Source organism: Papaver somniferum, chromosome 3 (genome assembly GCF_003573695.1).
Source record: "Papaver somniferum cultivar HN1 chromosome 3, ASM357369v1, whole genome shotgun sequence".
In the NCBI taxonomy this organism is placed as follows: Eukaryota; Viridiplantae; Streptophyta; class Magnoliopsida; order Ranunculales; family Papaveraceae; genus Papaver; species Papaver somniferum.
The window spans coordinates 182,246,540-182,318,628 of NC_039360.1; the positions used below are offsets into that span (position 1 = coordinate 182,246,540).

At 36.5% G+C, this 72,089-nt stretch overlaps 2 protein-coding genes across 4 annotated transcripts; both read right to left on the bottom strand.

Annotated features, from left to right (window-relative positions):
• Nucleotides 1-11,781: 11,781 nt before the first annotated feature.
• LOC113358214 (isopentenyl-diphosphate Delta-isomerase I-like) lies at nucleotides 11,782-15,178 on the bottom strand. 2 transcript variants are annotated; one of them, XM_026601748.1, is made up of 6 exons: nucleotides 14,938-15,178; nucleotides 13,806-13,861; nucleotides 13,623-13,714; nucleotides 12,628-12,730; nucleotides 12,398-12,514; nucleotides 11,782-12,279 (listed from the first exon to the last, which is right to left on the bottom strand). In XM_026601748.1, exons 1-6 carry the CDS (start codon nucleotides 14,997-14,999, stop codon nucleotides 12,026-12,028), a joined length of 684 nt encoding a protein of 227 aa, XP_026457533.1. In that variant the 5' UTR covers nucleotides 15,000-15,178; the 3' UTR covers nucleotides 11,782-12,025. The 2 variants fall into 2 exon arrangements, with proteins under 2 accessions (XP_026457533.1, XP_026457532.1); XM_026601747.1 differs by having other exon boundaries at nucleotides 11,790-12,279; nucleotides 12,377-12,514; nucleotides 14,938-15,171.
• A 20,967-nt stretch (nucleotides 15,179-36,145) lies between these two features.
• On the bottom strand, nucleotides 36,146-39,536 carry LOC113358215 (basic leucine zipper and W2 domain-containing protein 2-like). 2 transcript variants are annotated; one of them, XM_026601751.1, is made up of 8 exons: nucleotides 39,382-39,536; nucleotides 38,978-39,001; nucleotides 38,726-38,831; nucleotides 38,542-38,610; nucleotides 37,925-38,418; nucleotides 37,167-37,428; nucleotides 36,666-36,874; nucleotides 36,146-36,538 (listed from the first exon to the last, which is right to left on the bottom strand). In XM_026601751.1, exons 1-8 carry the CDS (start codon nucleotides 39,384-39,386, stop codon nucleotides 36,472-36,474), a joined length of 1,236 nt encoding a protein of 411 aa, XP_026457536.1. In that variant the 5' UTR covers nucleotides 39,387-39,536; the 3' UTR covers nucleotides 36,146-36,471. The 2 variants fall into 2 exon arrangements, with proteins under 2 accessions (XP_026457536.1, XP_026457535.1); XM_026601750.1 differs by having other exon boundaries at nucleotides 38,978-39,004.
• Between the last annotated feature and the right edge of the window lie 32,553 nt (nucleotides 39,537-72,089).

Sequence of the window (72,089 nt, forward strand, 5' to 3'; positions counted from 1 at the left end):
TTGATCACTAATATTGACAAACATGCTTGAGATAGTAACGCATGCGAGTTCGACCGAGCAACGCCCTAACAATCTCCCCCTTTGTCAATTTCAGTGACAAAACTATCAATACATATGGATTACAAAATAGATAAAACTTTGTAGCTTCTCGTCCACATGCTTGATCTCCTTGGTGCTTCAATATTACTCGAAAACTTCGTCCTTTCCAAGTACTCCCATGATTCCATAGATGTTCAGTTCAGCATCATAGTTGTTGAAGTTCCGTAGACATAACAATGAGAAAACAAAAGCTCTCGATCATTATTATACAATGTCATAGTATTATTACACAGTATCAAAGTTCTTATATCACAACTTCGACAACAATACTATGGTGATATGTATCACTCCCCCTTAGTCAATACTTCGTCTCAACACGAAAACCACTCCCCTTTACATAATGATCCGAAAACCATATGTATTTGTAGTGTGAACTACATATTAATTCTCCCCCTTTTTGTCAATAAAATTGGCAAAAGTATGAAAACGGGATCCTAATGAAATTTTCATGGAGACACTTCAATACCAAAGAAAAGTACATATCAACTTTGTTTAGATGTAATCATAAAGCCGAAGCTAAATGCATTCATCGCGGAGTTTATAAAGATACAAGATAACTCCTCAAATATTCCACAGCCGCACTCCCCACAAAGATATGGAAATTAAGCGCAAGTTCAAAAGAACTCTCCCCCATTTGATGTCATTCCCGAAAGAACAACAAGAGAGACCTTACTTTTACGAGAAAAAGAAGGATTTTCAAGATATTACTAAGATACTTAGAAGATACATCTACTTAGAAACAAATGTGGAAAATAACTTTACACCTCAAGAAGTTCCAAACTCAATTGCCCAAAGGATCTAGATAAGAGCAGGGGCAAAGAGTTATGGAAGACTAATGAACTAGAACGACACCAATAGACTGTCGTAGGTGTTGAAACATAGCAGTATCTAATGGTTTAGTGAGAATATCATCCAATTGTTGTTCTAAGGGCACAAATTCCATACTAATGTTACCATTTTCATAAAGATGTCGAATAATATGATACCTTATGTCAATGTGCTTAGTCCTTGAGTGCTCAACTGGATTTTCTGTTATGCGAATTGCACTGGTATTGTCGCATAAAATTCTCATTATTCCAGTGTTGATTCCATAATCAGCAAGCATTTGTTTCATCCATAGAAGTTGAGTACAACATGAGCCTGCAGCGATGTATTCTTCTTCACATGTTGAGAGGGATTGTGAATTTTGTTTCTTGCTATGCCAAGCTACAAGATTCAGTCCTACATAGTAGAAACCCCCTGACGTACATTTTCTATCCTCCACACGTCCTGGCCAATCTGCATCTGAATAGGCAGTATGATCAGTGTTAGTATCAAAAGTGTAAGATAGACCATACCCTGTAGTGTGATTAATGTAACGTATAATTCTTTTTGCAGCTGCAAGATGAGATTCTTTTGGATTTTCCTGGAACCTAGCACAGCAACCAACACTAAAAGCAATATCAAGTCGAGTAGTTGTAAGATATAAAAGACTTCCAATGATAGATCGATAGAGTTTTTGATCCACATTTACACCTTTATCATCCCGATGCAGTTTACCAGTGGTAGGCATAGGAGTTAGTTTAGGAGTGGACTTATCAATGCCAAATCTTGAGACAAGATCCTTAGCATATTTTTCTTGAGATAAGTAAATTTCATCCTTGTGTTGTTGAATTTGTAAACCCAAAAATAATTTTAATCACCAACATTGCTCATTTCAAACTCCTTTCCAAGAGACACTTGAAAATCTTATGCAAGTTTCTCCGATGTTGATCCATAGATGATATCATCTACATAAACTTGAGTGATCACAACATCTTTTCCATTCCACTTGGTAAACAGTGTTTTATCAGCTTCTCCTCTCGAAAAACCTTTCCCAAGAAGAGATGAGATCAGTTTTTCGAACCAGGCACGAGGTGCTTGTTTCAACCCATATAGCGCCTTATTAAGTTTAAGGACGTGATCTGGGAAGTCAGGGTTTTCAAATCCCTTAGGTTGAGCTACATAGACTTCCTCCTTTAAGGTTCCGTTTAAAAAGGCGGATTTGATGTCCATTTGAAATAGCTTTACCTTAAGAAAACAAGCATGGGCTAATAAAAATCTAATGGACTCAAGGCGTGTCATAGGAGCAAAGGTTTCATCAAAGTCGATTCCTTCGATTTGTGAGTATCCTTGAGCGACAAGTTGCTTTGTTTCTTACAATTGCGCCAAACTCATCAGACTTTTTCTTAAATATCCATTTGGTGCCAACTATATTGACATTTGGAAGACAAGGTACAAGCTTCCATACATCTTGTCTTTGGAATTGATTTAACTCTTCATGCATTGCTTTTACCCATAAGGGATCGCTAAGAACTTCATCAACATTCCTTGGTTCTACTTGTGAAAGATAACAACCAAAATTGCGCAAATTTCGAAGTTATCCTCTAGTCTTTGCAGTATAATCTCTTCCTCCAATGATACTGTTGGGATCATGGTTTCTTTGAACCCAGAGGTGTCGTTAAGGGACACGTTCTTGTTCAACAGGAACAGTCTAATCAATGTTTTTCTCCTCGTCACTAGAAATATCGGGATCAGTGAATGTAGGTACAACTTCAACTGAATCCAGAACTTCTTTGAATTTCTCAGTTCTCTTAGTTGGAGGCAGTTCAGCAGGAGAAAAATCATGATGAAAGTTGCTAATATCATTAATGATAATGTTAACGGATTCCATCATCACTTGCGTTCTGAGATTAAATACTCGAAAACCACGACTATCAGATGCATAGCCCAAAAAGATACCTTCATCGCTTTTAGTATCAAACTTCCCTCTATGTTCTCGATCTTTTAGGATGTAGCACTTACTTTCGAACACTCTAAGATAGTGTAAATTGGGTTTTCTACCATACCACAATTCATATGGAGTGTTTAGGGTATTAGACCGTAGATAGATACGGTTGATCAAGTAACATGTTGTGAAGACAGCTTCTCCCCAAAATCTTAGCGGTAAGTTTTTGTTATGGAGTATAACCCTGACCATTTCCTGAATATTCCTATTCTTTCTTTCTGCAACTCCATTAGCTTGAGGAGTAATAGGTGGTGAGTATTGTTGAATAATCCCCAGTTTGTCACATAATTCAAATACTTTGGTGTCCTTGAATTCGATCGCTTCTAATTTTCTTTACTTTGCGACCTTGTTCATTCTGGATCCTATTAACAATAATCTTAAATTCACCAAGGGTTTCATTCTTATGAGCTAGGAAAGCTACCCAAGTGAATCTGGTGTAGTCATCTACCATAACTAAAGCATACTTCTTTCCTCCAACAGTAGATTGGTGAATCGATCCGAAGAGATCCATATGAATTAAATCAAGTGGAGCCTTAGTGAGAATATCTCGAGATGACTTATGGTGAACTTTCGTTTGTTTATCCTATTTACAGGCACCACATACACCGTCAATCTTTGCATTGATTTTGGGAACGCCTCTAACAAGTTCTTTGTTAATGATCTTAGTTAAGAGGCGATAATTGATGTGACCAAAACGCTCATGCCAAAGATGTGTAGATTCCACCTTAGTCAAATTGCAACAATTGCTAAGCTGAGTATCAAGGAGATAACAGTTATTTTTACCACGAGTTCCTTGAAAAATTACTTTTCCAGTTTTGTCTAAAATGTCACATCCATTTGCATTGAAGACAACTCTATGGCCTTTGTCACAAATTTTACTAATAGAAAGAATATTTGCAGTCATACCTTTGACGTATACTACATCATGGATTTCTGGAACACCGGGAAGCTTGATCGTACCCTTCTTGCTAATGTAGCAACAACTCCCATCTCCGAAAGTAACTGGTCCTCCTTGAAAGTCACTTGTGGAGACAATCCACGAAAGGTCACCAGTCATATGTCAGCTACAACCACTGTCAAGAAACCATTGGAAGGGTGATGTTGATTTTAAGGCAAAAGCTCACATACTAGCACTAGTTTCCTGTTTAGGATTTCTTGTTAGTATTGTACCTAGTCAGCAATTCGGAAGTCGGCATATGTACGGAACGACATACGTACGGGTATTATTCGGAATCGTATAAGTCAAATTCGCTCAAAATCCGGTCAACGGTTCGTGATACGGCAATCATTCGGAACGGCATACGTACGTGTATAATTCGTTTTAGAGATAGGGATTCGGTCCCCAAAATTCGGTAGGCATTAAATTATTAAAAACAATCATATCAACAAAATGTATTACAAAAATGATTTCAATAAAAATATATAACACAATCAACCAAAAAAATCATGCTTCAACAATTTATTGCATAGCTAACTATCATCTCGGATTGGTTTAACGATCATCTTGGAGTGGTTTAAATATCTATGCACCCGTGGCTGGAGATTTGCTTTATTTATAACGCATACAAGATATAAATAGATTATATGTACACCACTAGCCAACAACAAACATCATGGTGCAGTGGTTGACTAATCATCTAGGAAACTAGCGTATGAAGGTTTGATTCCCGAACAATTCATGTTTCCGTATAATTCGCGATTTATTCGGAAAGTTCATACACGTGTTGAACGGGAATAATTCGTGTTTGAGGTCGTTCCTGAATAATTCTTGTATGATTCGCGAATTATTCGGCGAATTGGTAACTAGGGTATTGTACACCTTTTTAGATTGTTCAGCTTTCTTGTGGAGATTGCCCGCAACTTTTATATTTTTCTGAAAACGTGTACAGTAATCTTTTTTGAGAAGTTCTTCCTTTTATCAAGTTTATCAAAGTATAAACTTTGTTTAACACTTGACTTAATATGATCCTTTAGAGAGGAATCAAACGAGTTATTCATCATTACTGAAGAATTTTTGACAGACGTCAAATCCTTATGCTTTGCAATTATTGCAGCAAGATCATGGTTGATCCGGATTTATTCATCCAACTTCATTTGGAGAATAACAAGGGTTTTAGAACATTCCCTAAAATTGTGGTTTATTCCTGGTGAAGCGTTTATAGAGACTTTATTGTCCATCTAGTCAGATCGCCACAAACACAGACTTTTGAGGTCTTGAACGTGTTTGCCTGCTCTGATACCAATTGAAAAAGCGGGGGTATAACAACCTCACCCAATATTTCGATTAGTAATCTGTATGGACTAATTCTAATATACTTTTAAGAGAATCAACTAGACAGTCAAACTCAATCTTAATAAAAAGTATATCAAGGAGTTAATATCTCTATCTCTCGATTTGATCGTTACTCAAGCAATCTGCGAGTCTTTATCAAATACTAGAGATATAAACTTGGATGGTACCAAAGACTAATATCCAAGGATCAATCAATTTCCAATCAACAACCAAAGGTTGGATTTCACAATTGATCAATACAACGCACAACCTGTGATATTTCAATTATATAACGAAATATAATGTGGAATAGAAATAACACAGACACCAGAAGTTTTGTTAACGAGGAAACCGCAAATGCAGAAAAACCCCGGGACCTGGTCCAGATTGAACACCACACTGTATTAAGTCGCTACAGACACTAGCCTACTACAAACTAACTTCGATCTGGACTGTAGTTGATCCCTAATCAATCTCACACTGATTCAAGGTAAAGTTGTGCTCCTTACGTCTCTGATCCCATCAGGATACTACGCATTTGATTCCCTTAGATGATCTCACCCACAACTAAGAGTTGCTACGACCCAAAGTCAAAGATGTTAATAAACAAATTTGTATCACACAGAAAATTCAATAATAATAGATAAATCTATCTCCCACAGATAAACCTATGAGTTTTTGTTCCGTCTTTTGATAAATTAAGGTGAATAGGAACTAATTGATAACCCAGACTTATTTTCCCGAAGAACAACCTAGTATTATCAATCACCTCACAATGATCTAAATCGTATGGTAGCGAAACTAGATATTGTGGAATCCCAAACGATGAGACGAAGATGTTTGTGATTTCTTTTTATCTTGCCCTATCGGAGATATAATCTCAAGTCAATTATTCAATTGAACTCGTACGATAGAAAATGGCAAGATCATATCGCTCAACTACAAGAGAAGTAGTTTCGTCTGGCTTCACAATCCCAATGAAGTCTTTCAGTCGTTAACCTACAGGGTCTCGAGAAGAAACCTAAGGTTAAAGGAGAATCGACTCTAGTAAAACCAACTTGTATCACACAGGAGGTGTGGGGATTAGTTTTTCCAGTTGCTAGATGTCTCCTTTATATAGTTTTCAAATGAGGGTTTGCAATCCAAGTTACCTTGGTAACAAAGCATTCAATATTCACCGTTAGATGAAAAACCTGATTCAACCAAGCTAATATCTTTCAACCGTTAAATCGAAGCTTAGCTTGTGACACACAAATGAAATGGATTTCATTTAGGTTTGAGTAACCGTACCTAAACGTGTACACTTAGTTGGTTCACAAATAGTTAACCAATGGTTATCCATATGAGCACTTTCATATTAATTGTATTCATCTTCTTCACATAACTAGTTTAAATGACTCAAAAGAACTAGTTAAAGAGTTGTTCAATTGCTTAGTTATTTATGAATAGACACAATTGAAACAAAATCGATTTGATCCATTTGAATCAATTCATGAACAATATACCCACGGTTTGCAAATATTGCATTCCTTATAATTTATTGTTTTAAGTTCATGAACTACCGATTTGAGGAATAACCAGCTTGGGTACGCATACTGGTATGCGTACCTTAGCTACCGGATTTGAGTTTACAAACTCAGCAGAAATTTTCGGTTCGAAAACTTCCGTGGGTACGCATACGGGTATGCCTACCTAAGGTGACTGGTTTACTAGTTTGCAAACTAAAAACTTAGCAGAAATTTTAGGTTGAAAACTTCCGCTGGTACGCGTACCCAACCTGTCTCCTTCACCAATACCGTATGCACACATGTGCACACACTTGGTTTCCGGCACATGGATTTATACACTAATGTGCGAACACGCTATATATGCTTATATTGATAGTTGGTAATCTCAACTCTACATTTCAATCATTGAAACATTCTTCTATAATGTTATAACAATCGTTATTCACGACTATCGTCATCAAAGCTATTTTCAATATTGCAACATCATCATAACTTTCGTCACGGGTAAAGATGAATGTGGTTAAAGCAAAATCTTACCAACACATATTTCGAGAAAAAGATAGGCGAGTAAACTCGGCTCGAAATAGCAAATGTGTATGTATGAAAACTATCATACTTATACGACTTTATCTCAAGAGTAGGAGATATAGTAGACTTTTGAGTGATAGATAAGTTCAAGTCTCCACATACCTTTTTAGCCGGATGAAATTCCACTGGTTCTTCGAGTAGCTCTTCGTCTTCGTAAGATGATCGCCATGGAGTCTGGAGCTCAACTACACTTAACTATCCTAGACCGAGACTTAGTCATAAGTAAACTAGAAATCAAGACATATAGTTTTGATCACTAATATTGACAAACATGCTTGAGATAGCAACGCATGCGAGTTCGACTGAGCAATCCCCTAACAGAAAGAACAATGATCAAGGATTTCTTTTTTAGTCATGTGTTGTCTTTTTGTCTCTCTCTTGATAGTTTAGAGAAAATAAGAAGAAGAAAATTCAATCTTAGTTTGTTAAAAAAAATGATTATAATAAATTTTTCAAAATAAATTTTTTCTGTTTATGGAAATAATGGATTTTTTCAATTATTATTAAAATAATCAATTATTATAACGGTTACCAAACACATATAAAATCCATTATAATCTGCATAATGGATTATGGGTTGATAATCCATTAAAATACTGGTTACTAAACATCCCATAAATCTTTTCTGCAATTATTTATTTTTTGTTTTTTCAAATTGATGGTTTTGAAGAGCCGACCGTCCAAACTGGATATCGATGGGCCAGTTCCAAACCGAACCAATTAAGCTGACCAGTTCAAGAGTTTTTGAAAGTCCAAAATCGATGAGGTCTAGTTCTATGAATGGTTTTCTCAAACGCACCAAACCGATCGTTGGTTTGCTTATCAAGTAACCTAGACGGTTCTAAAAAAATCTTTTAGAATCTACGGATTTATCTATCAAGTAGACTATGATTTTCAGAACTTTCATTTAAGGTTTAGGAATTAATCATGTCACAAAATTGCTCGGTTGAACCCACCAAGCGTTGATATACCAAGTTTAGTTCCAAAACTCAGACTCGCTTGATTTGATTACTAAAGTCAACTTCGTTAGTGAAAAGGAGAGGGCACCAAGTACACCATCAACTTTTTTCGTTGGGAACCTGTATGGACAGAACCTAATACAATTGCAAGTAGATCTAGGTTAATATCCTTGAACAATATGCATATAAATTTTTTCGCTTTCTCTTCCACAATCAATATGTCTAGACACAGAGTCCATGAACCTGATTGTATAGAAAAGTTCTTTTACGATCTCATAAGTCAATATCCAATATCAATCTAGTTATATCCAAATCAAGAGGATCTGAATTCTAATAAGTATGAAATTTGCAATCTACCTTTCAAGTTACGAATTCAACATGAATGAACCTTTTTTTGATCTCAATTAATAAAGACTTAAACTACCTAGATTGATTACATACTATGTGTGCTATTTATATTATAAATATTAAACAATATAATGCGGAAAAGGAAAAACATAAGACATATACCATAAGTTTGTGAACGAGGAAAATTGCACTTGCAGAAAAACCTCAGGACCTAGTCTACTATCAGATTTCAGACTGGAATGTAGTTGAAACCGAATTAACCCTCAAAGCAATTCAGTTGCAGTCGTGCTACTTACGTATCTTGAACCTCGTAAAGATCTACGCAATTAATTCCCATAGATGACATTCTTTACAACCAACGAGATAAGTGAAGACTTTTGATACCAATCTGCCTCTAACACATAAGCCTATTTGATTTCCTTTTTGATCTTTCTATCTAGGTTTGAAAATCTGCGTTCAATAGACAAAGTTCAGCAAACCTCACGAATCTGGAACACTTACACACAGTTAGCCGAGAAGCCTGGATTACTAAACACCTTTCAAGAACAATCCAAACGAATCAAAGAAGAGTTTAGATATCTATTTTGAGGAATCACAAAGTTTACGACGAAAAGAACTATGAGATGTCTATCTATCTCGTTCCTGATCTAAGATAACATGAACCTCGAAGGCCAATAAGAACAAGATTCAGATACACGAACTATTATGTAAAAAGATAGTCAGACCGGATTTCATGAATCCCTAAATGAAGTCTTTATTGAGTCGTAACCTAATTATGTTTGTCAGAGGAAATCTAGGTTTCTAGAGGACAACTCTAGCAAGCAACTAGGACACAAAAATGTTAATTTTTTAGTAGGCTTACGATTTACGATGCAACTCTTACAATTCGCTATAAAGTTTCTCCAGACGATTTGAATCCTAACTAAGGGTCGAATCTACTGTGAATTGTAATTACAATTCACACCAACTCAATTGTCAGAGAAGTCTAAATCTGTGTTTTTCAAGTGCTTTTTACTGAAAATAAATTTTTGGAGATATTTTGACTCGTGCGAAAGTATAAGACTCGAACTCAAGTGCTATGTCCACTTAATTAAGTGCCCAATCATTGTTTTGGACGCTAAATTTGTGTTTATGTATTATTCATTGTTCATATCTATAATACTAATATTTATGCATTTAGCGGTTTATTGTGAATCTTCAACTCACGCTTCAATGTACGATCGATTTCTAAAACTGAAAAATGATTTGCGATGCGATTCGCGGTTTAACAACCTTGGTTGTCTCTATTTGAGCATGTCAAAAATCATTTTCGAATAAATACACTCTTAATTAGATAGCTAATTAGAAGTATAAAACATATAAATTGCCTCTACTTATTACAGTTTATCCAAGTTCGTCAGCTTTGTATTTTCACCAATTACTACAACATGTCAACAATATAAGGAATTATATTTCAGTACTCTCTAGTTCATGATCATCTCCTCAGTACCACCACTGCTGTAATGTATATACCAGCATGAATTTATGTTGACAAACATGAACCGGTTTTGCGAACAAGTGACGCCAATCTTGAAAATTCTTCATCTCGAGTAGACCCGTTGTTGATCTTCCTAGCTCTCTGGCGCCAATTGTTAGATTTAGGGATGATTACTTTCTCAACTTTGAGCATGCAAACCTCACCTTCACTATTCACCATCGCCACATTTTTACATGGTATTCTAGTTGCATAAAATGATCTGCACTTCCAATGATGTCTGGCCGCAATACGGTAAAGCATTCCACACCACATGAAGAATAGGAATTAGTTATACTGCTCAAGCAACGGTTAATTTTGGTTTAATTTGTAACTGGTCAGGATTTATCTTGGCCAGTACGTAGTACCTATCAAGCACCACCCATGTCGCATGAAGGCTGCTTGTTTGCTCAAGTATCTTTAATTTTGATGAATTCCCCATAACCACCTTCATATCAGGAACAACCTACACACTTGCACGAGGAACTGGTTATTAATCATGGCGGCCAAGCAATTATCTGTCTTATATGGGTAGTTTTTTCTTTTTCTTTTCTTGTTTTTGAAGCAAGGTAGTTTTTCGTTATCTAGCATTAGCATTTTAGAGACAGTAAAACAATCCGGAGATCTGTATTAGTTTGCAAAAGAGCAGTCTTTTATTTACTTGCGATAGTAATAAATTCTGTTTTATTTACTCTGCAGAGAGAAACTCTGTTTTCCTAATGAAAAAAGAGAATAAAATTTGTTAATTACTCCATAGTTTTCACAAAGCTTGATTATCTGGCGAACTTTTTGATACTTGACATCGTTGTTCCATTCGCTTCTCTTCAAAAGCGCGGGCAAATTCTTAAGATCAAGTGCCCAGATATCGAGTTGAGACTTGCCAGCCACTAATAATTGTCAAATAATCAAAACAGTTAATGATCAGTAACCGTATAACTACGAAGAATCAAAACCATATACAGCTTTGGCTTGCTGCAAATGATAATATAACCGATCCGTTCGAACAGAAAAACTGAAACAAAAATCGTTTGCTAAGATTGCGATAAAAAAAGAGAGCAGTTAATTGAATACAGGGTCAGTGTGTCACATAATAGCTTACGCAAATAATTGAGCCACGGCATTATGCCTAGAATGGTGATGCTATAACCGGACCCCATGAGGTGGTCTAAGACCCATCGAAGAAGCTCAATTGGAAACTGGTCTTTTAACGCATCAATCACTACCACAACATGTTTAATATTAGCCCTTGGAGTGGTAGAAGGTGATAATTGATCACGGTTTGTACTTTCGCATTCTTCGTTTCTTGACATTATGAAATATTAATTTCTAGTTTCCCAATTCCTTCTCTTGTTTAGGTTGTTGAAATTGGTAGGAGAGAGAGAAAGGGATCTTCGTAGGGAACTTAGAACCCTTTAAATAACCAGCTCAACTCTTGCTTGTAAATTACTTAGTTTTACCCTATGACACTAATTTCAAGAAAATTCTTAGTTAAAAGTGTTGGTATATGACAGAGGCTTTTACAGAAACAATGACAATGCCCGTGACTAATGACAGTGAGAGGTGGCGGAATAGATATCAAGTCCTCCAAGAATACCGACTGATGTGTGCGTGGTACAAGTCATATTAATGAATAATGGTTCCTCCGAAAGATATTTCAAATATTTCAGCGGAAAAATTGGACAATTTTCTGAAACTCTTGGATGGAATCACACATAACTTTCTATGCAGGTAAAATACCTACCTATATCAATCAAAATACAAACAAAAAGGTTTGAAAAGTTGATAGAACGGAAAATCATAATTCACCTAATGAAAAGAATAAAATGATGTTGGTTTCATAACTCTATATAGTGCAACAACAATTTCAGAGAGACACCACTCTGGCTCTTTATTTGCCCTGTTACTTGTTCAACAGGACGCTTGTTGAAAACTCTACATCAACTTATGAATGGTTTTCATGTCAGCAGCTTCATGAAGTGTACCTTGCTTGACATGGTCCCACCATTTGAACAAGAAGTTATCAACAACTAGTCTAAACCAAGGTGATAGCTTGATACCCTCTTCACCTGCATCAGCTTTCCGCAACAACTCTTTCAACTCCTCAGCATTCACGTACTTAATGTCCGCCACTTCATCAGGGTTTGGATGCACATTCACATCTCTTACCATAAAGAGTAGGTAATCCACTGAAAATTCCAGACAAACAAAAAAACAACTGTCAAACACAACGAAACACACAAAAAAGCAGTCGAAGATGAATTGCTAAGTGTTGCTGGTTTTCACATTCATGTTCTCCCCACTTGCCATCAGATGGAGCCTTGTAGAGCATACGACTAAGGGGAAAGAATTCGTCAACTGGCACATCTTCAGCTGGAATACCCAATTCATCCAATAGTTTCCTTTGTGCAGCATTTCTTACCCCTGTTTACAAGAAATCAATATTCGGATAATAAGTATGAATACCGTATCATACTCAGAAAGGGTACCTGCTGAAACTTTCATTATTGATTGTAAAAACAGAGGGAGAATATTACCAAGGAAGTTCTCCTGGATAAGCTCGGACTCACGATAGAGTGGATGGCTGCAACAAGTGTTTGTCCACACCAGTGGGAAAGTTACCTTAGTCGCAGATCGTTGCTGTCCAGGAAGCAAGGAGTACCATCAGCCAATGAATGACAACACAAAAACAGTAACGTGCTGTGACTAAGGTAAATAAACAGTCACATTTTCCACTTCTGCACATTCAAATGTCTTAAAGATAGGGAAGAAGAAGATATTTGGGTTACCTTTTTTTATCATTATTTCCAGCATCATTTCACGACATGTAATGACTATAATTTGGAATATACTTATGTTATATACCACTATAAACCTCTTTCCCTCCTGCTATAGAAAATGGGAAAGACTAAACTGTCTTTCTGCAAACATACAACATTTACCAGCAAGGGATTGCATATAGTAGAACTTTTAACGTTAGTACGTCAAAATTATTATATGGAGTGGTTCAAGGAATCTAGTCTTCCCGAAGAAGCCAATCTATATCCTTGCTTAGAAGTAGTTGCAACAAATTTAAGCTGTTAGTCATGCCCAAGATGTCATTTCGGGGTTCTGATTTGCTAGAAACCAAAGGTTTTTCCGAATTTCACCTATAACACAAAAACATAAAGATACAAATACAACTTTGGAATCTGATGAAATCTAGGCACGACTGAGTGGTCTATCAGAGAACACCTTAAAACAGTACGCATCAGTAAGTAGCCAAGTGATAGCTGAATAAGCAGGGGACCGACAGATATTTTTCTTCTGCAATCCACCTATCATCTTGGTCATTACATGCCATAACACTAGACGCACTTCTATCCTAAGTCCTAACAATTCACCCTTTATTACAACTTCTCGAATGTAACACTCAATACTGGACTTACTACAGCTTTATGAATATGATAATGAAAAGCAAATAAAAGAAAAGAAAAGCAATAATGAGATATTTGAGGAAAACAAGGTCATCTGCATATTAGACAAGGCATACCTGAAGAAGCAATTCATATTTCGAGTTAAAGAGAAAAACACTAAAAGCTCTGTGCAGCAAATTCAAAGACTCAATCTTCTCCATCAGATGACCTGCACAGTAAGACAAAGCACGAAGTCAGATTTATAAAAATGAAAGTACTTAAGTTATGGAAGAGCTCAATGTATACATCAAGTTACTTACAATTGTATTTTGAGTCATGCCCAACAACATTATCTAATTCATCCACTAAAATACATCTGCGAGCAAAAAATATAAAATAAATGTAAAGATTCCTTAAAGATTCAGTTTTAGTGAAGATATATTACGGAAGGGTACGACAACAAGAAGCTTGTTTAATAAATGATAGTCAAATTGATTGACCATTAGTGAAACAGGGATACAATGAGAGGGAACTAGAATTCGTATAGTATTTATTTAAGCTGCAAAGTTATAATGCTTGAACATTCATGGAAAATAAGCATATCTGTTTTTGTTAATGCCAATTACAGTAAGCAAAGTAGAAATAGAAAAACTGAACCACTTACAAGCAAATCAAGGGATGTAATTCTGATAAATGGAGACCAAATGACAGATAAAGAATAGATTAATTGACACACCTTTAATTGTATAGCCAGCAAAGACACGACAACAACCTAACACTGTGCAACATCAACTATTTGGCCCTAACACATCTAAATTGTTGCCCAAAGTTTATACATGTAAGATTTATCAAAATTTCCAACACCTAACGCAAAGTTCCACGATAATCTTATTTCCTTGATTTACACATGTGTATAGACAACGCCATATTTTTTAATCATGAAACACAGAGTTCACACATGCTATTGGGCCATGAATCAACAATCTCTGAATGCAAGATGAAGACACAAGTAAAACATGATCAAAAAGCAACGTCACTGTCGAAAGTCGAGATCAAGTCCTATAAAATGACTGCAAATCTGAAATCAAATCGATCAATAATATAAAGAAACCGATAATAACGAACAGATACCAGACAAAATCGACAAAGTATCATTAAATCAAGAACAATGAAATTATCGATCAAAGAACAAAGATTAGATTAGATTAGATGGAAATTCTCGAATCAAATTTCCATCCCAGAAGCAAATAATCAAGAACCACCTCATGCTTATTTTGCTTAAGTAACCAATCCAAAACAGAAGATTCAAACAGAAAATGAAACAAGATTATTTAATCATTTTCAGCAATAAAAATCAATTACTCCGTGAATCAATTTGTGCATCCATTATCAATCAATTTGTGATAAAACAACAATTATAACAGAGAGAAATAGAGAGCTAGAGAGACTAACTCATCGTCAAACATGAGACGCTTTTGAACAGCATCCATGGCTGCATCAGTAACTTCACCCATCGCAGCAACAGAAGAAGAACAATGAAACAGCAATTTCAGATTGAGAGAGTGAGAAAGAAAAAAGTAAACAAGAAATAAATAACACAAAGGTGAGAGATTTAAAGGAAGATTGGATTAGTATTAGATTCCATCTTCCACGACCATCGCCGTCTCTTTCCACACTGTTTATTATTATTCTTCCCTTATTAATAAACCTCATACACTTTCCAACAGAGAGGCTTCTCTAGGATCATAGTGACCCAGTTAGTTGGACAGGGGTCCAAAGGAATACAAGAAGTCAAAATTACCCTCTCATCTATAAAAATACTAAATTACCTTTCCATTAATTTAAGAAACTTAACCAAACGATAAAACTAATCAAAATCATAACTTTTCGTTTCATCTCCTTTCCTCCTTTTTTTTCAACCGCAAATCTTTCCATTTTTTTTTATCATCTTTGATTTATCGGCCGTTCGAAAACTTATAAATATCGATAAAAATCTATGTTCTAGTTTGATCCTAAAATTTTTGATGAAGATGTTTTTCCCTATGATATTGGCAGACCATCTAACGGTATTAAATTTTTGGGGGGCCAGTGAGTCTTAATTTGAATTTTATTAGCGACATGGCATTGGCTAGAGTTCACAAGACTGTCCAACTAATGTTTGTTATCAAAAAACTTAAGGACCCTCAGAGTGAGATGTTATTGCTTCGCAATTGTACTGGTGTGTCCAGACTGTATTTTGCTATGCGGACTACCAACCCTGCAGCTGATGATCATTTATTTCAGTATTTGCGATTGCTGATCACAGGTGATGGGTCAGGCTTTGGGCCTTTGCAACAGCGAATCACTACTCTTCCCATTAAGGAAGGTGGCCTTGGCATTTACAATATGGCAGACACCCGTAACTATTGTTGTATAGCTTCTCATAGCCAAACGGTTTCAGCTCAAAAGGTGATTCTTGGTAACTTATTTTCTTCAGACAAAGGTTCTGCTTATCAGTCGCCCCTTCAGAACTTCATCCAAGTATGTAGTTTACCTTCTAACTATTGTGTTGATGTTACTGCGCCCCTCCTTCTATGCACACCCTGGCAGTCACTTATTCCGACGCAGTTAAGAAGCAAATCCCAAAACAATTTTTTATATCTACAAGAGATTCCATTTTGTGGCAGTGTAACCGTGTTAAGCATGCTCAAGATTACCTTTTTGCCATACCCATTAGTGGTCTGAATCAATGTGTTGGACCAAGACAGTTTAGAGCCGTAGTTTGCTATCGCCTTGGTATCCCCTTGTTTGTCGAAGGTGGTCTATGCTCAAGCTGTAATAGACCCATGGATATTTTTGGTGATCATGCTCTTTATTGTTCCAAGGATGTAGGGCTCAAGTTTCGACATGACCTGGTTCGTGACGTAATCATTGACATCTGTTATAAGACAGGCGTGCCCGCACGTAAAGAAGCCGCCCTCGGGTTTCTTTCTGATGATAATAGAGATCTACGCCCTGTTGATATCCTTGTTCTTGATTGGGAAAATGGTCAGGATGTTTGTATGGATGTTACCGGAGTCTCATCTTTCACAGGTGAAGATATTCGAGCGTTTGTGCCGGGCCAAGCTATTTCTAACGCTGTTTCGCGTAAACGTAACAAATATTTAGATCAATGTGTTTCGCATGGATATGGTTTGGGTGTCCTAGCCTTTACCACGCTGGGGGAACTAGGTGATGATACTTTGTGTTTTTTAAGAGATTGAAGAATTGTCTAGTTTGTAATGATGCTAGTAGTGGTGTAGGTAGGTATCTTTTCTATGGGTTAAGGGTTGTTATTCAAAAAGGTGTTGGTACCCAGCTTGTTGCTAGGTTACCAGCCAAATTTCTGTACGAGTCGATTGTTTAAATTTCATAAAGTATCTGGAAAAAAAGGTTCATTCAAACTCCATTAAACATTAGAACTGCATATATAATTACGGTTGGGTGTTCTTCATTCCCAACCGTAATTTTGATTTTTTAGATTTACATATGATATTACAGTTGGATTTCATGATCGTAATCTTCTTACGGTTGGCTTAGAGTGAGACCATTGAGACCAAACCTGGCCCTAAATAATTCTGGAAGACCAATTTTTTTCAAGTAATTTTTGTTTTACGATTTGGTTTTGATATTTAAGAAACCATCGTAGTACACATGGTTGGATTTTCTAACCGTAATTAACTTATGGTTGGCTTGAGTATTTAGAAAACCCAACCGTAATTTTTATATCATGGCATATCGAGTAGAATTTCTCTGATCCAACGGTAATTGTTTGTCTATGGAAAATATAGAAAAAGAAGAAAAAAAAAGTACCGAGTGATAATATTACTTGTCATGATTTCATATAAATCATGTATGTGTGTTATATTTTCATATACCAAATCTTCTTTTTTACAGGGGATGAGATTTCCAGCCAACACTCACATGCCAAGCTTCTATGTAAACATTAATGTAACATTATCTGAGCATGGATTAACAAAGGGAATGTGGTTCAGGACAAAAACTGGCTGGTGACGTTCCATCTAACATGGACGAGAACATGACATAGGATGAATTTTTGGAGTGGTTGCAAAACGCAATGTAATCTGGCATGTTTGAAGATTTGTTTTGTTGTTTTGACCAAAACTCAAAACCAATGGAAAAATTATCCCTGCAACTCAGTCGGTTTCCACAGTGACTAACTTCTCCTGTATATGTTGTTGTAGTTTGTTTCTTACTACATCTTTTTTTAGTCCGACTGTATTATGTAAAATACAACCCGATATATATAATATCCAAAAATTACTAAATTAGAAGTCCAAGAATGATGGTTGCAACCATCACTGAATTTGCAACTGCAATAAATATGAACTTTTTTCACATACTTCAATGCACATCTTCTGTTAGAGCATAGCTCGGTTGAGCCCACCAAGCATTGGTATATCAAGTTTGGTTGTTATATTTTAGTACCAAAACTCATCTAGAGTCGCTTGATTAATTACTAGAGTCAACTTCGTTTAGGTTAGACTAGAAAGTCTAGGAATGTTGAGACGTACAAATATTACTATGAAGACCTGAAGAAAGTGAAGAAGTAACGACTGTAACGAAGACATCATCCTTCCACTTGAAGTTAGTAATACTAACTTGACTTGTTTTCATTCCTAACGTATCTTTCAAGTCGTATTATATTGAAAAACTTAACATGTGTAGTTGTATATATAGTACTCTAGTGATTATACTTGGTCATATCGTTATGATCAAAGTGTCAAGGAATTATATTGAATTACGAAGTATAACGCTTATCTTTTGAACTTCGTAAATACGACATCAACATAATCTATGTATTTAGTTACTTGATTATGTGTGGAATATATGTTTGATTTCATCCTAGGAAACTATGTATTATTACATTGGTTTAAGGAAGTAGATGTATTAACTTGTTTCGTAATCGAAAGGGAAATCATAAGTGTGTTGGTCTGGTTCTTTATTGAATATTATTTGGATGACCGATACAAGATGACATTAGGTAGATACAATCTTGACTTATGTTGAGGATCAAGGTACAACCGGTCATAGCCTATATTGTATGACATGATATAACCGATCCTAACTAGCTTAGGGAAGCAAGGTGTAATCTATAACAACCCATATTTTGAAGCAAGATGTAACCGGTCACAAGCTACTATGGGAAGCAAGGTGTATCCGGTACAAGCTATATTGGGAAGAAAGGTGTAATCAGTCACAAGCTACTTTGGGAAGCATGGTATAACCGATTACAACCTATCTTGGGAAGCATGGTATAACCGGTCACAACTTATATTGTGAGTCATGGTATAACCGGTCCTAAGAGAAAAACCGAGTTTCCAAAGTTCACACATTTCTTCATGGTTGTAGGTGAATTAGGAATTATGGTTTGCTAAGATGAGAAGCTTCTAGATGTCGATATTATTTGGACATGTACATAACTCTTATCATTAATTGTTCAACAATATTCCTTGATGCTCAAGGTGATCCCAAACCGAAATATTAAGAAGCACTTAATTATGATTTTCGATTTTATATGCTTTCATTTCTAGTAATTAAAGCATATACTCTAGAAAAGGATTATTGGTAAATGTGTTATGCTAATAATAGATATTTTATATGAGAAATTTTGGAATATTTGGTTGACATTTGTTCGAAATAGGAAAACCGAAATTAGGTACTTTATTGCATATCTTGATAATATTTTCGGTTTTGGAATTTCCTTGTTGTCCAAACAACCTTGGTCTATAAATACTTGAGTATCCTAAAACCCAAGCAAACTTCATTCGTGTTGTTTCTGGTGGAGTTGTCTATCCGGAAGAGGAAAGTACCCTAATTAGGCGAAATCTCTTACGAGCGCTCGTTTAAAGACTTTTATGGGATAAAGAAGTTGTACGAGTATACCGATGGTGGGAAACTAGATAATTGCATTGTTATTTTAGTTTTCGATTATTGATTTGATTGACTAACGGTTGTTGAAACTTTGATTGCACTTAGTTTGATTATTCTTGAGAGCCTTCTCTTCTGACATCAGGGTTACTCAAACTAGATCAAAGTATCGAAGGGATCTTTAGAATTATTTGTAGATCTAAAGACATCTTGTGATAATCCGTTGTTAACAGACTCTGTTTCGTGTGTGATTGATCACGAGAGGATTTAGGTTTGTGTTGTGCGGGTTATTAAGAAGGCAATTGAGACGAAGAAGATTTTCTTATTAGTTCTCATGTCTTGTGAATTTGTGCACGCATCTTGATCGGCTAGGATCCAACTTAGATTAGATTAATCTTTGATAGATTTAATCAGAAAGTCATATTAATCGGCAACTATCATTTGGTGGCATTCTTCAGTGTCCGAATCTGACAGTTGTGAATCTGAATCTAAGTTACTGATTCAGATTGATCTTACCCGACAAAGGAGTTTATTAGATTAAACGGAAGATCCTTTGTTGACTACTCAACATATCTTTTACTATAAAGATAATTAAAGTGGTTACCAAACAGATTTGTTCCTTTACTGTTTGAAATACGATCTAAAGGAGTTGAGTACATTAAGACTTTATTGGGTAAAGCAACTTGAGATAGTACTTTTGTCTTGAGATTCACGTGCGCGACCAAAAGGTCGAAGACGCGGGGATACTGAGGAAACCAAGTATCTAGGGGTAGTCTATTTGGTATCAACTATACGAAGTTGGCTTATGTTCTTTGTATAGCGGCTTAATTATGAGAGTATTCAAAACTGGACTAGGTCCCAGGGGTTTTCTGCATTTGCGGTTTCCTCGTTAACAATATCTTGTGTTGTGTCATTTACTTTACTTCCTCACTATAAATGTTTTATATCATAATAAAGTAAATACACTAGTACGTTAATTGGAATTACTTGACATTGATCCTAATAGTCAATCGATTTTATTACCGTAATTATTGTCAAGTAAATATCTTGTTGTCGTATTGTATCGACCTCTTCCATAGACAATCACACAAGGTATAGGACTTATAGGTTGATATTTAAAAGATTGTGGTGTATTTGGGTACCCTCGTCTTTTCATCTTCTTTACATTATTAACATGTTTCATGTACCTCTTAACATTGGTTCAAGCCAGTCCGACTGGATTTGAATTCGTTGTAAGTTATTTATGGTTGGATCGATTATTATAAACCTAGCCATAAATTTTCATATTGTCTAGAATTTTTCATATGCCTAGTCATAATCTACTTGTTGTGTCGATGAAACATGCCTTTTCTTTTGTAAAATTACAGAGCATAGACTTGCACTTATTCACGTCGTATTTCTAATGATTCATAGTTGGCCATACGAGCAAATACATATTGGTTCAGTGAAGGGAGAGATATATGTGGCCTTCAACATAAGCCATTTGCCTTTAATGGTTTACTTTACCCGACCGACAAGGTTACAAATGGACTCCACTGGAATTGCATGAAAACCTCTGTATTTTTTTCAATGTTAGGTTGTACCATTTCTTAGTTTACATTTGTGCATCAAAAGTTGGGCAATGAATACTCATCACAATTTATCTCCTTGATTTATATTTTGATTTTTGTCTTTAGGGTTTGGTACATGTTTTTTTTTTAATCTGACACTGGTTGGTACATGGTTCTTGTTGTTGTGTTTTTCCATTTTAAATTGGGAACTTGGGTATTCATCATAGTCAAAACATGGAAATGATCACTATGTTTTCTATTTGATTTATGGCTTTATTCTTACTATTGTAGTTTGGCATATGATTCTTGCACGCTATGGTGTTTTAGTGTTCGTTTTTTTTTCATGTAATTAATAAAAAAAATAAAGACCTGGGTAGTCGTCTTAATCAGACCATGTAGTTCATCTAATTTATACTTACTTTATGTATTGCTTTTTGCTTGAATATATGTGTTACCGTATCCTATTATGAAGGGAATCTAATGTTGCATAAAAACAAACTATAGATTGCATCAGATAAACTTTCTAAGTATTTTGATTTGAAGAATTTGAGAATGGGTTTTGATTGATTTTGTTTTCGTATTACAGGTGAATTTGATGCATTTACAACTGGTTTCAATTTAGTAATGGAGTATGTAGTTTCTAATGCAGACATTGCTAAAAGTGTTACAACTTGTTTAGGTTTTCAACTGGGGTACATAAAACTGAGAAATGAAGATTCACAATTTCGGGATTACCCAAAAGGATTTAATGAAATTGATTTTGTTGTTGTTGTCGTCGTATTGATCATCATTGTCTGTATTTGTTACAGGTTATAATAAAATAATCATCATTGAATCATGATTATGATCAATCACCAATGGCAATAGCACCAGCCCACACAACCAATACTTATTGATGTTATTAACTTCTTCAAAATCCCCTCTCCCGTTGAAAGTTCTCATACAATCGATAGCTGGAGCAACGAGGTTGGCCGTGAACTGAAAAGAAAAAGGAATATTCTTGTTTTACTGCTAGGTTTCATAAATTTCTAAACATAAACAAGCTTTTGAACCAATTACGACTAGGATCTTATTTGTAGTCGTTGTAGATAATAAAAAAATTTATTTGCAATTAGAAACTTGGTTTTCGTCCTCGCCGTAAGAAAAAAAATGCGAGTTAGTTGAATTACTAATTATAAATCAAAATCAGTAATATAATCTAAAAATTAAATTATCTAACCTACTTAAATGATTAACCCTAATTGTTAGAGCACTGCTCGGTCGAACTCGCAAGCGTTGCTATCTCAAACTTGTTTGTCAAGTTTAGTTGCCAAAACTATAAGTCTTGATTTCTAGTCTACTTATAGCTAGGTCGCGGATTAGGATAGTAAGTGTAGTTGAGCATTAGACTTCACGTCGTTCATCGATTGAAGACTAAGAACTACTAAGGGGAGCTTGTGGAACTTCATCAACAAAAGGTATGTGGTGAATTAGACTCATCTATCACTCAGAAGTTTATTTCTATTCTATCTCCTATTGAGACAAAAGTCGTATAACTATATAGACTTTACATTATGCACATTTGATATTTCGAGCTGAGTTTAACTCGCTTACATATTTCTCGAAATATGTGTTGGTAAGCTTTCGCTTAACCAAGTTCATCTTATATTCTTGATGAAAGTCAAAAGATGATCATGTGAAAATCGCCTTGTAACATATTACATGATTTGTGTGAGACGGTCATTTGATGTAGACTCGGAATGTTTCGTATTGAAGATAATAGTTTGTGTGAGACAGCTATTGTCGTCTTCCAAGAATGTTTCAATGATTGAAATGAGAGTTTAGAACAAATAACCATGATTGGATATAGAACAGTATGCGTACTTGTAGGCTAACTGTTGCAAGTTATTCCAAGTCCGAAAACCATAGTATGCATACCAGTATGCGTACTGGTTGGTTAATGAAAGCCCGGGAACTTAGTATGCATACCGTTATGCGTACTGGCGTGTGTTTCAAGTTCTGGAAATTCAACTGAGTTTGGAAGGTATGCGTACCCGTTTGCATACTGGCGAACCCAAACTTAGTCCGGCCACTTAGGTATGCGTACCCGTTTGCATACTTGAGTAGGTTATGTTCTAAAATTGGTTTGTTCATGAACTAATATATTTATATAATAAGGAATGCAATCTTTTGCAAACCGTGGCGATAATGTTCATGAATTGATTCGAGTGAATCAAAATCGATTTTGCTTCAGTGGTGTCTTGTATACTCCTATGAGAATATAAAAAATTGAATAACTCTAGAACTAGTTCCATTTGAGTCATTTGAACTAGTTATGGTTAAGGTGAATAAGGTTGATATGAGAGTGCTCATATAGCTAACCTCGGTTAACTACTATTGATCCAACATGGTGTACACATTTAGGTACGGTTACTCATATCTAAATGAAGTCACTTTTCATTTGTGTGTAACAAGCTAAGTTTGATCTAACGGATGAAAGATATTAGCTTGAGTCTAATCAGGTTTTCATCTAACGGTGAATATTGAATGCTTTGTTACCAAGATAACATTGATTGCAAACCCTGATTTGAAGACTATAGAAGGGAGAACTCTAGCAACTGGGAAACCTAATCCCCACACCTCCTGTGTGATACTAGTTGCGACTAGAGTCGATTCTCCTTTAACCTTAGGTTTTTTACAAAACCTAGTAGGTTAACGACTTGAAGACTTCATTGGGATTGTGAAGCCATACCCAACTATTCTCTCTATAGTTGTGTGTTTTGATCTTGATGTTTTCTATCGTGTTGAGTACTATCTTCTCTAAGATTTGCTCGAGATTTAATATCCGATAGGCAAGATAAAAACTAGTCACAAACATCTTCGTCTCATCGTTTGTGATTCCACAACATCTTGTGTCGCTACCATACGATTAATATTATTGTGAGGTGATTGATATTACTAGGTTGTTCTTCGGGAATATAAGTCCGGTTTATCAATTGGTTCATGTTCACCTTGATTTATCAAAAGACGGAACAAAACTCATAGGTGTATTTGTGGGAGACAGATTTATCTATTCAATAAACTTTTCTCTGTGAGACAGATTGGTTTATCAAGTCTTCAACTTTGGGTCGTAACAACTCTTAGTTATGGGTGAGATCAACTAGGGGAATCAAGTGCACAGAATCCGGCGTGGTTCTAGAGTCTTAAGGAATGCGATTATACCTTGATCAGTGTGAGATTGGTTAGGGATCAACTACATTCCAGTCCGAAGTTAACTTGGAGTAGGATAGTGTCTGCAGCGGCTTAATACAGTTCAATGTTCAAATATGGACTAGGTCCCGGGGTTTTTCAACATTTGCGGTTTCCTCGTTAACAAATTTCTGGTGTCTGTGTTATTTCTTTTTCACATTATATTTGTTTATATAATTGAAATATCACAGGTCGTGTTGTTGATTATATTGATTGACACTTGGATATTGGTTTTTGATACCGTCCAAGTTATTTTTTATGTTCAATCGGGATTTCAAATTCCTATTTGTTTGATTCCATATTGAATTAAGAAATTGAGATATAACTCTTGGATGTACTTTTCTTAAGATTGAGTCTGACTGTCTAGTTGATTCTCTTGAAAGTATGTTGGACTTTGTCCATACAGATTGCTAAGCGAAATATTAGGTGTGGTTGTTAGACCCCCACTTTTTCACTAATTAACCGAGGGATGTTTTGTCATTATAAAAACTAATTGGATATGGGGTTTTGAATTTACCCTATTTTATCTTACATGTGAAGCCCCTATTTTAGGTTTATTTATTAAACCTGGATAATTTGAGGCCTGCCTTATTTATTTGAGGTCTACTACTAGAATATAAAAATGGGTCATTTTGAAATAAACTCAAAACTGTTAGAGCATAGCTCGGTTGAACTCACCAAGCGTTGGTATGTCAAGATTGGTTGTCATATTTTAGTTTCAAAAGTCATCTAGAGTCGCTTGATTAAATACTAGAGTCAACTTCGTTTAGGTTAGACTAGAAAGTCTAGGAATATTGAGACATGCAAGTATTACTCCGAAAACCTGAAGTAACAAACTACAACGACGACATCATCCTTCCACTTGAGGTTAGTAATATTGATTTGAACTTGTTTCATTCCTAACGTATCTTTCAACTCGTGCATACTGAAAACATAACTACGAAGTTTTATATACTGTACATATTGTATATACTACTCTAGTAATGAGACATGATCATAATGGTATGATCATAGTATCAAGGAATTAGACTACGAAGTATAACGCTTATCTTTTGAACTTCGTAGATATGACATCGACATAATCTTGTATACAGTTTTATGATTATGTGTATGGGTATATGATGAAGATTTCATCCTAGGAAACAATGTTTTACATTTTTTTAAAGGAAGTACATTCATGAACTTGTTTCGTGAATCGAAAGGGAAATCAATAGGTTTATTGATCTAACTATTCATTGCATACTCTTTGGATGACCAATATGTGTGAGTTGGTAGAACCGATCTTAACTCAGGTTATGTATCTTGGTATAACCGAAAAAAATACCTATACTTAAGATTTAGTATGACCGGCCCTGGTAATTGGTATAGTCGATCCTAAGTAATTATCATGAGATGTGATCGATCCTTGTAATTGGTGTGACCGATCCTGGTAAATGGTGTGACCGATCATAAGTGTGTGTGACTGATCCTTGTAATTGGTGTAACCGATCCTAGTGACTGGTGTGAATGATCACAAGTAGATACCATGTTTAGGTAGAACTGATCCTAGTGATTGGTATAACCGATCTGAACCCATGTATGTGACTTAGTATGACCGATCACAACTAACCATTGTGACTTGGTATGACCGATCACATAGTAGTATTAGAATACTGGTAGAACCAATTCTAAACTTGTTCGGAGGTGTGGTATAACCGATTCCAAGAAGCAAATCCATGTAAATATGAAATAAGTATTTGTAGTGAAAAGATGCCAACATACTTTGAACACGAGCAGTAACACTTATCATTTATTGTTCATAGATATTATTTGGTACTCAAGGTGATCTTGTGCCGAAATACTAGACAAAGGAGTTTATTAGATTATATATAAGAGCTTTTGTCAACAACTCATCATTATCTTGTAGCAAGATTGATGAGAGTGGTTACCAAATAGATTCTTCCTTTGTTGTTTGGAATACGATCCAAAGGACTTGTTATTCACGTGCATGACTCTAGAAGTCGAAGGCGCATGGATACTGAGGAAACTAAGTAGCTAGGGGTAGTCTGCTTGCTTTGATAGAGTATATAGGCACTTGTAAGAAGGTAGCAGGCTGGTGAAAGGGTCTCAACTATACGAAGTTGGTATCAGATTTTGTATAACGGCTAAATTCTGAGAGTATTCGAAACTGGACTAGGTCCCTGCGTTTTTCTGCATTTGCGGTTTTCTCGTTAACAAAATCTTGTTGTGTCATTTACTTTACTTTTCCGCATTGTAATTGTTTTATTGTAATTAAAGTAAATTACACTTTATGTTAACTCCGTGATACTTGAAATTGATCCTATAAAGTTTCGGTTTTTGGAACTTATTATCAAGTACACACTTTGTTGTCATATCGTCCCGATCTTGTATCCATAGTCAATCAGATTTAATCTAGAATTAAATTAGCAATTAAATTTGAATTATAAGAAAAATATTTGTGTCTCCTCCTGTTGCTTTGAAGGGATTAGTTCTGGGAAAGGAATTGGCAGATAAGTACTTGATTGTGCTTTATGTTCTGTAATGTTTGACCCATATTGATCGATTTTGAAAAACTTTCCATCCATAGAGGGAATAGAGCATATTTGTTCAGAAGAAGATGAAGATGAAAATTCTGAAACCGAAATTTTGAAAGCAGATTTTGGCTGAGATTTTGGAGTTTGAAAAGATGATGCAATGCAGGTGCTGTTATCATGAATTAATGGAGATTGAGTCATAGATGCACTAGGAGAGGTGGAAGAAATTGGGGAATCGAAAGAATCCCTAGCATTTTCTAGTGAAGAAAATGAAAGTCTTCTGCTCACCAAAGGTAAAGTATCACTAATCGATTGAACTGGAACACTATTTTGTTGAACCGGATTAAGGATATCCTGTAAAAGACCGGACCCAAGCTGGAGAACCGATTCTGACAAAGAAGACTCGGCCAAGACTCTGAAAGTGTCCGAGTTAGCAGAACGGAATGAATCGTTTTCATAGGAGGGGAGAGGAATAAAGTTATCAGGATAATTAAAAGGGAAAGTTCTTTTTCCTAAAATTGAGGATGCTGCTAAAGGCATGTCATCATCTGACAACAAGTTTCCAGTGATGACAAAGGATCCTAATACTTCATAGGATTGAGAATGATTTTGATGAACATTACTAAGGCTGTCTTGACGGTTACTTTGGAGTGCAGGTTCCTCATCCACATATGTTCTAAAAATGTCTTTGAAAGTTTCACGCACTCCAGTTTGATCACTGTAATTCATTCAGAAATTGTTTTTGCCCCCTACTTATTCCCAAAAATATATTAGTAAAAAAATGCATGTTAACCATACTTTGTTGAAGACAACAGACAACATTAGTTGTAATTCATAGATGTTCTTTCATGGAAATCCGGTAACACTATGGGATACAGAGTTATCCTTATGAGTACCGCAGATAGCTCAAGAGATTTCAAAGTGCATAGAGCACAAAAATTCTCCATGCTGCATTGAAATGGATTCAAGAACTTAAAATCACTTCTTTTTGCATCACTAATGACTGCAATAACCTGGTGGTACCTTGCAATGGCACTCACCCAAAGTCTGGTATGAATTGGGAAGCTCAAAATCTCTTTCAGTGTTGTGTCCCTTTACTTTCTGGTATGCTAATGTTGTAACTAAGTATGTCTCGAGACCTCTATTAAATTGTGTTGGTTGTAACTATGTCTTTCTCGAGACCTCTATTAAAATTGTGTTGATAGGTTTGCTAAAGAAGATAAGATCCTCAGGGTTGCTTTCTTTCACTATTGATCCACAAGGCAGGGAGAGGCTCTACTTGAGCGATGCAACGATTTCATTGCATTTCTCGTCGTCTAGTCTTGAAAGTTTACCAAGTCATGTCAAGTCCTCCATCTTGTATCATCTGGACTCAGCCTCAAACTGATAATATCCCTGCAATTTTGTCTGCTTCTTAATATCATAGTCGGTGCTTATCAAAAACAAGATAAGTAGTAAAAGGCAGGCTAAGATACAAAAAGAACTGATCGAGTCTAATACTATAAACAGACTAAAAGCCGACAATCAAAAAAAGGAAGCTTCGTCTAGTCTACCGGTTCAGAGAGTACGCCCGTAGGTTAGTTTGTTTTCCTGTGATACACAAAATTTTCATGGGATTAATTCTTTCAGGTTGGAGCTTGGGATGATGCTGCTGTTGTATCCATTTGCTGCTGTGGAGGTTCAGCTGACACCTCCATTACCATATGGAGAATGGGTTCCTTGGTGGCTGAAATACATTGATTCTAGTAGAAATTTACATTTAGTCCCAAAGTTACTGGGCTTAGGACGCTTTAGTCCTGCCCTTTTAAGCCTGGTACTAAAAGATCCAAATTTGTCAAATTTGAAACGAGTTAGTCCATTTATGAACGATTCAGTCCAAATCTGAATTTTTTTGATGGCAAAAATACCCCGTAAGCTATTTCTTCCTCGTGATACAATTTCCATTTTCTTAATTTCATTTTAAACAGATCTCCCGACTGAAGAAAAAAATCTGAATCCTAATCTCGTCATCTCCATGAAAATGAAATCTCTGAAACTAAATATGATAATCAAAGAAACATTCGATGCATCTTGAAAAAACCTATATAGTCGTCACTTGAAATTGAGGCGAAAAGTTGATGAGATTTAATTCATCAAATTAATTTGAAGATTTCATCATGGTAAGCGATTTGGAAACCTAATTACCGTTGATCCCTATTATTATTTTATCGATTTCGAAGTCGATTTCAGAATTTTTAACTTTGATTTCAGTTCGAGTTTCTTATCAGTTAGTAATTAGATAGATCTATGCTTATGTCATTATAATATATATATATATATATATATATATATATGCAGAGATCTCTCTCCAGGCACTTGTTCTCCGTTAATGGAAACCATCTGAATGTGTCCCATCTTAGACATGAACAGGTAATCACAAATCATACCTAACCTCTTAATGTTTGTATTTTAATTTTTTATTTGAGCTTGACTTTTTTTACCGATTCTTTATTTTCCATCTTTTTGATTTGGTCATCTAGAGTAGTATTACTTCCCTGCATCTAGTATTATAGCTAAATAAGAATCCATGTCAATAGAGAATTTCACCTTGTCTAAGTAACCACATGTTCCTATTAGAATTCTAAGCGAATGCCCTTATTTATAATTATAATCACAGTAGGATATACTCGATTATGCTCTTGTTAATGGAAAGTTTTTTTCTTATTTTGGACCTTTTTGGATTTTTCTTGTATCCTCCGTGAGCATATGCTAATTAAATTTGACATATCTCGGTTCTCGTATCACAAAATATAAGGTACCAAATGGAAATTTTAAATACATCATCATTGGACTAGTAGTATCAAGGGAAAATACATATGTTATGCATTGGGTTTTTTTGTTGATGATTTCATCTTATGTTTTAAACTAGTATTAAAGGAGAATATGGTATGCATTGGATTTTTAATGCTGATGATAACGTCTTATGTTTTAAACCGGGAGCTTATACTTTTGACAGTTCTAATCTCCATTACTCCAGTAAAAATCTTTATTTCCACTCGTTCCAATTACTTTAAGTTTAATTAACTTTTAGAAGGGTTTCATTAAACATTTGTTTAGTTATCGCGTCAAGCTTTCATAAGTGACCAAGGGATTCATGTCATTTACATTTTTTTTAATCTTTATCAGTACATCTTATGATCTGTTTTTTGTCCTTAAAACTATTTCTCATTTCAGTTTTATGAAGTTGCTATTGGATTTTTTTTGTTGTTCTCAGTTTGGACTTTGGATCCCTCATTAACAGAGACATCATTTTATGATCTCTTCTTCGAGGTCGATACATCTTCCCTAACTAGAGCAGCAGCCGTGGGAAAAAGAAAATAAAAATAAATCAGCATCCATGGCAGATTTCTTTTAACAAAGATTGAGCTTTTAAAACAATCCATAAGATATTGTAAAGATTAAGTAGGTTCAGTGAAAATGTGAAAATGATTTTAGAAAATACAAGAGGTTGGTTTGACTTGCTGATTTGCATCCATGAGATCAAAAGGATAATATATAATAGTCTACTAATGTTGGCAACTACAATCTCTTCTTTGATCATCATTCTATCTATTGTTGTAATTTGGATAGTTTCTGCATTTCACTTACTTGCTGTCTTTGTTACAGTTTAATTGGGCGGTGAAGACTCTCTTAAAAATATACAGTAGCAGGTTAGTAAAATTTAATCCTTCACTTCCAAATGTTGGATTTCTTTCTTGAGCCACTACTGGTGTTTGGAAAGCCGCTCTTTTTATTATTACTATGCATACTAGATCGGAAACTGCTGTTAGTAATGTAGGTTTTGAGATTTGGTCATATGGGATACCTTCTGGTCTTGACTTATCATTTGTATGCATACAAAATAAAGAGCCACTTGTATTGATTTATCAAATCATATATTCCTGGATTGGTGCTTAACTATTATTGAAGAGTCACTGACTGTTTGTTGTGACAGAAATGACATGTGTACGTATTTGTACACCTATAATATAAGTGCACATTGTTGTACACATGTGACAGAAGTGACATGTGTACATAATAGCCCACTCTAGGACTCTTGATGAAATTTTAGTGAACAATCCTTTTTCGTTTCTTTGATGTCGAATCAGTATGAGTCACTAACTCTTGGTTATGATAGAAATTACATGTGTGCATATTAGTACATTTATAATATAAGTGTACATTGTTGTACGCATGTGATAGAAATTACATATGTACATATTAGTATATTTATAATATAAGTGTACATTGTTGTACACATGTGATAGAAAATACATGTGTACATAATAACGCACATGTAATACAAGTGGACAATGTTGTGCACTTTTTAATACAGGTGTACATTGTTGTGCACATGTGAAAGAAATCAAGATGGTGGATATAGATCGCATAATCTTATGTATGCATTAATTTCTAGTTATTATTAGGTTTTCAGATATAATTTTATTTAATTTCCAGTTCATCTTTTTGATGATTTATTTTTTGAAGTGAATGTTGATCAAAAGAAATCAAAAAGAAAAATGGGACTTATGAATTATTTTGGTTCTACGTTGAGCAACCTAAGGAATTAATTTTATCAAGTAATTCTTCCCATGTAAAGATGAGATTTAGCACTAAGCGATATATTTTTTTTCCTTTACGCCCTTGGTAACTTCACCTCATGTGTGGGGTCATAATTCTATTGATTTAGCAAGCTAAATCAATTGAGATGAAAATCCATAATAGTCTCCTAGTAGCTGTCATCTGATCCTAACCTTGATGAACTTCTCAAAATCTGCTTTTGGTGAGTGAAATTCAAATTATTATTTCTCATTGTGACAAATATCACATGACATTCTAATCATGTACCTAAGTTTTGTATTTGTTAACAAAAAAATAAAGTGTCACTTAAATCGGTTTAGAAAATCATGTATAGCTTGATTAGTGCTCAACTACGTCTACAAGTGAAGAGTTACAGATTGTTGGTATGATAGAAATTAAATGTGTACATATTGGTACACCTATGATTTAAGTGTGCATTGTTGTACACATATGACAAAAATTACATGTGTGCATAATATCTCACTCTAAGACTCTTAATCAAATTTTAGTGAACAATCTTTTTCATTTCTTGGACGAAGCAGTGATGCTATGAGTCCCTGACTATTGGTTACGACAAAAATTACATGTATACATATTAGTACACTTATAATATAAGTGTACATTGTTGTACACGTGTGACAGAAATTACATGTGACATCATAATGCACCCTTTATAGATCCAATTCAGAGTGTGAATAATGTCATGCTTTCTTTTTTTCTGGCCTACTATTGGTCATACATATTTATGGGACGAAAACACTAGTAAAGAGCTTTATGCCCCGTCAAGGAACTCACATAGACGTTATGTATATAAGTTGCTGGATATTTTTTGTGCAAGATGCTGCTGCAGGTGAAACTTTAGATGATTTTACAACGTAAAAATGTGTTTGAAATTTCCAGGGTTGTGCTCCCCAATCTCCAAGCTTTGTTGGCCGCTTTCATAAGTTAACTGCAGAAGCAAGTGATCAAGTGAGTGGAGGCGGGAAGGCTGTTCTTACTTCCTGGACTACTTCTAAACAACTTTTAAAGTCTGATCCTAGATATGAGGAATGAAAGTGAGACCTTGTGGCGCCCCAATATGTAGAGAAAACGTTGCGGAAGAAAAATATTGGATCTAACTTTAGGGAAGACAAGCTTATCACAGATGCAAAGAGTAGAAGCTATCTTGATTCATGGAGGATTAATGAGACTTCATGGGCGGAGTTCAGCAACAAGGTTAGTTTTTTCCCCACCAAGTGTCACTTTTATTGTTAGCTGGCATGTGATAGTTGTAGGGGCATTTTAATGTGTACATAGTTGTACACCTGTCGATTGTTAATGTGTATATGGTTGTACACCTGTTGATTATTAACGTGTACATAGTTGTACGCATGTTTTGATTGAAAGAAACTTCTTTCATTAGAAGTTGGATATGAAAATATTTTCTTGTACTTAACTGAATCTGAACTTCTTTAGGTGAGCATGTTCGGTTTCTTAATGTCGTTATTACTTAATGGTTGTTCTAATATGTATGGATGTTGGATTATATATGTTTTTGTAGATGTGTACATAGTTGTACATAATTGTCCCGTCTTCTGGATATACAACATGTTTTATGGGTATGGATGTTGGATTTTGTAGTTTTTTAAAGATGTGTACATTGTTGTATATCATTGTCCCGTCTCATTGATATATGGACTGTTCTATGGGTATGTATGTTGGATTTCTATGTTTTTGTAGATGTGTGCATAATTGTACACCATTGTCCCGTTTCGTGGACATATTGCATATTCTGTGTAAGTATTAGAATTGCGATTGTTTAGTAAATCACAATACTGGGATGTTTTGAAGCCATATTAAGTTTGTGCGATTAGGCCCAAAGGGATTAAGTCAGTAACTGATTAACTTTTTGCTTTATTCATTTTCTTGCTTTGTCTCTTATGTGGTTGTTGGTGCAAGGTTAATCACTTCTTTTTCAAGCTGCGAATTCTTATGTTTTATTGTTTTGTCCTTGATACAGGTTAACTGCTAAACCAACCTTTACAAATCCGGCTATTAATCAACTAGAGCTTGGCGTGGTTGATAGTTTTGTCAGTCTGTGTAGACTAGAGTGGTTGTTGGCTACCAAGGATGTTGGATTTTCTGGATTTTTGCAGATGTCTACATGGTTATACATTAGTGTAAATTAAAAAAAAAAATGTGAATTATATAGTCATATAGGTACTCTTTTTGTAGCTCCCGAAAAGAGCTTTCCGAATATATAAAGTTTGCGAATTTTGGACAAATGTTTCAAAAGATAAATTGTTTTTTAATTGTTTTTATGTTAATTAAAATTGCTGACATCATCATAAGTCACTGGACTAAAATGCAAATATTTGGACTACATTGTAAATGATAAGGTTATTAGTGTACTTTCCCATATTTTGGACTAATTTGTACCTAGTTGACTCGGACTGGACTAAACCATACTTTTGGACTGACTTTTGGACTAAACCGTAATTTTCCCTTGATTCTAAGTTCTAACCCTTATGGCCTTACAGGCTTACATGCGTTTAGAGCATGTCATTCTCACTTCTAAAAGGTGTATTAAAATCCACCTTTTGTCCCTAATATGCCATGAGTTAGACTAAAATTATGCCCCTCAATATGCTCAGGAGAAAGGTCATGCGTACTTACCTCTAAATCTGCTTCTGAAAGTACCAGTTCATAGATATCTTCTGCTGGATCTCATAGCTTGATCACAAATAAACCACCACCAGAAGCTCCTCTTCTTATGAGGCATAACACAAACCAACTTATGATATAACTCATCCTTAACAGAAAATACTCAAAACCTAATTGTCAAACTGAAAAACCACCATGAATCCTCCTAATAAAAAAAACAAGGCACGCTTAGTTGATGGGACTTTGATGTCGGCCTGAGAAAAAAGCCACCAACGATGTAAAAACGCCAAGGTGTTGCTAGGCAGCCAACTTATCTGTTGGAACATCAGAGAAATCAAATGGCCTTCCATCCTCTAGGTTCATGGCATTTCCAAGGATACTGTTAGGCGAGAAACCTCACCAGACCAATGAGATGTCATGGTCAGGGATTAGGTACTAAGATCTAAGAACTGGTATTAAGTTATCAGTTGGTGCACAAATTGGTCAGGGGTGTCATGAATCTGCAAGGATCACTATTGGTACTTTGGATGAGGTAAAGCACAGATGCTGAAGGTATTCAGAGTGGTAAGAAATTTTAGGGCAATTTAGTTGCGCAAAGAGCCAAAGTGAGGATTTTCTGGCTTCTGAAAAGAGGAGAAGGGGTGAAGTATGGTTGCAAGAAGTTAAAAGTGGAACACTTAAAGAGTGTGATACAAAAGGGGTTTAGGTTCTGAATTAGAAGGGTTCGACAGGTAGCACAGAATATCCATTAACATAGGACACATGCGAACTGAGAAAAAATAAAAGGTAACAGCAATTTACCTTTAGAACAAGGTAAAGCAAGATATGGAAGTAGCAGCCAAGAAACTGGAATCTGAGCTTAATGAAGAACATCTTTCTTCTCTTGACTTGAACGTACAGCAAAGCATCATCATCAAAATTTAGAATCCCATGAAAAGAGATGTAGTATCACAAAAAATTAGCAAAATCTAACACTAAATGAGTCTCTAAGGCTGGTAAACGCAAGAATTAGCCGCTAGAACTCCGCGAGAACATTTTAGGTCTAGGGTTGCGGTTAAAAAACTAGAAAGAAATCGGTTTCAGTTCCTATCAACTCATACAATACACAATCATATTGAGGCAAATCACAAACAATTCGCACGCAACTAGAAATACATAACAAATCCTCCCAAAATAAAAATGCAACTAAATATTCAAAATTCGCAAACAAAAGAAACTAAATTGAACTGAATGAAGGCTGGTTTATTAATAAAAGGGAACACACAAATTCATTCAACCAGGTGAAGTACATAGAAACCCAACCTAAGACGAGTCCTGCTTCGGCACATCATCCACGAATGTCGTCGGTTCAGTTGGACTAACAGGCGGCTGTTGTTGTTCTTCAGTGTACATGAACTTCTCCATATCTTGTATTCTCGTTTTCATAACACTTGTAACTAAAACTGGAAAGGAAAAGAAAAAAGAAGTAGAGAAGGGAGAAGAGAATGAGATTTGGTGGGTTCACAATTCACATGCTTGGGGAGATGGAGAGGGAGAGAAAGTAGAATACCTGCAGCAGTTCCAAAAGTCCAAATCCAGAGAATCTTCAAACCAGGGCTCTTGTCTTTGAACATCTTCTTCTTCTTCTTTCTTCAGAAACACTGCCTGTCCAGTCTAGTTGACATTGACAACCTAGAAGATACTAGTGTCTCTAAAAACCGGTTCTTTGATTTCCTATTTAAGTTTTGGTTCTGATTCGCTCAGGTATGTCCTGTTCCAGTTCTATGGGAAACAGACACTCGACTCAGAGTGAGGTGATCGTCATTTCGTCCATTATACTTACTCTGAAACCAAAGACGTCAACACGAAGTGATTTCTCGAATTGATTTGCATCACGATGATTGTCTTCAAAAAATCATGCATTCATCGGTAATCTCTATCTCCTGTAGAGCAAGAATGTATTATAATACTGACCGTATGAACTATCACTCAAATAAACTATTACACGAAGCCAACCTCAGGCAACAGTTAAGTTCGCATTTTACCTATCGACAACACCAACAGGCGATCAAGGCAGTGCAAACAAGTACTACCACCATTAGATGAAATAAGCCGGTGGTGAATGGGAAGACCAGAACTGGCCTTACAGAATATAGGAAACAAGAAGCTAGACACAGCAGACAATACTTGGTTACTTTATCAACCACCACATAAGTGTAACCAAAACTGCCGACTAGCATAAAAGATTAATCAAGTTCTAGTTGTGATAATTATAATTCACCTGGCTAATTTTGCAAATACATAAAACACAGAAAATTAGTAAAATTTATTCCGCAAATAAGATAAACAATCACAAGTTTCGTCATCATCGACAGCACGCCATTAAGTTGTGAACTAGATACGGAAATAAAAGTTTGTTATACTCATAACAAGCCATAAGGGCAGGGAGGGGAGGTTGAGACTACATTCCAATCCTCATTTGGTGAGAGAGATTGGTTGGGGGCTTTAAAGGTAACCTCCAAGGTCAGCACCATCTCCTGCACTTATTCTTCTTCTTCAGCCTCCTCCAGCCAATTAACAAATGGTTCCAAAGCTTTCACAAAGCTTTGTCTGCAACAACGGAAACCAAATCAATGACACTGAAACCGATCAAGGCAGAGTTTCACGCATACACAGATTCAAACAGTTTAAACAAAGATTATGAGTTTTCGAGCACAGTGATGTCTCAACTGCTCACCTGCCCTTGGGGTTTGATCCTTTGCGGAACCAATGAAGAATCGTGTCTTCTGCAAGAACGTCCTGGTCATAGAGGTTTCGAACAATTTCAGGGAATAACTTCATCAGTTTGGTGTCTTCGTAGCATTGAATTTGGACTTTGTAGATTAATTCAAGCTCCAGCTTTCCGTTGGTACAAAAGGCGTTCAAAAGCTTTGCCCATGTTTTTACCTGTAACGAGAAAATGAAACATATTGCGACCAATTAAAACCGGCAGTGCAAAATAGGAAATAACGACAAATCCAACGATCAAGCTCATGAAAGAAAATTCAGCATACAAAGAATTTTGTAAGAAAATAGCAGACATAAAACTGCATGCAAGTTTCATCTTAGTAACATCATCCTGAGATGTAACACTCGATCATCCAAGAATACTAAAATTAACACTTGCAACCAAAGTAGAACATCAAGTTTCCAAGTGGTTTTATTAAAGGACAATAAGAACATAGCCACAAAAATATACCTGGCGAAGAGCTGCATTAGCATTCTGCTGCTGGTTTTTCCCAGACCACTGTACAGCATCCATCAACACATCCCATAAAATGCGAACAACTTCAAAATCAGGCAAATTAGCATCCTTAACCCGTTGTTTAACAGTTTCAATGACCTCGGATATCTCAGTCTCCTCTGCTATCTGAGTTGTCAATGCAGATTTCATCTCCTTCAGTTTGACATCAAACATCTTCTTCGCGTTGTAGTCAACCAAATCTAACATCCCTTCCTTGCTGAAAGACAAGCAACAGTGACAAACGCATAGATGTCAACTTCACATCCAGTGAAGTAGAATGAACAATTAATGTTTCCAACATTCAAAATAGAAACCGCAAACTGGAACTGTTCTCCTTGTCATAGAATAATCACTAATCAAAAAGTTCTCCTTGTCATAAAATAATTCACTAATCAAAAAATTTGAAGCAAAATGTTAAAAAAGACTACATGGGATGACTGAGGAGGTGATGAACATACCCGTAGCCTACTCCTAATAAACACAAGTTCAGGCAGGACTTACCAAATGGCAATAAAGAAGTGAGACCAAAAAAAATCATTCTTGAAAGATTTATACTGTTTCAACTTTAACTACCAAAACAAGTCAACCAAACATCTATCAAAGTCTATAGCATGCAACAGCGATATTAATAAACTCTCAGTATTTTAAAGATCGGAATAATATTTATACGGCTCACCGTATCAGTATTTGCATCATCTCAAGTAACTACTTACGTGAAATGTTCAGAAAACCCTTCGGCAGAACGTTTTGCAGTAGGGAAAAACTCGAGAAGATTATCGTCCATTTTCCCTCGCTTCAGAAGCGAAATAAGGTCATCCAGGTTGTTATCAATCAAATATTCCTTAAAGAAATCTGTGATGAAAGAAAGGACTATCCCCTTTGCCACAAGATTACCCTTGAGCAGTGGCTGAAACACTGTGTCCGGTGGAAGACCTGACAGCTTCTGGGAGAAGGTAAGGGCTGTAAAAATTGCAAGTTTCTTCCTTTCATTCTCCTCAAAGAGCTCCAGTGACTGGAGAAATCTTCGCATGACATTTTCGAGATTTTTGATGAGGAAAGGCCTCCTACGCAAAATCTTTTGTATGTAGAGCACAGATGGCAAAATAGCTTCACGTGTTGGCTCACAATCTAGAACAGACGCAGTGTGACGCTCCCCTTCATCAGGCTTTGTTGTGCCAGGTTGAGTACGCCCTCCAGTGAATATTACCTGATGCCAGAAAAACTCAGTATAACTCTGGGACCGCAAATAGTGGCTGAGTTATCGGAACTAAAGATTTCCACCACAAGTAGTACCAATAATGGAAAATTCTCAGGGTAATAGGAATGTTACCTCAAAAAATGTGTCACCGTATCTTGAAAAGTTAAGGTCTGAAGATTCGATGTTCTTAGCAACAAGCTCCTGTGAATACAAAATCTAGGTCAGATATAAAGTGCAATACCAAGGCATATATTAGAACACAAAACTTTCTACAATTAAAGAAAAACATGCAACATTGAAGAAAAGAGGAACCTACAAGATCGCCGGCATTATCCAGATATATCTGGACCACTGCATCTGCAAATGTTGCAGGGTCCAGAGGCGCTGCAATATTCCGTTTGCGGGTCTTAATCCGCGTACCACTGAATAGCAACACACAATAATCGACAATTACAAACCTCCTTAATTAGAAAAACATTAAAAACACGAAGTAAACTAGTTTCCCAAATATGAATCTAAGATATAATAAACAGGTGTACAAAAACTGAATTGACTAAATTTCACATACCCAAGAGTGGGTCTCTCCTTCGAGCTGCTACCAAATAAGAAAGAAAAAAAGCAAAATTTACACAGGTTAGATTCTTAAATAGCCAAAAAAAAAAAAAAAAAAAAAACAATCTTTCTACCAGTTATAACAATCCCATAACTCTAAAAACCTAAAGAAAAACAAGGAAAGAAAACTCCAATCTAAAATCGAAAACCCTAGATAAAAAACAAATCCAGGAATAAAAAACATAGGACAACATAACAATCATATGAACAGATCAAAACGGAATCCAATATTTTCCTGATAAATTTCTTTTAAAGATTTTAGGGTTTCATTTTAAAACCCGTAACAGATCTAAAATCAAGAGAGATAAATAAAACGAACAAGAAAGAAAATGAAGATTAAACATAAATTAGGGTTTTTACCTCATAAACCACGACAAGATTGATCGGAGGAGAGCTTTGATAAAACCTAACTTTGTGAGGTTTGAGAGAGGAGAGTGAAAATAGAGGGAGGAGAGGAGATAGAAGAAGAAAAAAAAAGAGAGAGATTTAGGAAAGTGAAGAAAGTTTCGAAGATGAAATTGGGGGAGTAACTAATGTCTTTTATACAGTGTGTGGGAGACAGAAGTTGGGAAGTGTAACTTGCTGGCATCTAAGTATTCTGCGACATGCCTCTTTTTTCTTTTTAGATGTCGTGTGCTTTTTTCTTTTTTGGTTTACCGACTAACTACACGTGCTCCGCATATGATTTTGTTTTAGTGCTTCCAGTCCGATTTGGAGATTGGATAAATTTTCAAAAAAATAAGTAGGATTAGGACATGTTATATTGTTATCAAGGTTGTGAAATCGTGAACCGTAACGTGAATCGTTTTTCAGAGTTTAAGAATCGAATCGTATGTTGAATCGTGAAATGTAGATTCATGGTTGATTTTTGAATCGTATGTTTGTCGATAAATAATTAAATTATGTGAATAAATAACTTAAGTAACATGTAATTTTGTTATAAATTTTATATAGTTTCATATATTTTACAAACACGCAGCGTGGTGCAGTGGTTCCGACCGTGTACGAGCGCACCAGAGGTCTCTGGTTCGATTCCACCCAACAGTTTTCATTTCAAAATTCTTTTAAGAACGGTAAAATGCGACAAAAAGTCTTGAATCGCATCAAGAAAATAGAATCTTCACGATTCAGGGTTAGATACGATTCGCCATCACGATTCAAAGAGAAATACTAAAAATTAACTCGAATCGTATGAGTTGACTCGTAACTCGTACGATTTTAAAAACCTTGATTGTTACTGTAGGTGTAAATAATCCACATATCTAGGTGGAACAATCTTAGGTGATGAGGCAGCAACAATAGGTGGAGTGGGAAGTACCAAATCACCTTATCCAAGCTCGGCGCGAGAAAAGAGACATCGAAGAAACCCGTGAGGCCAGTACGTGCAAAGGTGAAACTCGGATGTGATGCCTGTCGAGTACAAGGGCAATAAATGCACTGACAAAGTGGTTGAGAGGATAAGAAGGACCTGGTCAAAGTAAGACTCGGGACCGAGAGCATCAAGGACGACATCGGCCATACTCACTAAGCAATCGACATCGGGTAGAAGGGCGTCGGGAGAAGAGACCACTAAGCTCGGCCCAACATCTCAGGAAAACATTATCCATCGCCCGAGAAGGATATCAAGGAAGATGTACCACGACTCACACTGTAACTTGGATATATCATCATGTGTAGCTATAAATAGAGATCCTTGTAGAGAGTTGAGCTCAAGCAATTAAGTGAGAAAGGAAAGAGAACTAATAACATTATGGCGAGTATATAGAGTTTACTGGTGAGATACACCCCTTGTAACTTTGAATCACAAGCAATAAAGATTATCCCTTTACCCCCCGTGGACGTAGGTAATCATACTGAACCACGTATATCTTGTGTTCTTGAGCATCTCTTGTTTGTTGGCTTCAATATATGTGTGTTTATGATTCTTTGGATGTAGAAGTAGGATTTTCCACATCTACATTCTTGCGCCGACTAAGGGAACCCTGTAACATCATTAGATACCTTGCATAAAGACCATATAAAGAGAGATTCCAAAGCTCCTAAATCATCTCATGATGTTAGTCGATGCTAAGTGAAAAACTCTTATGGTTAAGAATATCAGTTTGTAGTCGAGTCTTTCGAAGCACCTTCTTTCTCAAAATCAAACCTGTTGCAATTGTTTTTGTCGAATCTTCGTTCGGCTCACGGAGTTTGCATCTCTGTCGAGTTGAAGAGTTTTGTTAATGGGTTGAGTCATTGTCTTTTGGTCTCGTGTTAAGTAAAATTCTCTTTATCTCGTTGTTTCGAGTCAAAGAAACTTATGATTTGATCCCTTCCTTTGAAAATAGGTTCTTTGCGTCAAAATTCTTGAAATAATTACGAGTAAGGTCTCGAATTTGAACTATGGTCGATTGTGTTTCCCTATATGACTAGGACGAGCTGTTAGAAAGATTCAAAATCTCCCAAAAATATCTTTGTTGATTTTTGGTAGTAGCTAAAATGAAACTTCATCTCACTGGTCATTTCTCATTGGTACAACAGTAGTAGTGGTAAAACCAGCTCAAAATCATCGGAGTTAGAGTTACCGAAACCATGGCTAGAAAGGGTATGATGAGCACTTCGGTGACAATCTCATCCTGATCCCACAAAAAGAGCTTTATAGCGTCGTTAGAAAGCCAAAAGAATCCCAAGGCAAAGTTATCCTTACGGATAACTGAGGAAAGAATCGTGAAATATTGTTTTAACAACCTGCGTAGTCGGGACACCGGCAAAACAATTGGCGGAAGTCACCATTACAAACCCTGGCCAAGAAAGAAGCTTTCCGATTAAACGTACGGACGATTAATGATTTCTGGCACAAGGAATGTTAGGACAAATAATGATTAATGCATAAGAAAAGTACCGAAAGCGACGTAACCAAACCACATTTCAAAAACTGTCCTATCAGTCAAAACTACCTAACTTGCTGAGTTCAGTAGAACAAAGTAAAAGGGAATCGTACTTGGTTGAACTTTTTTTTTTCTGAGTATCAGAACTATTGTACTTCGTCCTTAAACCTTTTCGAAAGCAGTCCAAAGTGAGGTGTTGTGTGTTCTGTTGACGTAGGTAGGGACGGGCGAGCCGAAGGATACAATTCACACCCGAGCCGATGGCTAGTACTTCAGGAACATGCAGGAGTCTGAGGAATCGAACGGTAGCAGGGACAAGCGCGCAGGAAGGAGTGACGAATTCACGACAGCAGAGCAACCGACAACACCAACCAGAAGAATCCCTAGCACCAGGTGGAGGAATGACGACTGTCGAGGTAGTCTAAGGGTTCTGGTGGTTGGAAACCAGTGGCCGATTGTCAAGGCACGAGTACTCGACAGACGAGCATACAACATTGCTCCCATCGCAAGTGGACGAAATCACTTGCCCAAGCCAGTTAATTGATAACTCCTTGGGGATATCGAGCCAATAAAACTTAGGAATGATCGAATAGCCTACCACTATATCAAAAAGACGGTGATGAGATACCTCAATCGGGACATGGCATTGGGCCCGATGACCCTCCATGTTGAGTGTGTTCGACAGAAACGTAATTTACACTAACACATTAAACGATGAAGGAAATAACAAACAAACAAGGTACGACCAAAGCCACACAAGCGAAAGTGTCAAGAAATGAGAAAACAACCGACTGGCGGCGCAGCACCCCATTAAGAAAAATGTTGAAAAAGATGAAGGTGTTCAAACGAATTATAACCCAGTACAAAGGGAACTATAGTGATGCAGCACTACAAAAGATCTAACTACTCTTTCGGCGGAATCGACCCCGAGCTCACCTTATTAGCAGCTGCATCGGCCCGCTTCTTATCAACAACAGCTTTCACGTCTTCCTTAACCTTTGTAACGAGCTCGGTCTTGAACTTTTCTTTCTCGGCAGCAAGATCAAGAGTCAATTGAGCCGATGTCGCCTCAGCAGTAGCTATCTGCCGAGTAATTGGGTTTCCTTCGCCTTCAACCGAGCGACCTCTTCCTCCAAAGACTTCACCTTTCCTTGCTCAACTGTAGATATGAAAAGGCGATTAGCAATGGGGCAACAACATCAAAACGTCGAAGTAAACACAAGAACAATATAACATAAGCAAAAAACACCTTTAAGCAAGGGTAAAACTAATTTAACGGTCTCCTCGGATTTAAGTAAACTACACTCTAGGGTTGAAACCTTCGAAGTTAACTAATTATAGCGCTGCTCATTGAATTCATTGGTGGGGAAATATTTCTTATGGTCACTTCAACTAGCTTTTTGCCGATCGTGTGCCAACTGGAAACCCGACAACTGAGCTTGAACCAATTCCAACTCTTGGGATACCTGATCGAATCATCGAAACCTTTCCCTTAACTCTCGAGTGGACCCCTCAGCAATGTCTTTTTCCTTTAAGATCCGCTTGCGATCAACGTGCAGATCTCTAATGTGAAGCATCAACCTGTCACACTGACTTTCTAAATTATCGGAAAACAACGTCTTATCGGCGGCGATTCCCTAAACCCGAGAGAGGCTCTCCCGAAGATTGTCCATCTCCTCGGGCACATACTCAAATCTCTGATAACGAAGTAGCTCGTTTAGCAGATTCTCGAGCTCGGCGTCCTGACGATCTATCTTATCATCCTTATTGACAATTCTTTGACGGAGGTTATCCACATGACTTAGCTCAATGTCTAATTTTCTCTTCAACAAGCGGTACTCCGAAGCAGCGTCGGCATCTATACTAGACATCTCGGCTAGGAAGATAATACTAAACTCAGGATATTGGCACTACAGAATCAATCATAGCTACTTTGGTTTTGAAGAAATACCTCGGGTCTCGGCCAGCTGTCTCTCCTATCCTCGGGCTCTTTCCTACTCTTGCTGCATTTGGACACGAAGACCCTCCATCTCTGCCAGCTCTCTTCGTCGTATAGCAGCATCCAACAACTTTCTATTGGCGGCCTGAGAACATTATGTTTTACGACATTAAGAACTGATTACCTTACAAAAATGCAGTTAAGAAATATCATTCACCATCTGGTTGAAGGCGTCCTTCAGACCGGTGGAGTACAATGACACGGCCTTGATCATTTCCTCGTCGGATAGGGAGCCGAAATAGGGATAAGTAAGAGCCCCCAAAGAGTTACACACTGGGACCGAGAAAGTGAAGAAGGTATTCTCACTCGAGCTCGGGAAAGGAGAAACAGGAGGCACATTTTCTAACAACTCGCCCCCGTGCATAACATTCTCTCCACTAGCAGAATCTACTACCTGCTTCGGCTCCTCTTCCTCGCCTATATCACCGGTTTCACCCTCCTCGCCAAAAATATCCTCGTCATTATCATCATAAGACATCACAAATACAATATCATCGGCGATGATGACACCTTTACCAGCAGGCTGCTGGGGCATAACCTTCCATGGGGCAGACACATCGCCCTTTGGTTCTTTACCCTTCCCACTAGGCTTACCACCTACAACGGTATACGAAATATCAGATTTTCTGAGGCAACTTCCTCAGGAAATGGGATAAAGGTAGCCGATCCTCGGGATCCTCACCGTCTTTCGATGAAGCACCTCCAACTTCTCCTTTATCAGCTTTCGACCTCTGCACATGAGTTATCGTCAGATCCATTCAAGGCAACAAATAGGGGAAAGTACATATATTGTGGTTAAGAGAAGTATATTTGTTACCTTTCTTGTCTCTTCCTCGGCTCCTGTGCTAGGAACCCTGTCCCTCTTTCGAAGGTTGAGAGCTTCAGGTTGGGTATTTTGGGACTTGGGCTGCGAAATATAAAAAAGTAAAACACCATTTCACTGATCATCCGGTCCGACTAACTAAACCAAAAAATTTAAAAACTTACCCGATCAACATTAACCACCCAGAATGGATAGGGCTCGGCCGGAGGAGGAAACTTGCCACTTAGAAGAGGACCATAAATAGCAAGGGGGGACCGATCCCAAGCTACATCACTGGTGTGACAGGTATGCTTATTAGAAGTTTTTCCCTCGGGGTCCTCATCCAACAGCAACTTCTTAAAACCCTCATAAAAAGTCTTGTTGCGATGAGGACTAGCAACGAAACCAACAAGATCACCATTGGTAAAAGTCCCACTTCGGTAGTTGGCAACAAAGCTGATGGGAGTATAATCGTCTGCCTGAGAGGGATCGTAGGAGTGCACTCACCTCGCCCACGCCTCTCCCATTCAAACATGAGACGGAAAGTATTACCCTTCCATTGAGCTAAAGCACGAGGCAGACGAATCTTTGAAAGAACTTCGTACACGAAGGGACGGCTAGGATCGAATAATGGAAAACGCAGCCCGAGCTCCAACTGACCTTTGGTGATAATGGTCACCTCGGACGAATGAGCAAATTTCATAATGTCCTCCTTCTTCAGAACACCTTTTTGGCCCGATAGGAGTCTGACATCATAACCGTGAAGATCATAATCATCCTTCAGTTGCTTGATGAACTGCTCATCCATCAAATCCTTAGAAACTCTCTTGTCATTCCTACACGAAAATGAAGGAGAACCGCCAGAAAGGACAGAGTTAAGCAGCGCGAAAATCATGGTGCGACGGACTGTCAACAATAAATAAGGAGTCAAGGGGAACATCATCATCATCATAAAAGGTATAACTCACACACATATTCTCAGTCATGGAGGGAGTCGAAGAAGCCATTGGGTAACTGAAGAAGAAAAGCTTGAACTGGAAAATATAGAAGAAGGTAACGAGCAACAAAAGTCATACCAGCAGCAATGGAGGAGCAACAGAAAGATCGAAGGATTATGGAGGTTCTCAAAGTATTAGAAGACGGGAGGATATTCGAGCAGCAGTTGATGGAAGAAAACAAGGAAAGAGAGTGTTATTTTCTAAAAGAAATAAATGAGAGATCAAGGGTTTATCCGTCGAATTTATAGTCCCAACAGTTGAAACCGGAGAGAGAGGTAACGGGTCATAAAGGCGTAAGTAATGGGGAACAACATGGCGTGAAATACGGCATGGTCAGGGACGTGGAAGGCTAAGCGGTTTCTTCCCCTCGTGTCGATCACACGAGTGAAAGAAGGGGCATAAATGTAGGTGTAAATAATCCACAGATCTAGGTGGAACAATCCTAGGCAATGAGGCATCAACAATAGGTGGAGTGGGAAGAACCAAATCATCTTATCCAAGCTCGGCGCAACAAAAGAGACATCGAAGAAACCCGTGAGGCCAGTACGTGTAAAGGTGAAACTCGGATGTGATGCCTGTCGAGTACAAGGGAAATAAATGCACTGACAAAGTGGTTGAAAGGATAAGAAGGACCTGGTCAAAGTAATACTCGGGACCGAGAGCATCAAGGACGACATCAGACATACTAAGCAATCGACATCGGGTAGAAGGACGTCAGGAGAAGAGACCACTAAGCTCGACCCAACATCTCAGGAAAACATTATCCATCACCCGAGAAGGATATCAAGTAAGATGTACCACGACTCATACTATAACTTGGATGTATCATCATGTGTAGCTATAAATAGAGATCCTTGTAGAGAGTTGAGCTCAAGTAATTAAGTGAGAAATGAGAGAAAACTAAGAATATTGTGGCGAGTATAGAGAGTTTACTAGTGAGATACACCCCTTGTAAATTTGAATCAAGTAATAAAAATCATCCCTTTACCCCGTGGACGTAGGTAATCATACCGAACCACGTATATCTTGTTTGTTGGCTTCAATATATGTGTGTTTATGATTCTTTGGATGTAGAAGTAGGATTTTCCACATCCACAGTTATGAAATCCGTGATATTTCCCATTATTAAAATATAAGAACATGAAGTTTATGTAAGAATAAACAAGATTTACAGAAGACGTAACTTATTCTTTGAAAAACACCCCACGCAGAATCTTCCATCCATAACAAATTACTTAAAGTGAATCGTAAAAACATTTACTGGTTACCACCTCTTGTTAAAGTGCTTACTATGAATTGTGATGGTTCATACCATGATATTGATAAATTTTGTGGTATCGGACTGATACTACGTAATTATGCAGGTACCCAACAAGCGACAAGAAGCATCCATCTAAGGATTATTAGAAGTGCAGAACAAGCAAAATGTATGGGACTTTGGGAAGCTGTAAAATGGGCAATGGATCTAAGGCTGGAGAAAGTTCTGTTTGAGCTGGACTGCAAAGTAGTGTAGATGATGTTAACAGAGAAGATTGCTCCATAAAGTGGAGACTTTTGCATCTAGTTAAGGATATTAAGATATTTTTTAAGAACAATATCTCATGGCAATGCTCTTATGTGCCAAAGGAGAGAAATAAAGTAGTTGATGCTTTGTCAAGGTTAGCTAGAGTTGATAAGCTAAATCAGATTTGGATTGACACAGTTCCTCCTGTGATTATTCCCTTATTACAGAAAGATGCAAAACGTGTATTTGTTTTCTAAGTTGATTCAATAAGATTATCTTTTGTTCAATATATATATATATATATATATATATATATACTAATGAAATAATACGCATACAAATAGTTCAAGTATTATAGTACATACTTACCTCCGCCCCAAATTAGTTGATCTAGTGGTACAATTTAGAAATGATTTATCTTTCAAATTATATCACGGATATTCGTAAATTTTATATGATTGAAAAGCATTTTGAAACATCTACATAACGAATATAAACATGACTATCAAATGATATAAAGTCAATTATTAATGGGACAAAATTTGAAAATGACTAGCTCAACTAATTTGGGAAGGAGGGAGTATTATCAAAGTAATATGTGTATAATGTTATGGGTGTGTCTCACACGTGTGTTGGGACAACTATGTTATTTACGAGGGATGCACATACCCTATTGTCGTTTCGACCGAACCGAACGTCAATCTTCACCCACACCCGACCTCCCAATAGAGTGTTTGAATTGGTGTTTCCTAACATGGATAGATGCACGTGAACATCATAATCCCCGACCCTGCACACCCACCTACCTAATAAGTAGTACTCCATAAATATAGACGACGAATGAGAAATATCGAACGTAAAAGTTTTGGTTCTTTCAAAAGTTGAATGGTTTTGTTTGCGTGTTCTTTTCCTTTTAACCCTCAAACTAAAAAATTCTCCGTCGTTTTTCGTCTTTCTTTTCACCATTCTTCCGACAAGATTCCTCATCATAAAGGTCGTGGTCGTAGTTTTCAACCATTGGGTTGAATTTCATACTTATATAAATCACTTATGTGGAGAGACTCATGTTAGAAAGAGAACAAAACTATCGACAAAAAGATATCAATTTACTACATATCATCTTTAAATTAACAATCTCTTTAAAATAATAGATTTCTCTGATTTCAATTAGGCTTCCACAAGCTAAATTTTAACTCGGTAAACTAATAAACTCTCTAAAATGATAAATTTTAACGAAATTATAATACTAGAATATATTTTGTCATAAACCTATTAATTTAACGGAGTTATAATGTAAAATTGATTGGGAAATATAAGTTAAGTTTGTGACTAATCACATATGATCAGATCATTTACAAGATCTTTGCTTGAAACTCCTTTCTTTTCGTCCTTTTACTATTAAAGCGATAAAAGTAAGCTTGGAGTGATTGAACAAGTAATGGAATCATGACTATTTATTAATCAAGTTTATGATTCAGTGTTATACTGATTAGATAAATCGGCACATCAAGTAAACCGATGTGCATTTTGAATTTGGAAATTCATAATAGGTTATAAAAGGATGAAAAGAATATACATTTGTACTTATACCAAACTGGTCAAGTAATGGAATGGGAGGGATCTGGCCTCGCTTTTAATGCGAGTAGGTTTAGGTGGGGTGAACTATGATTAAAGAATTCATCGTTGTTATTAAACTTAACACATATTTTTTTTAGAATATACGATAGCAACAAACGTTGTTAGTATCCACAAAATTCATGATATCCTCGGATAAGAAGTCGTTCTACTATTGGATTATATTCGTTCGAACCACCAAGGATAAGTGCATTCAGGGGGTTAGTTCAGTCGAATAAACTACGTTTTATGAGTTTTGGTTTAACCTAGCATCAAGACTATTAGCGCAAAGTCTTGCTTACTGGTGTAGACTTTAAATGCAATTGCTCCACAAATCCTTTTGTAATGTCTCATATTTTCTACTTGTTTGCAGAGTTATTTGACAGTTACGTAACTCCCAACCCTCTGCTGGCATTTAGGTTAATTATTGGATTAATTATGAAAAACAAAAAAACATTTGTTTAGAAGTGTCGAAACCCCCATGCATAAGTATGAATGTCGAAACATATGAACATACTTGAATTATAACAAATTTCGTCCATACATAGAGTATTTAAACTGAATCCCCGACATCCATGGCCTGCGGTAATACATGGTCCAGCCTTCAAAGAAAGAAAAGACGCCAACAACATCACTGATACTAAATCCAACCATGAAGCGATTGTATCCCCATTCGCAATTTTGATCTCATCACCTAGTATTGGAAATCCAGCAGAATGCTAGATGATGAAGAGTCATGGACTACTAAACCGATTTCCATCAAAGATGCCTATAAATTTTACAATCGTCTAACCTCAAACGAACAAGATTCTTATCTCTTGAATTATTGATTGATAATTCAAAAGGAAATCATGATTGGTCCGGTTCTTTATTGAATATGTTTTGAAAGACAAATACAAGATGACAAGGTAGCATCTATCTTAACCTATGTTGAGAATTGAGGTATAACCAGTCATAGCCTATAATGTATAGCAAGTTGTAATCGTCAAAAGCTACTTTGTGGAGCAAGGTGTAACCAGTCCCAAGCGACATTGGGAAGTTAGTTGTAATCGGTCACAAGCTACCTTTGGAAGCAAGTGTAACCGGTCACAAGCTAACTTGGGAAGTGATGGGTTGTTGTAGGCACAACAAATTAATAAATATATTTCCCACTAATTAACTAGTAATATAGCGGTAGTAAGAGATCGTTCCCACAGAGAGCTGTGTAACTGATAGGTTATTTGAAATAGCAAAATAAAGTAAATAACAAAGGGGGTTTTGGTTGTAAGATAATTATAAAGACAATAATAAAGAAAAGAGATGATTAAGGAATCCTTCGCCGTTACCAAGCGATAGCTGGATTAATATACTTATCTATCGTTCGTAAGAACCATGCATCACCAACCGTAGAATAGAAGCTAGCTCAGTATTATCCCCCAAACTTCTTATACCACGGATACATAAGTTCTCCAATATCAGATTCTATTCAGCCGAACCACCAAGTAGTAGCTCACTCAAGATGTAATCCAATCGAACGCTTTAGGCTTTGTGAACTGGGTTAATCCCAGTAGTTAAACTCTTAGCTCAAGGTTTACTTGCTGGTGTTGTTTTTACACACGATTCCTCCACAGAATCCCTCTGTAATGTTTCGCGATTTTTAATTGTGTAGAGAGTTATTCAACGATTACTTATCTCCTAACTTCTACTAGCAATAGAACGATCAATATATCAATCTAGCGTGCACTCCAAATCAACCTAAGAATCACTCATAAACCCTAGATATGGTAAAAACAAACGATGACGATAAAAACTTTGAATAGATTTGTATTATTAATAAAGCTTCACGCTTAAAACATTGAATTCATCCTTAATCAACAAAGGATTTAGATACTCATATTACAAAGAAGATTAACAATGGTGGTTTCCCCCTAAAGGAGTAAACCCTAGGTTTTGATATAAAACTTGTGATATGAGATGTTCGATTATATGTGAAAGGCCTAATACCTATTTTTATAGGTTTACATTGCTTGGCCATCAAGTATATAATTCAGTTCAAGAACCCGACCCGAAAATACGAAATAAGGACCATAACCGTGAGTTTAGGCCTTCACAAGTATGCATACCCGTTTCCATACTTGGTAAGCATGCGTACCTCAAATTCGAGCAGAAATTTTTGGAACTAAGTATGCATACCCTTTTGCATACTTGCTTGTCTTCGATATTGGATAAAAAGCTTGTTTTGGCCACAACTTCTTCGTCTGAACTCGAAATGACCTCATTCTTTTTGCATTCTTTTCCTCTTTCAATTCTCTTCAAGATGCTGATGAGAAATCCTGGTTTTGAATGAGTTAATCTCGGTCTTTGGCCCGTCTCTTGATTTTGAGCGTTTTGCTCCTTTCCGTCGCACTTCTTCAACTTCTCTTGGACTTGGAATACTTATCTTCCTAGCTATTTTCAGCACTTTGTAGATCCTTTTTGGATGATTCACCTAATAGAAGCAAATAAGAGAAAACAAGAGTAACAATACGAAAATATGCAAGAATAATAGCTTAAACAAGTATGGAATGAACACTGAAATCATATGAATTATGCACTTATCAGGAAGTAAGGTGTAACTGATCACAAGCTACCTTTTAGGAACCATGGTGTAGCCGGTCACAACCTAGTTTGAGAAGCATGGTATAACCAGTCACAACTTAAATTGTGAGTCATGGTACAACCGATCCCAATGAGCAAAACCGAGTTTCCAATATTCACATATCTCTTTATGTTTGTGGGATCTTGGAATTAGGGTTTACTGAGAGAAACTTCTAGATGTAGACATCTTTTGAACATGTACATAACTCTTATCATTAATTGTTCAAAAATATTCCTTGATGCTCAAGGTGATCCCATACCGAAATATTGAAAAATATTTAATTATGATTTTCAGAATATATGTTTTTGTTAGAGCACTGCTCGGTCGAACTCGCAAGCGTTGTTATCTCAAGCTTGTTTGTCAAGTTTAGTTGATCAAAACTATATACTTGATTTCTAGTCTACTTATAACTATGTCTCGGATTAGGATGGAATGTATAGTTGAGCTTTAGACTTTACGATGTTCACTAATTGAAGACGAAGATCTACTGAGGAGCTTGGAGGAACTTCATAAACAAAAGGTATGTGGAGACTAAAACTTATCTATCACTCAGAAGTCTATTATATTATATCTTCTAATAAGACTAAGTCGTATAGCTATATAGAATTTTACATTATACACATTTGATATTTCGTGCCGAGCTTAACTCGCTTATTTTATTTCTCGAAATATGTGTTGGAAGCTTTTTGCTTTAGCTATGTTCATTATATTCTTGACGATTTTAGTTGGAAACAATTTATTGTTGGAAACTAAGTATAAGTCAAAAGATGATCATGTGAAAATTACCTTGAACATCTTATATGATTTGTGTGAGACAGTCATTTGATGTTAACTTGGGAAGTTTCATATTGATCATTCAATCACTTGAAAATTACTTGAAGCTAATGGTTTGTGTGAGACAACCATTGTCATCTTCCAAGGATGTTTCAATGATTGAAATGACAGTTTAGAACGATTTCCCATGTCTGGATACAACATGGTATGCATACCTAGTATGCGAACTGTTTTGTAATGATTCAGGTCCGGGAACCTTGTTTGTGTACCTAGTATGCGAACGGTTTTACCTGAGAAGGTTCAGGAAACTTGTTTGAATACCTAGTATGTGAATGGTTTTACTTGAGTTGGGTCCGGGACGGCTGTTTGCGAACCGGGTTTGCAAACAACTGGACAGGCCAAGGTCCGGCGCTGTTATTCGCGTACCTGGTTGGAGAAAACAGTGGTAAAGTTCTAGAATCGGTCATGTATGATTCTCATACTCATGAACTAATATATTTATGATCTAAAGAATATAATCTTTGTAAACCCTGGCTTAATGTTCATGAATTGATTTTTGTATAAGTACTTTGTACGATTACGAAAGTTTTGAGAAAGTTTGGAACCGGAGATTTTCCAGTAAGGCTCTGTAGACAAGGATCATTCCGATGATGCACAAGTCCACAAGTTGTTGTTCTATGACGTTTGGATTGTGACAGTCTAGGGCCTGAACTCTGAACCTTTTCATATAATCATTGGGATGTTCATTGCTCCTTTGAAACATCCTTCCTAGATCAGAGAGAGTGTTTTGCTCTGAAACGAAGAAGTATTTTCTGTAGAAAGAATTAATCATTTCTCCCCAACTAGTGATACTTCCTGGTGAGATGTTGTTGTACCAGGTATATGCTATGCCTTTCTAAGACTTTGAAAATTCCTTCAGACGGACGACATGGTTGTGCTCATGTTCGCCCAATGATTCCAGAAACCGAGAAACATGCTCACGAGCATTGCCTGTCCCATCATAAAGAGTGAACTTTGGAGAGCTATAACCTTTTTGAAGAGGAATCCTTTGGTAGCAGCAGGGTATGGAGGTTGGTGACGATGGACAGAAGATGTCTTATATTTTTCACGATTCCCAAGAGACGTTCCAAATCTTCAAGTGATGAAACTAGATGGTTCTTTCGCTGGCAGGTCATCTGTAGCTTTGCGGACTTCATCATCATCCACCACATGAATTGGAGAGATCTCAGGATCAACAGATGGGGATATTTCCTTGGTTTTTTCTTTCTCCTGAGCTTTCTATGACATCTTTTCTGTGAGAGTTTTGAGATAAGTGCATAACTCTTTCTGAGTGGTAGCCATGTCAATCTGATTTTTGGAGAGAGTCTCTTGCACCTTCATGAGATCATCTATGGTGGGCGAATTTTCTCCGATTTCTTCAGGAGACCGGCCGAAGAGACAATTGTTTCCGATGTTGGTTTGAGGAGGAGTGGCACCGCTAGTACCGTTGTTGGAAGCAGAGTAGTCTTTAGAGTACCACCATTGTTGCTAGTGCTAGCAACATTCAGATTAGGATTTGTAACTGGCCTGACCTAAGATCAAACATTTTTGACGAATTGAGATTGCAACCGAGAGATTAATCTCCCACTGTGGTCGCCAATCTGTTGATGGAAGAAAATGATTTGATGGTTTTATAGGAAAATGAAGAGACGAACGTGCGGAGGAAACTCCTCGACCGAGCAAATTGCTTTAACCTCTTGCAAATAGATGCACTACAAAGGGAGTTCTTTGAATTCGAGAGATCAATTTGTAGGACTATGGCCTAAACCAAGACAATACACGTTCCAGAGTCAATTCAGTCACAAGAGAGGATGGGTCGATTTGTCGGAGGAAAGCTGAGAAGTGTGTGAGATCGATGTTGATCAAGGATTGTGTATTCTGCGTGAAGAAATAAGATAAGATCTGGTTGATTGCATATTTTCTCTGTTGAGAGTGATTGCTCAGTCGATGAGAATTCTTGTGTGATGAGAACTCTTTGTTTGGACGAGCATTGTTGTTTTTCAATCATGGATTCAGATACTTATTTATATTGCAAGAATCGTGGACACATTGATCCCAGTAAGTGTGTATTTAGATCGACAAGCTATCGTTTGGTGGTAGTCTTCAAAATCCGAATCTGGTAGTTTTATTTGACTTGTTTTGGTTAACTTGTTAATCCATATCTTGGAAGATTTAACCCGGCAAAGGAGTTTAATTGATTTTAAACAGAAAAGTCTTTGTCAAGCTCAACTACAATATCTCTGATTAACTTCTTGAGATAAGAAGAATGGTTACCAAACAGATTAATCCTTTAATGTTTGGAAGACGATCGAAATGGTTGAGTGATTAAAGTCTTCAGATAGACTGAAGCAACTTAAGATAGTGGACTCTATCTTAGGATTCGTGTGCGTTGGCCAGATTAGTTGTAGGCGCAGGGATACTTGGTAACTATGTAACTAAGGGTAGTTTACTTGGTCTCGACTATATGAAGTTGGTAGTGTCTTTGTATAGCGGCTTTCAAAAATGGACTAGGTCCCGTTTTTTTCTTTTTTTCTTTTTTGCATTAGTTGTTTCCTCGTTAACAAAATCTTGTTGTGTGTTAACCTTTACTTTCCGTAATTATAATTATTATTTTAGTTGTAATTAAAAATAAGTACACTGTACGTTAATCCCAAACACTTGGGTTGATCCCTATAACTTTAGGTTCGATTCGAACTAGTAACTATATACCAAGTGTGTACCTTGTGGTTTCTATCTTCTTGACAGTCTCTATCTATATTAGATCTCGCAAGGTATCAGACTTATATGTTGATATCGAAAAGATTTTGGTGTGTTTGGTATCCTCTTCATTTCACTTTTTATAGTCCTCCTATTATTTGGAATATTGATGACCATGTAAGAAGGCCTAAGATTGTATGGAGAGATATATTCTACAACGAATATTTTTATTTGATAAATATCAAAGTTTTCTTCTTGGTCATCATCTTTATTTTTCTAGTGCTTTTGGGAATCTATTGATACCACACCAGTTCTCATTATCTTTTGGATTTTTTATCCAAATCATACGCTTCCGCTACGTTAAGTGGTATCATAGGATGGTTAACATCCTCCATTGAGTGTCATGAATTTGTTTCTATCCACAGTTGAGATCCTCCATTGAGTGTCTTAACTTTCAAGTTCTACATCATGGAAAGAGAATTTCATATTACTTTCAGAATGGGTGGAAAGCTTGTTGATTTTATTCTCGATTCATCTTCTTCGAGAAACTATTTGTCTATTGCAATGAAAAATTACCTCACGAATTTAGTTTCCACAAAGGTAAGTAACGTAGTTTTGTTTATTGTGATATATCTTTTATGGATTATGTTCGCACTTTATTGGATAAACCCTGGTTTTCGAGTTTAGGCGTCGTTTACAATGAACGTGTTCATAGTTTTGATCTTCGGCAAGGAAAGATATTACATCGTTTAATGGGATCACATAATTCTTCCAATTTGAAAAGTAGAGGGTAACTAGTACACCATCAACTTTTTCGCTCGGAAACCTATATGGATAATGCTTGTACAATCTATAGGTTCGGTTATGAAACTGTATATAAGGTTTGTTTTAGCAAAGTAAACCTAGTATATACCTGAACTATACATGACCTGAATTCCAACAAGAACAAGTCTTGTGATAAATGTTTCAAGACACATATTCAACAATAATGAGTCTTGTAGGTTCTTTACGGTAGAGTAACTAAAATCTATGTTTAAATACGTACAACCGATGATATTTTAACTATAAAGATAAAGCAATATAATGCGGAAAAGAAATAACACATACACCAGGAATTTTTGTTAACGAGGAAATTATAATCTTGCAGAATACCGTGGGACCTATCCCAAATTGAAAACACACTGGTTTAGGCTGTTGCAACAATACTACCATATTTCAGATTAGATGTAATATTTACTTCAGTTGTATTTGTGCACTTGTAAAACTCTTAGCAGAACATCATATGTCTTCAGGAACTGTTCTTATAAATCTTCTAGCAGAACGTTAATTCTCTTTAGAAGATGGTATTGAAAATCTTCTAGCAGACCATCAAATTTCTACAGAAAATGCTCCGCAACAGTTAGGGTTTACACGTTTCGTAACCTAATTGTTTCTCCTTAAAAGAACACCTAGAAAAAAATCTAGAGATATCTTGATATATCAAATATATGGTTTATAATAATAACATATGTTAGAGCACTGCTCGGTCGAACTCGTAAGCATTGCTATCTCAAGCTTGTTTGTAATGCTTAGTTGTCAAAACTATAAGTCTTGATTTCTAGTCTACTTATAGCTATGTCTTGGATTAGGATAGAATGTGTAGTTGAGATTTAGACTTCACGGCGTTTTTCGGTTGAAGATGAAGACTACTAAGGGGAGCTTGTGGAACTTCATCAACAAAAGGTATGTGGAGACTTGAACTCATCTGTCACTCAAAAGTCTATTTTTATTCTATCTCCTATTGAGATAAAAATCGTATAGATATACAGACTTTACATTATATATTTCGAGCTGAGTTTAACTCGCTTAAATATTTCTCGAAATATTTGTTGGGAAGATTTCGCTTTAACCAAGTTCATCTTTTATTCTTGACGAAAGTCAAAAGATGATCATGTGAAAATCGCCTGGTAACATCTTACATGATTTGTGTGAGACAGTCATTTGATGTAGACTCGGAATGTTTCATATTGATCATTTGATCACTTGAGAATTGCTTTGAAGCTAGTAGTTTGTGTGAGACAGCTATTCTTGGCTTCCAAGAATGTTTCAATGATTAAAATGGGAGTTTAGAACAATTAACCTTTGATTGGACATAGGAAAGTATGCGTATTTGTATGCTAACTGTTGCAAGTGTATTCCAAGTCCGGGAATTTAGTATGCATACCCGTATGCGTACTGATCCAATAGTTGAAGTCCGGGAACTACAGTATGCATACCCGTATGCGTACTGATTCAACTGAGTTCGGTCATGAACGACAATATGCATACCCGTTTGCATACTGGGGAACAAGACCAAGTTCGTAAACTTAGGTATGCGTACCCGTTTGCATACCTAAGTGGGTTAAGTTCTAAAATCGGTTATATATGTTTACGTACTCATGAACAACTACATTTATACAATAAGGAATGCAATCATTGCAAACCGTGGGTATAGTGTTCATGAATTGATTCGAGTGAATCAAAACCGATTTTGCTTCAATTGTGTCTTGTATACTTCTATGAGAATATAAACAATCGAAGAACTCTATAACTAGTTTCATTTGAGTCATTTGAACTAGTTGTGATTAAGATGAACAAGGTTGATATGAAAGTGTCCATATGGCTAACTTCGATTAACTATTGTTGAGCCAACCAAGTATACACGTTTAGGTACGGTTACCTATATCTAAATGAAGGTACATTTCATTTGTGTGTAACAAGCTAAGACAATCTAACGGTTGAAAGATATTAACTTGAATCTAATCAGGTTTTCATATAATGGTGAATATCAAATGCTTTATTACCAATGTAGCATTGATTGCAAACCCTGATGTGAAGACTATATAAGGGAGAACTCTAGCAACTAGGAAACCTAATATCCACACCTCCCGCGTGATATTAGTTGCGACTAGATTCGGTTATCCTTTAACCTAGGTTTTTCCTAAAACCATTATAGGTTAACGACTTAAAGACTTCATTGGGATTCTAAGTCCAGACCCAACTATTTTCTCTGTAGTTGCGTGTTCTGATCTTACTTTGTTCTATCGTATAGAATACTATCTTCTCTAAGATTTTCTCGAGATTTAATCTCCGATAGGTAAGATAAAAATTAATCACAAAGCTCTTCGTCTCATTCTTTGTGATTCCATAATATCTTGTTCCGCTACCATACGGTTAAGATTATTGTGAGGTGATTGATATTACTAGGCTGTTCGAGAATATAAGTCTGGTGTATCAATTGGTTCTTGTTCATCTTGATTTATCAAAAGACGGAACAAAAACTCGTAGGTATTTCTGTAGGAGACAGATTTATGTATTTAATAGACTTTTTTGTATGAGACAGATTTTTTTATCAAGTTTTCGACTTTGGGTCGTAGCAACTCTTAGTTTTGGGTGAGATCAGCTAAGGGAATCAAGTGCGTAAAGTTCTGCTGGGATTCAGAGGCGTAAAAAAAGCGATTGTACCTTAATCAGTGTGAGATTGGTTTGGGCTCAACTACATTCCAATACGAATTTAACTTGTAGTATGTGTTGGTACAAAACTAATTACCCCAACAATCTTCGAGATGTATGAATGATGATCGAATCGCCATCGATGATTATCTTCTCCAATGAATTGATGATAAGAATTGGGGGGTACCTGCAAAGACGCTCCGATGCTAAAATCAACAAGAGTTCTAAGCAAGTAGTTGTGGAGAAAAGGAATGAAATTGTGTACCTTTTGAGTTGGATTTTAGCCTCTATTTATAGGCGTCAAACCCTAATTTGGTTCATAATAATCCTAGATTTGTAGTTATCCAGAATAACCACCAAGATTTGTACTTACCTTGAAGATCCATATCTATCCTGAAAGATCCTTATATATCTTGTCAAGATTTGAGTTTATCTTGGAAGATCCTTGTCTATCTTCACAATATTTGAGTATATCCTAGAAGATCCTTGTCTATCTTCATGGGATTTCAGTAAATCTTGGGAGATCCTTATTATCTTCTCAATATTTGTATATATCCCCACAATATTTGTATATATCTTGAAAGATCCATATTTATATCTTCAAGATTTGTAACTATCTTGGAAGATCCTTGTCTATCTTCCAAGATTTGTGTCTATCTCAAATTGACTTCTAAAATTAATCATTTTGGCTTCTACAAAAAGCTAGACCGGGCTTCTGTATTAAGCCCTTGGTTTCTACAATAAACCAAACCGGGCTTTTATAATAAGCCATGTCGGTTTCCTAGATAAATCCACGGGTCTCCACAATAAACCAAACCGAGCTTCTATAATGAGCCATGTGGGTTTCCTTAGTAAACCCACGAGTTTCTATAATAAACCATACCGGGCTTCTATAATAAGCCATGTGAGTTTCCTTAATAAACCCACGGGTTTCCATAATAAACCGATGGGTTTCCATAATAAACCCAATGGGTTTATTTAACAAACCGTATTTTACCGATATCAAATAGCTTGTGCGGTATGCACGTATGTAGATGGGGAAAAACGATTTGCTGATTTTTAAGGAATTGAGGAGACGACCGTACGGAGGAGACTCCTCAAACCGAGCGAAATGTTAAACCTCACACAGATGCATCGCTGCAAAGGGGGTGCTTTAGATTCGAGAGATCAATCTATAGTACTCTGGCCTAAATCAAGACAATGACCGTTCCAGAGTAAATTCGGTCAGAAGAGATGATGGTTTGATCTGTAGGAGGGAAGCTGAGAAATGTGTGGAATCGATGGTAATCAAAGATTGTGGGTGTGTGAATTCCGAATACGATAATCTCTGAGTGATTGAAATTGCTCAATTGATGAGTTGATGATCTCGTGTTGTCGATGAGACGTGAGATTGATGATACCGATGATGACTCAATCATGATTCAGAGACTTATTTATATTGCTGGAATTGTATACACCATGATTCCATGAAGTGTGACAGTTGATGGAATCAAGGAGTGGGGAAGTGGAGATCATGTTTGAAACCAGTTGCTCAACGTGTGGAGACTTGGTCGATTTTCCACCCACTACCTCGTGAATTCCTTCAACTGATTGCACGACTTGCTCACATTCCATCGTGTGTTTGAACACACGTTCCATAGACCGCCAGACCAAAACCCTAAGTGATATCCCCCCAAGTGACACGATTGACGTCTCGTGGTTTGTTAGTCAATTGATGACTTCGTGGTTTGATGGGACGACGAGTCCATGTAGTCGTTGAGTTGAACATGATGTTCTGAAACTCGTGAATTGAATATGTCATGAGACAGAGGTATAGTTTTTACGATGAAGTAAGCAAGTATTTCTCATTCGATGGGTCGTTGAATATTGATTATTGAACCAATATTCCTTGGTTTGAACAAATATTTATCATCTGAGAAAGTGTTGCTCATGTGATGAATTGTTGAATATTTGGTCGTCTGAGCATGTGTTGCTCGTCTGATGGATTATTGGCAGCGTATAAAAAATATTAATTAGAATACTGGTCTTTGAACCGAGCATAATTAATAAAATTAATGACCATGAGGTCGTCATAAAATTATTAAGGTTAGAATCTGGAATGATGATCCTTGGATTCAGAAACCCTAATTTGATCAATTGATGATCAATTCATGGTTCGTCAGAATTTCAACCATGGGACGAAGGAGGGAGCGATTACATGGGACCGTGGATCAACCATGTAGTGTCCATATGCTCACGTGAGCAAATACGAAGAACTCCTGAAGAGTTGACGATTTGTTGGTGAAAGAATGATTAAATGCTGGTTTTTAATCATTTATTCGAAAATGCTCGTCTGAGCCTTAGATGAGAAAACCTAATTAATTATGACGAGGCGAGGGACCGACCATGGAGTCATGAAACCGGCCCTGGGTTGTCCTGTGACCGCCTGACGATCACTTCATGAAAATCCAAAGTGTTTGGGAGAGTTTTGGACCTAATACGAGCAATTGTGCAAATTAGGTCAAAACTGTGAAAATTGATGGGACCGGCTTCCGTGAGCCAAAGAGTCAATCTGGGTCAGTCAAGATAGCGTGCTCGTGTCCCCTAGGCGTCCGTGTCTTAGTCCTGAGAATTTTGATATTTTCTGGCGTGCAATTGAGCATCAATTCGAGAAAATATGCCAAAATTAGGGTTTCAACGAAACTGAGGAAAACACCATGAGATGATGAAAAATAATTATAAAATAAGGAATGAGGAGGCGTGGGACCGCCATGGTCAAGGCATGGTCGGACGGTCGTGACCACGGTCCCGTGGTGCCTTTTCCTTAATTTTATAATATTTTGATGATTTTATGAAAAATTCATGAATTTTGAGAAATTTGATGAATTTTGGGAGTTTCCATGAATTGAAGGAGTTTCCATGAGTTCAAGGAAGCAAAAAATATTAAAATAATAAAAAAACAAGGGCGTGTGGGACCGTGGAAGGCATGGCCGGCCGGCTAGGGCCCCGTCCCACGAGTTTTCCTAATTTTGTAATATTTTTAGGTATTTTGATGATTTGAGGGAATTTTTCCTAATTTGAGAGAAATACCATGAAATCAAGGAATTTGATGAATTCAAGGAAAACTAATAATAAAACAAAGAGGCGTGTGGGACCGTCTAGAGCATGGCCGGCCGGCCAAAGCCCGGTCCCACAAGTTTTCATAATTTATTTTATTTTATTATTATTCGATGATTTGTGCAAAAATACCATGAAATCAAGGAGTTTTTTCATGAAATTGGAGAAATAATAATAATAATAAAATAATAAGGAACCGTGGGTGTGGGGCCGGTTGGGACCAAGGCATGGCCGGTTGGCCAATGGTCATGCCCCACACTCCTTTCCTTAATTTTATATTATTTTTTATGGATTTATGGAAGTACCATGAAACCGAGGAGTTTCCTCAAGACGAAGGAGATTTGATAAATTGAGAGAATTTTCATCAAATCATGGAAAATAATAAAAATGCATTAAAAATATAAAACTGGCATGGGATTGACCACGACACGGTCGGTCGGTCGTGTGTCCGTGCTCCCAGCACCCTAGTCAATATTTTTAATTATTTATTATTTTCTTCTCTATTTTGCATAGGTTCATCGTTTCGTTGTATTTTTGAAATACTCTTTCGTGCGGTGACTGTTAGTGTATCATCGTTGAATACACCTTCACCATTTAAATCGGGGCTTACTTAGAGGTAGCTCAGACCCCCGGTTGTTGATTATTTATTACTAATTGTGGAATTCAGTGGAGAATAATTCACAAAACTGAGTAATAAGATGTTTATTATTAATTCATAGGATCAGCTGAGGATTCGACTACGAATTCAGAATAATAAAGTGAGCATTACCATTCCATGGGATCGTAGATTCGACCATAGAATCGGAGTAATTAAGGTTTATCTATTACCATATATGAGACCAGATGTGGATTCAATCATGAAATCGGAGTAATGAGATAATATAGTTATTGCTATTCTATGAGATCAAGCTGTGGATTCGATCATAGAATCAGAACAATTGTTATTTTCATTCCATGGGACCAGTCGTGGATTCGACCATGGAATATGAGCGATTGTAATTAGGAATAATTAACTTTGTGGCTCTATACTAGCAGAGAAAGCTGTCAAGGAGCATTAATCATCCCGATATGAGCTTGTCGGTAAGTCATATCCTTTATATAGTCAGGGTAAACTCGTTGTTTGTTCCTGAAGACGTTATCGCTCTATACTAGCAGAGCAAGCTGTCTAGGAGCCGTCCATCATGTGATGCTATATAGAAATAATCACTGAAAGTATTCAGTATTCCTGAGATATGCCGTTGTCCGGTCGTGAGACTACATATCCACATGTACTCTGAGAGAAAGTACTCTCCGTTGAGAATTCGATGAGAGAGCCGTGTCTCAACACTCACGTCTGATTGCTGAATCAGAGCTTCGTATAATTATGAGTTTACCATTTTAGCCTTTGTCGAAAATCCACCGTCTACAACGTACACTATTTTAATAGGGTACAAACAGTAGGTTAGAGTCTGTAGCGGCTTAATACAGTGTGGTGTTCAAATCTGGACTAGGTCCCGGGGTTTTCTGCATTTGTGGTTTCCTCGTTAACAAAATTTCTGGTGTCTGTGTTATTTCTTTTCCGCATTATACTTTCTATATAATTGAAATATCACAGGTTGTGCGTAGTTCAATCAATTAGTGAATCCAACCTTTGGTTGTTGATTAAAATTGATTGACGCTTGGATATTGGTCTTTGGTACCATCCAAGTTATTTCTCATATTAATCCGGCTCACAGATTTCTATCTGTTCGATTGCATATTGATTTGAGAAATTGAGATATAACTCTTGGATATATTTTCCTTGATTAAGTCTGACTATCTAGTTGATTCTCTTGGAATTATATTGGAGTTAGTCCATACTGTTAGAGCATGGCTCGGTTGAACCCACCAAGCGTTGGTATGTCAAGTTTGGTTGTCATATTTTAGTGAATCAAAACTCATGTTAAGAGTCGCTTGATTATGTACTAGAGTCAACTTCGTATAGGTTAGCTTGAAAGTATTTGTATATGAGATATTACAAGTATTGTGAAGTCTTGAAGATGTGAAGAAGCAAGGAGATACAATGACAACAATCATCCTTCCACTTGAGGTTAGTGATACTTGACTTGAATTGTTTCATTCCCTAACGTATCTTTCAAGTCGTGCATATTGAAAACATAACTGCGAAGCATATTTGAACTCTAGATAGACATAGTATTAAGGAATACAATACGAGGTTTATTGCTTAACCATTAAACTTTGTAGATAAGGTATCGCCATAATCATTTGAATGCTATTGTGATTATGTATGGGTATAAGGTGAGGATTTCATCCTAGGGAACAATGTTTACATGTGTTCTAAGGAAGTAAGTTCATAAACTTGTTTGTGAACCGAAAAGGAAATTGCCAGGTGTTATTGATTTTGTTATTCATTGCATATCTTATGAACAACCAATATGTGTGATTGAGTATAACCGCTCACAACTTGTTTGCGTTCTTGGTAGAACTATTCACAAAGGCCTGACTTATGTATTGGTATGACTTTTATTAGTGAAACCGATCTTAAGTAATCACCTGAGATGGTATGATCGGGTTTGTGTTTTTATGACCAATTATGGGAAAGGGGAACCGATCCTTGTATGGGCTGCAGCAAGGTTTATAGCAGAAAGGGGAACCGATCCTATGGACATGTGCAACACGTTTTTAGGCAAAGGGGAACCGATCCTATGGGCATGTGCAACACATATAAGTTAGATACCATATATATGTGGGGAACCGATCTTAGTACCTAGTCAACCGAATTTTGGAAAGCTAGTGTGACTATGCACAATACTCACATGGAGGTAGAACCGAAACTTGTTTTGGTAGAACCGTTAAACCCATGATTGTGTTTGAATGTTGGTTTGATCAATCGCGTAGTTCTTGAAAGTCAGATGAACCAATTCTAAACTTGTTTGGAAGTGTGGCAAATCAGTTTCAAGGTTGTAAGTGTGAAAGAGAACTTACAAAGTAAGGATGTCAACATACTTTGAACATGTGTTGTGAATGTTTATTTCTTTAATTGTTCAAAGATATTCCATAATGGCTAAGGGAAGAGAATCCCAGGATCGAAACATAAGTAAGTTAATAATCTTTTAATTAAGGTTATTAATTTCATTTTGTAGGGAAATTCCATAATTAGTAATGTGCACTTACTAATTAGATTTTCCGAGAGATTTCGATCATTATTTTTGGATAGAGCATTTCCAGGAATTATGAAAACCGAATTTGTGCTTTAATAAATATCTTGAGAATATTTTCGGTTTTGGAAATTCCTTGGTGTCCAAACTTCCTTGTTTAAAAATACTTGAAGTTTGACTTTTTTAGCAAACTAATTCTTCATAACAACAAACTTCCTCTTTTGTTGTTTTTACTGGTGTAGCCGCCTATTCGGAGAGGAGAGTAACGTAATTAGGCGAAATCTCTTACGACCGCTCAGTTTAAAGTATTCTTTGGTATTGAGAAGCTCTAGCGTGTACCGTTGGTGGGAAACTAGATAATTGCGGGTTATCTTTTGTTTTCATTGATTTGATTGACTAACGGTGGTTGAAATCTGATTGCACCTAGTTTGTTTATCTTGAGAATCTTCTATTCTGATATAAGATTCACTCAAACTAGTTCAGAGTTTAGACTGGGATCTTTAGACTGTTGTTAGTTCTAAAGACGATCTTGTGATAATCCATTGTTAACAGACTCCGTTTTGTGCGTGATTGATCACAAGAGATTCAAGTGATTGTGTGCAGGTTTTTATTGAAGATTTAAGAAGATTTGAAGACAAAGAAGATATTGAAGATCTGACTTGGGTTTTATAATCTTTGGTGTGCACAATACTTGTTTTGATAAAAGAGGATCCAATTAATAATCGGTTTATCCTTGTGGTAGATTGGATTGATTAATTGAGTGGATCGGCATCAACACAATTCTTTGGATTAAGAGTGTTGTTGGCTTAATCTTAAACGATTACTTCGGTAATTGAACATAAGATAGATCTAAGGACCTGACGAAGGAGTTTATGTTAAGATAAACGGAAGAGCCTTTGTTTGACTCATATCACTTGGTTGAAGAGAGTTGATACCAAACAGATTTGTTGTTCCTTTATTGTTTGGAATACGAACCAAAGGAATTGTTCCAAGTACGTGACTTATTTATAAGTTGGAGGCGTAGGAATATAGACGGAACTAGGTGAACTATAGGTTTAGTTGTTTGGTCTCAACTATACGAAGTTGGTGTAATTTTGTGTAGCGGCTTAATCCTGAGAGTATTCAATTATGGACAAGGTCCCGAGGTTTTTCTGCATTTGCGGTTTCCTCGTTAACAAAATCTTGCTGTGTCATTTACTTTATATTTCCGCATTATAATTGTTTTATTATAATTAAAGTAAATCGCACAAACGTTAATCCCTATTTACTTGATAAGCAATCCTATTGTGTTTGGTTAAGTCCGAAACTTTGTATCAAGTAAACATACTTCGTTGTTGTATTGTCTCGATCTCGTATCCATAGACGATCACACGAAGTGTGAACCGATTAGTTGTATTGTCTCAACTCTGCCCATAGACAATCGCTTTCGGAGAAAGGACTTATAGGTAGGAAAAGTTTTAGCTTGAGGTATATTTGGGTACCCTCGCCTTTTCAAATACATATTTCCTAAACGAAATATTGGGTGTGGTTTTTAGACCCCCGCTTTTTCAATTGGTATCAGAGCAGGCAAACACGTTTGAGACCTCATAAGTATTTGTTTGTAGGAATCTGACTCTATGGACAAAACGTTATATCTATAAACGTACCACCAGTCTTCGATGGATCGAATTACTTATGGTGGAAAATTGTTATGCGTACCTTTCTTCAAGCACGTGATTTTCAATCATGGGTTCGTGTAGTTAATGGCTATGATCCCCCAGTTGTTACAGAAGGCGATGTAACTGTTCCAAAGGATATTGGTGCATATGATCCTGCCGAGATTCTCTTTAAATAAAAATTATGACGGATTAAATGCTATCATCCATGCCATTTTTCTAGATCTTCAACACCATGTGACTACGTGCACTAAGTCTAAAGAAGCCTGAGATATCTTAGAAAGTGTATTCGAAGGAAATTCCTCTAAGAAAGAATCTAGGATTCAAAACCTAAATTCTAATTAGGAAAACCTTCGTATGGCTGATGAAGATTCATTTGATGAGTTTAATCACAAAATGTCTGAAATTGTTGATGCATCTTTTGCATTGGGTAAGACTATTCATGAAAAGGACATTGTGATGAAAATTCTCAGATCGTTGCCAGCCAAATACGATTCTAAGAAACATGCCATCGTTTAAGGAAATAACCTTAATACACTTTCTAGAAATACTCTTGTTGGGAAGTTAAAGATCTTTGATCATGAGCATACACCAAATCTGGGAAGGATATTGCTTTCAAAGCACAAAAGAACACTAAATTGCTTGACAAAAGCAAAAGTGTTGGCAACTCTGTTGTTGATCCTATTGAGACTGATTCTTCAGATGAAGATCTTGACAATTCAGTTTCATTGATCACAAGACAGTTTAAAGATATTCTTTTGAAGATAAGTAAACAGTTCATCAGAGATAAACCTAGGTTATCAATTAAACCTGACAACCGTGCCCCTCAGAAAAACAGGGACACTGTTGATACTGATGACGAGGATATGCCACAGTGCTTCAAGTGTAAAGGTTTTGGTCATTTTGCCAATGAGTGTCCAAATCGTAGAAAGTACACTGGGAACAAAGGTCTTGCTGCAACTCTTGATGAAATGTCTGATCACTATGATTCAAACGATGATGAAAAGTCAAGTGTTGCACTCTTTGTTGAAAATATTAATTTTGATAATTGTAGCAATATGTACATTAATCTTGATATTCTTCCTGGAGAAACTTCATCAACCACTATGGAGGATAAAATGAATTTTTCCTTGTCTACTGAAAATTCTATTTCACATGTTTCGGGTACCTCAATTTGTTTAGCAACATGCTCAGTTATGGTGTCTAAACCGACCTCCACATTGACATGTTCTTATTGTACTTTTAAGGGTCATGAACTCTCTAAGTGTTACAAGTACAAACATAAAATAAGATATGTCAATAAACTTCAACGGAGAGCAAACGATTAGCAAACAAGCTCAAACTTGTTCAGAAGTCTGATTCATATGAGGTAAGTAAACTCAATTCTTCTCCGAAAAAGTTAATTTCTAAAGAAAAATTAGACCCCTTCGAAAAAGAACAAGAAGTATATGGTGAAAAAATTATTGTTCACCTCAGCACAACTTAATTGTGTTGAAGGTGCATCTTGTCTCATGTGCCTGATTTCAAAAGAGACAAGAGATGAGCACATATCAGGCTTTAGGAAAAGTTTTTTTTTTCTTTCTCTTTGTTTTCCGGAATTCTGTTGATCCTTCCATATCATAAATTGGTATTGAAAAGGTTTCTCTTTTTTGGTCATTGAAAGAGAGTTAAATTCGACAATTCAGCATTTTTAGGGATGTGAATTGGTCGTACGTGAATCCTTTTACTTTTATAACGGTTCTGTAAACCTACATTCCTTTTTCCTTCCTTGAAAACTCTTTTTATCACAAGACTGCTTGTAGAGTCTGTTTTGTGTATTCTCACAATCCCATATTTGCAATGGAGACTCCAAGCATCATGTCTACTAATGGAAAATATGTTAATATGATTGTTAAGCCATCAATCATGAAGGAAAAAGATAAATCTCATTCCTTTACAACTTTAAAGAGAAAAATGAAGAATATGAAGAAACCAAGGGCTATCCCCTCTAATTTTCAAAAGTTTTCAGGTGTTCTTGAAGAGTTGAAGGAAACAAGGAAGGAGATTCAACAAATAAAGGCTATTGTTCTAAGAACTCTTGAAATTCAGAAGACCCTGGTTCGGCATCAGTCAAGAAGGTTTGTTGGAATTGACTTCTTTCTTCATGAACCTTATGTTCCAATGGTTGTTGACGACAAAGAGTTCGGAGACGATAAAAGAATTTCTCAGAGGTCTTAATGTCTAGGAAACTTCTTATGAGAATTTATTCTTATGTTTTAAAAAGGATAACTAGGGTTTGGAGTAATACATATTGTGATTATACATAGCTATTGCCAACGATTTTCATCTTGCAATGTTTTTATATTTATTTATTTAAATTCTAAAGTTTATTTGGAAGATGATTTTGCAGTATTAATCTTTATTGGTTTTATATATTGCAAATAATGTTATGGGATATGTGTGTTTACGCCCGTCAACTATGATTGTCCCATATATGTCAAAAGTTAAGTCTATTGTGTCTTTTTTTTTTGGTAAGTCCAAATTGTATTGATGAATAACAAGTATTTACAAAGAGTTTACAAAAGAAAAGAGGTCGGAAGACCCCAAAAACTTACAAACTACTGAAATCTGAAATAAGATACATTTGGATATTCTAGAGACCTTAAAAAATGAGGTCTTTCTTCATAATTCATGCCTACTCCATTTCTTATCAAACAACCCCTGTTGGCCATAGTGTCCGCTGCAAAGTTGGTTTCACGATAGCTATGCACAAAACGAATAGAGTCGTATTTGCTTTTAATTTCCCTCCACCTTTTACGAGCAAACCTAGATGAAAGAGCCATGATAACACCCCCAAAATCTGATCTCACCAAAATCTTCCGCACCTGCCACTTCAAAGCCCACTCCAAGCCTACTATAACACCATACAACTGTGCCAAGAAGTTTGTAGTTCTGCCCAAACCAATACGCTCCAACAAAGTTACAGTTTGCATCACGCGCCACAACACCCGCACCTGCTACTCCCGGATTACCTTTGGCAGCCCCATCACAGCACAACATCAACTCATCACTGTTCGAAGGAGACCAAAAGCACTCAACAAGCTGAGGAACTTTAACTCTCCTATGCGCTTATGATGGAAAATAGAATGAACTTATGATGTCAAAGAATAATTCTATGGTATCATTATGCAAATATTGATGCAAAATAGAATGAGTCTTTGATTATTCCGCAGTATTGATCTTTCCCTGATCCACTTCTATGTGAAAGTATTGTACGACTCTGTAAGTTTTCTTATGTTGAGCATTTCCAATTAAATTAATTATTGAGGTTCCTTTGTGGTTAATTTAATTGAGTTTTCTTGATACAAATTCATGTTTCATGTAATTTGTTAATGTCCAATGAAATCCTTATTTTCTTGTAAAAGTAAGGTCGCTCTTGTTCTTCTTTCGGGAATGACATTTTATGGGGGAGAGTTCTTATTTGAACTTTTGCTTAATTGCCAAATCTTTGTGGGGAGTGCGGATGTGGAATATTGTAGGAGTTATCTTGTGTCTTTATAAACTCCTTGATGAATACACTAAGTTTTGACAATGTGAAATTATCGAAATAAAGTTGATATGTTCTCTTTTATTCATGAAGTATCTCTATGAGAATTTCATTATGATCCCACTAGTTTTCGTACCTTTGCCAATTCATATTGACAAAAAGGGAGAGAATTATTGTGTAGTTCACACTACAAATACATATGGTTTACAGATCATTATGTAAGGGGGAATGGTTATCATTGTGAGATAAAGTATTGACTAAGGGGAAGTAATAATATCACCGTAGTATTATTGTCAAAGTTGTGATACAATTGAACTTTGATGTTGTGCAATAATATTATGATATTGTATAACAATAATTGAGAACAATTGTTTTCTTATTATTATGGATACGGATCTTCAACAACTATGATGCTGAGTTGAACACGTTCAAAATCATTGGAGTACTTGGAAGTGATGAAGATTTCGAGTAATATTGAAGAACCAAGGAAATCAAGCATTTGGGTGAGAAACTACAAAGTTTATTTATTGTTAGAGCATAGCTTAGTTGAACCCACCAAGCGTTGGTATGTCAAGTTTGGTTGTCATATTTTAGTGAATCAAAACTCATTTAAAGAGTCGCTTGATTATTTACTAGAGTTAACTTTATATAGGTTAGATAGAAAGTTACTAGGATATGAGACTTACAGGTATTACGTGAAGACTTGAAGAATGTGAAGAAGTAAAGAGCTACAACAACGACATCATCCTTCTTGAGGTTAGTAATATTTGACTCGAACTGTTTCATTCCTAACGTATCTTTCAAGTCGTGCATATTGAAAACATAGCTTCGAAGCTGTGAATGATTATACTCTAGTTAGACATAGTATTAAGGAATTACAATACGAAGTATAACGTTTATCTTTTGAACTTCGTATGTAAGACATCGACATAATCGTATGAATGCTATTGTGATTATGTATGGGCATGGGTGAAGATTTCGTACTAGGAAAAAATGTTTTACGTTCGTGATGCGTGTCGTAAGTGCAACAAATTATTTAAGATTTTTCCCACTAATTAACTGGTAATATAGCGGTAGTAAGGATCGTTCCCACAGAGAGCTGTGTAATTGATAGGTTATTTGATCAGCAAAATAAAGTAAATAACAAATGGGGGATTGATTTTAAGATAAATAAAAAGATAGTAAGAAAACAAAGATGATTAAGGAATCATCCGCCGCCACTGAACATAAAATACTCGTTTATTCCTTGTTAATTTTCTATTATCACCAACCGTAGAATAGCAATAAGCTTTGCTATCCCCGGAATTCCTGTTGTCACTGGATACGGAAGCGCTCGGCTACCAGATTCTATCCATCTGAGCCACCATGAATAAGCTCTCAAGGTTTAACCCATCGAATGCATTACGTTTTGTGAATTAGATTGATCCTAGCATCAGACACATAAACTCTTTCTGCTTACTAGTGTCATCTCTATATACAATTGCTTAACAGAATCCCTCTGTCAGCTTTTGCGATGTACTACTTGTGTATGAAATTGAGTGACTATTACACGTATCACCAATCCAAATACTAGTAAAAGAATTATCATTAGGTTAATTCAAATGGACAGCTGAATAAACCAGTAATAATCTTAGAGAATAAAAACAATAGAAATAATCGACAAGAAAAATCAACTTAAAATAAACTTGTAAACAGAATCAGAATTCCATTATGAAGAATCAAGACTTTGAAATCATCCCTAATCAGTAAAAGTTTATATAGACATATTATAAAAGAGAAGAAGAAAATCTCGGTTTCCCCTAAGGGGTAAACCCTAAAATATTGAATAAAAACCTTTCTATCTCTCTGAAAAAGTTGTCTCTTTCCAATCTCGGCTACTGCCTCCTTATATAGGCTTCAAAAGAAACCCAACGTGTGGGACAATTCCTCAATTGATAAACACAGCAAGTCGGTCAACAAAGTTACTTGTCAAAGAAAAGGTGACAGTGATCTGGTGTGTCACGAAGTACTCAAACAACAAGAGCACGGATGTTGATTGGCTTGGATTCGAGTGGAACTCAGATGAACGGCGTGTCTTCTCTTGGATTAATAATACATCCAACTCGATGTTTGAGGTTGTACCAAATTCCCATATTTCCATTCCGCGTAGTATCTTTCTGCTGCTCGGAAATCTTCTCTGTGTTTAACATCAATATCAACTAGTTTCTCAATCACGAAAACTGGTTTCTAAACCAAACACGAGTTTCACTTCCCTGTTCCGTATCAACTGCCA

Excerpts from the sequence above, each read along its gene's own strand:
- LOC113358214 (XM_026601747.1), bottom strand. The coding sequence starts at position 14,999 with ATGGGTGAAGTTACTGATGCAGCCATGGATGCTGTTCAAAAGCGTCTC. Across the intron at positions 13,862-14,937 it reads CGTCTCATGTTTGACGATGA|ATGTATTTTAGTGGATGAAT; the intron begins GTTAGTCTCTCT and ends TTTTGCTCGCAG. Across the intron at positions 12,731-13,622 it reads AATATGAATTGCTTCTTCAG|CAACGATCTGCGACTAAGGT; the intron begins GTATGCCTTGTC and ends CTTCCTGGACAG.
- LOC113358215 (XM_026601750.1), bottom strand. Across the intron at positions 38,832-38,977 it reads AAGGAGAGACCCACTCTTGG|TGGTACGCGGATTAAGACCC; the intron begins GTATGTGAAATT and ends GTTGCTATTCAG. Across the intron at positions 38,611-38,725 it reads TGGATAATGCCGGCGATCTT|GAGCTTGTTGCTAAGAACAT; the intron begins GTAGGTTCCTCT and ends TTGTATTCACAG.